The sequence below is a fragment of the Carcharhinus amblyrhynchos genome, unplaced genomic scaffold (assembly GCF_965287045.1).
Source record: "Carcharhinus amblyrhynchos unplaced genomic scaffold, sCarAmb.v2.hapA chromosome_283, whole genome shotgun sequence".
In the NCBI taxonomy this organism is placed as follows: domain Eukaryota; kingdom Metazoa; phylum Chordata; class Chondrichthyes; order Carcharhiniformes; family Carcharhinidae; genus Carcharhinus; species Carcharhinus amblyrhynchos.
In genome coordinates, this window is record NW_027650023.1 from 1 (window position 1) to 52,500 (window position 52,500).

Sequence of the window (52,500 nt, forward strand, 5' to 3'; positions counted from 1 at the left end):
TCACCGAGTCTAAGACCCCCCACTCCCACTCCACCCAGCTTCGCCTGCGAGCGAGATTGGGCTGGACTCGAGATGTCCCAAGTACTTGACCATGTTTGGGTGGTGTGGCCTGTGAACTCTGACTCCCGCCCCCCCACCCCATCCTCCCCGCAGAGCGCGGGGACCAGCGATAAGAGTGTCGCCGCTGATGCCCGCCTTGCGCAGGGTCTCCCATCGTCACGGCGAGCTGGACAGCACTCTGAATGTATTTGGGAGTTGTGAACTCCACCTGGAAATGAGAGTGTGGATGGTGTTAGACTGTGTGGTGTAGGGTCCTTCCTGTGTACACAGAAGGGAAACACAGCTTTGCGCAATGCGGGAAACAGGACATGGTGTTGTAATGGCAGGAACTGGCTTTTATTACAATTCGCAATCTCGAGGCCAGCGTTACATGCCCACTTTCGGAGCGCTGGTCCCAACTTTCCCTCTCTCCGTCTCTCGAAAGGTCTCCCCGCTGTGGGATAGACTGGAATTCGGGATGTGGAGGGGGAGAGTGGGGACAGTTTAACAATAAGTGTTTCGGAAACAGAGATGTAGAGAATTAATCTCTCTCAGAGAGGCTTGGAGTGGCACAGGGGGTTAGCACTGCTGTCTCACAGCGCCCAGGGGCCCGGGTTCACACAGTGGGTTAGCACTGCTGTCTCACAGCGCCCAGGGACCCGGGTTCACACAGTGGGTTAGCACTGCTGTCTCACAGTGCCCAAGGACCCAGGTTCACACAGTGGGTTAGCACTGCTGTCTCACAGCGCCCAGGGACCCGGGTTCACACAGTGGTTAGCACTGCTGTCTCACAGCGCCCAGGGACCCGGGTTCACACAGAGGGTTAGCGCTGCTGTCTCACAGCGCCCAGGGACCCGGGTTCACACAGTGGGTTAGCACTGCTGTCTCACAGCGCCCAGGGACCCGGGTTCACACAGTGGTTAGCACTGCTGTCTCAGCGCCCAGGGACCCGGGTTCACACAGTGGGTTAGCACTGCTGTCTCACAGCGCCCAGGGACCCGGGTTCACACAGTGGGTTAGCACTGCTGTCTCACAGCGCCCAGGGACCCGGGTTCACACAGTGGGTTAGCGCTGCTGCCTCACAGCGCCCAGGGACCCAGGTTCACACAGTGGGTTAGCACTGCTGTCTCACAGCGCCCAGGGACCCGGGTTCACACAGTGGGTTAGCGCTGCTCCCTCACAGCGCCCAGGGACCCGGGTTCACACAGTGGGTTAGCACTGCTCCCTCACAGTGCCAGGGATCTGGGTTCAATTCCTGGCTTGGGTTACTGTCTGTGTGGAGTTTGCACGTTCTCCCCGTGTCTGTGTGGGTTTCCTCCGGGTGCTCCGGTTTCCTCCCACAGTCTGAAGACGTGCTGGTTAGGTGCTAAATTCTCTCTGAGTGTAACCCGGACAGGTACTGGAGTGTGGGCGACTCAGGGATTTTCACAGTAACTTCATTGTGGTGTTAATGTTACCCTTATTTGTGATAAACTTGAAACAGGTGCAGTTTTTGGGGAGATTTTTGAGGAGTTTGTGGATATTGTGTCCCTGGTGTTGAGGTGGATGGTGCAGTGTGGGAGAGGGTCAGTGTACAGCTTTCAGACTGAGCTGTTTGGTTTGTATTATTTACTCTCTGGACAGAGGGATTTGGGGAGAGGGATTGTGAGCTCCGGATCCTGTGAGTACATCCCCCGCCTGGGTTCCTGCAGCTCCTTATGTTTGCACAGCTTCCCCGGGGAGTGGTGGGGGGGGGTCATGACACTGAGCCGGGGTCACAGACTGTGGGACACACAATCAAATCAGCATCAGTTTTAAACAAAATCTTCACAATGCAGAGAGAGCGAGGTGGAGAGTTCGCCCCATCATCATTCATTCTCTCTCTCTCTCTCTTCTGTCCCTCTCTCTCTCTCTCTGTCCCTCTCTCTCTCTCTCCCTCTCTCTCTGTCCCTCTCTCTCTCTCTCTGTCCCTCTCTCTCTCTCTCCTGTCCCTCCTCTCTGTCTCTCTGTCCCTCCCTCTCTGTCTCTCTGTCCCTCCCTCTCTGTCCCTCTGTCTCTCTCTCTGTCCCCCCTCCTCTCTCTCTGTCCCCCTCTCTCTCTCTGTCCCCCCCCTCTCTCTCTGTCCCCCCCTCTCTCTCTGTCCCCCCTCTCTCTCTGTCCCCCTCTCTCTCTCTGTCCCTCTCTCTCTCTGTCCCCCTCTCTCTCTCTGTCCCCCTCTCTCTCTGTCCCTCTCTCTGTCTCTCTCTCTCTCTCTGTCCCTCTCTCTCTCTGTCCCTCTCTCTCTCTGTCTCTGTCCCCCCTCTCTCTCTCTCTCTCTGTGTCCCTCTCACTCTCTCTGTCCCCCCCTCTCTGTCCCCCCCGTCCCCCCCCCTCTGTCCCCCCCCCCTCTGTCCCCCACCTCTCTGTCCCCCCCTTCTCTGTCCCCCCCTCTTTGTCCCCCCCGTCCCCCCCTCTCTGTCCCCCCTCTGTCCCCCCCCTCTCTATTCCCCCCCCTCTGTTCCCCCCCGTCCCCCCTCTCTGTCCCCCCTCTGTCCCCTCCCTCTCTATTCCCCCCCCGTTCCCCCCTCTGTTCCCCCCCCTCTGTTCCCCCCCCTCTGTTCCCCCCCTCTGTTCCCCCCCCTCTGTTCCCCCCCCTCTGTTCCCCCCCCTCTGTTCCCCCCCCTCTGTTTCCCCCCCTCTGTTCCCCCCCTCTCTGTCCCACTCTCTCTGCCCCTCTCTCTCTGTCCCTCTTCTCTCTCTCTCTGACCTCTCTTTGTCACCACCCTCTCTTGCTCTGAACTTTCTCTCCATCCTCTCTCTCCTCTCTGTCCTCTTTTTCTCTCTCTCTCTCTCTCTCCTCCCTCTCTATCTTCTTTCTCTCCACCCTCTGTCCTCTCTCCCATGCCCCCTCTATTCTCTCTCTCTATCCTCTCTCTCTCTCTCTCTTTCTCCATCCCTGATCTCTATTGCATGTTGATTTTTAAATTTGAGTTGATTTATTATCGTCACGTGTATTGGGATCCAGTGAAAAGTATTGTTTCCTGTGCGCTATACAGACAAAGGATACCATTCATGGAGAAGGAAAGGAGAGAGTGCAGAATGTAGTGTTACAGTCACAGCGAGGGTGTAGAGAAAGATCAACTTAATGCGAGATTAGATTTATATCCCTGTCTTAAATCCCAGATCCTCTGGGATTTTAGGACCTTTCTCTCTATCCTGGGAGAGGGGGGGGGGACCTTCACCAGAATGTACAAATCATGTTACTCTTTGCCAATCCCTCCGCGGCCCCCCCCCCGGACAACCTTGCAGCCTCCCTCCTGCCCGTTCGTCTGTTCCGCTCTGCACCAGTGCTGGGGCTGACCACACAGGATAACCCAAGTGTGAAATGGTCAGCGTGCGGCCCTCGGTGCCGGGGGCAGTGGCCCTCGGTGCCGGGGGCAGTGGCCCTCGGTGCCGGGGGCAGTGGCCCTCGGTGCTGGGGCACGCCAGTGGAGAGTAATGATGCCGTCTGTGCCTCGGAGCAGCCGTGGGCAGGGGAGCCAGTTCCCCAGGAAGCTGTGTCCGACTGACGTAGGTTAGACCACAGCAGCAGCGCTGTGTGTGTGTGTGTGTGTGTGTGTGTGTGAGAGAGAGAGAGGTTCTGGTTAGTGTGTTGGAGGAAGGATGTGAAGGCACTGGGGGAAGGTTCACAAGGTCGCCAGCCAAAATAACTCAACAGGAAAGAGCAAAACAGGCTGGCCTGCATTTCTCCAAAACACGTAAAGCCCGGGGTGGGGTGGGGGCCAATCCAGACCCCCACGTTTCACAACGGTGTGGGGGGGACAGGGGGGGTAGCAGTATTCAGGACCAGGACGAGGGGGTCATCGATATCCAACAGATCCACTTGGGAATTCAGATCCCCACGGGGGGAGTGGGGGAGAATGTGGGACTCGCTCCCACGGGGGGGAGTGGGGGAGAATGTGGGACTCGCTCCCACGGGGGGAGTGGGGGAGAATGTGGGACTCGCTCCCACGGGGGAGTGGGGGAGAATGTGGGACTCGCTCCCACGGGGGGAGTGGGGGAGAATGTGGGACTCGCTCCCACGGGGGGAGTGGGGGGAGAATGTGGGACTCGCTCCCACGGGGGGAGTGGGGGAGAATGTGGGACTCGCTCCCACGGGGGGAGTGGGGGAGAATGTGGGACTCGCTCCCACGGGGGGAGTGGGGGAGAATGTGGGACTCGCTCCCACGGGGGGAGTGGGGGAGAATGTGGGACTCGCTCCCACGGGGGGAGTGGGGAGAATGTGGGACTCGCTCCCACGGGGTGTATTAGATTTGGTTGGCAGTGGGGAGATTTGGGTGTAGGGTGTAGTCAGCACTCTGAGGTAGTTCCCCCTATTCGGTGGGCAGAGATCCGGGACTCCAACTGATGTTATTTGAAGGGGTGTAACTTGAGAGAGGCGGATAGTTAGTGAGACTGTGGAGTTCTCGTGCCTCAGTCACTGAGATTATTCATTCCTGTGACACAGGCATCGCTGACTGGTCAGCGTTCATTGTCCATCCCTACTTAACCTTCAGAGCGAGAGGATTTGAGTATCGGGATAGGGATGTTTTGCTGCAATTGTACAGGGTGTTGGTGAGACCACACCTGGAGTATTGTGGACAGTTTTGATCTCCTTATCTGAGGAAGGATGTCCTTGCTATAGAGAGAGCACAGCGAGGGTTTACCAGGCTGATTCCTGGGATGGCAGGTCTGTCATACGAGGAGAGACTGAGTGGGTTAGGATTATATTCACTGGAGTTTAGAAGAGTGAGAGGGGATCTGATAGAAACTTATAAAATTCTAACAGGGTTAGACAGGGTAGATTCAGAAAGAATGTTCCCCATGGTGGGGGGAGTCCAGAACTAGAGGGTCAGAGTTTGAGGATTCGGGGTAAACCTTTTAGAACTGAGGTGAGGGGAAATTTCTTCACCCAGAGAGAGGTGAAATTCACTCCCACAGAAAGTAGTTGAGGCCAAAATGATTTCAGGAAGGAATTAGATATCACTCTTGGGGCGAAAGGGATCCAGGGATATTGGGGGGGGAAGGGGGGTGGGGATCAGGATATTGAATTGGATGATCAGCCATGATCAGAATGAATGGGAGAGCAGGATTGAAGGGCCGAATGGCCCCCTCCTGTTTCCAGTTTCTGTGTGACACTGCCCCTGGCCCGGTTCACACCCAGATGGAGGTTCCACGCTGTTCTTCAGAAGGTATCGCTAAGGCAACTCAACAAATTAGTCTTAAGAAGCAATAAAATTGGGATGTGGGAAATATCCCGAGGATTCTTTATTTGGTGGGAATCTGGCTAAAACCCCGCCCCTTTAGAAGGCGGAGTCAATGACATTCCGTTTCCACTACCCGCCACCCCCCCCCCCCCCCCACCCCGCCACCCTCCAACCCCTCCCAGGGCAGTATCTCACCGAGGTATCTTCCCTTCGATATTTGATTTATTATTGTCACATGTACTGGGATACAGTGAAAAGTATTGTTTCTTGCGCACTGTTCAGACAAAGCATACCATTCATAGAGAAGGAAAGGAGAGAGTGCAGAATGTAGTGTTACAGTCACAGCGAGGGTGTAGAGAAAGATCAACTTAATGCGAGGTAGGTCCATTCAAAAGTCTGACAGCAGCAGGGAAGAAGCTGTTCTTGAGTCGGTCGGTACGTGGCCTCAGACTTTTGTATCTTTTTCCCGATGGAAGAAGGTGGAAGAGAGAATGTCCGGGGTGCGTGGGGTCCTTAATTATCCCGGCTGCTTTTCCCGAGGCAGCGGGAAGTGTAGACAGAGTCAATGGATGGGAGGCTGGTTTGTGTGATGGATTGGGCTACATTCATGACGTTTTATAGTTCCTTGTGGTCTTGGGCAGAGCAGGAGCCCAGACCAAGCTGTGATACAACCAGAAAATGCTTTCTATGGGGCATCTGTAAAAGTTCGTGAGAGTCGTAGCGGACATGCCAAATTTCCTTAGTCTTCTGAGAAAGTAGAGGTGTTGGTGGGGCTTTCTTAACTATAGTGTCGGCGTGGGGGGGACCAGGACAGGTTGTTGGTGATCTGGACACCCTAAAAACTTGAAGCTCGCGACCCTTTCTACTTCATCCCCGTTGATGTAGACAGGGGCATGTTCTCCTTTACACTTCCTGAGATCGATGACAATCTCCTTCGTGTCGTTGACATTGAGGGAGAGATTACTATCATTGCGCCAGATCCTCTATCTGATTCCTGTACTCTGTCTCATCGTTGTTTGTGGTTGGAAGCTGCTTGTAACTACCTCCCTTTAACAGGACGTGGGGTAGCAGAGTCACCCTCCCCTTTAACCAGTGGGACTTTGGACACTTTGGCAGAGTTGCCCTCCCCTTGAACAGGCACTTGTCCGTGGCTGGTGTGTGTGCGGGGGTTGTGGGGGGGCGGGGGGTGCAGAAACAGTGGTTTGGGACCCTCCTCCAGGGGTGGGAGAGGCTGACAAAAAGGGTGACACTTCCCGCTAACTCTCCGCCATTGTGATCCGCTGCGTTCCGTAACAACGAGACTAATGTTGTCCCATTGTTTAAGAAGGGGAACAGAGACTTTGCCGGGAATTATAGACCGGTGAGTCTTACTTCTGTTGTGGGCAAGGTTTTAGAAAAAATTATTAGGGATAGGATTTATAGTTATTTGGAGTGTAATGAATTGATTAGAAATAGTCAGCATGGTTTTGTAGCGGGTAGGTCGTGCCTTACTAACCTTATTGAGTTTTTTGAGAAGGTGACCAAAGAGGTGGATGGGGGCAAGGCAGTTGACGTGGTATACATGGATTTTAGTAAGGCGTTCGATAAGGTTCACCATGGTAGGCTTCTGCAGAAAATGCAGATGTATGGGATTGTGGGTAATCTAGGAAGTTGGATCAGGAATTGGCTATCAGATAGGAGACAGAGGGTGGTGGTGGATGGTAAATATTCATCATGGAGTACAGTTACGAGTGGTGTGCCTCAGGGATCTGTTTTGGGGCCACTGTTGTTTGTAATTTTTATTAATGATCTGGATGAGGGTATAGTTGGGTGGATTAGTAAATTTGCTGATGACACCAAAGTTGGAGGTGTGGTAGATTGTGAGGAAGGGTGTCATAGTCTGCAGGGAGACTTAGATAGGTTGCAGAGCTGGGCCGAGAGGTGGCGGATGGAATTTAATGCGGAGAAGTGTGAGGTAATTCACTTTGGTAGGAGCAACAGATGTGTCGAGTATAGGGCTAACGGGAGGACTTTGAATAGTGTGGATGAACAGAGGGATCTAGGTGTGTGTGTACATAGATCCCTGAAAGTTAGGAATCAAGTAGATAAGGTTGTTAAGAAGGCGTACGGTGTCTTGGCGTTTATTGGTAGGGGGATTGAATTTAGGAGTCGCAGTGTAATGTTGCAACTGTACACTACTCTAGTGCGGCCGCACTTGGAGTACTGTGTGCAGTTCTGGTCCCCGCATTACAAGAAGGATGTGGAGGCGTTGGAGAGGGTGCAGAGGAGGTTTACTAGGATGTTGCCTGGTATGGTGGGGAGGTCCTATGAGGAGAGACTGAGGGATTTAGGGTTGTTTTCGTTGGAAAGAAGGCGGCTAAGAGGGGATCTTATTGAAACATATAAGATGATTAGAGGTTTAGATAGGGTGGATAGTGATAGCCTTTTTCCTCGGATGGAGAAAGCTAGCACGAGGGGGCATGGCTTTAAATTAAGGGGGGGTAGCTACAGGACGGATGTCAGGGGTAGGTTCTTTACCCAGCGGGTGGTGAGGGATTGGAATGCCCTGCCTGCTGCAGTTGTAAATGCGTCTAGTTTGGGGGCGTTTAAGAGATCTCTGGATAGGTTTATGGACGAAAAGGGATTGGTATAGGCTAGTGGGCCATTGTTTCTGTAACTGGTCGGCGCAACATCGTGGGCCGAAGGGCCTGTTCTGCGCTGTAATGTTCTATGTTCTATGTTCTATGTAATCGCCGTGCAAATGACTCTGTGCTTTGCTTATTGAATGTCGCTCTGCTAGCCCGCCTGTCGAGCTGGGGGAGGGGTGGGGGGGGGTGTTTGAGCATGTGACACGCGTGTGTAATAACATTGGCAGTGGTTGGCTGGCTCCCGAGTCTTGTCGGTCCCGAAATACGCATCTCCGTAACTTCCTGGCCAAACCTACCAAATAAACTGAGACTGTTGGACCCACCGGTGAGAACCTCCTGCTTTCTGTGTTGTCTTGACTGTTCTCTTAATGCGGCCCCCCCTCCACCTTCCCACCTTCCTTAAGATTTCACATTCTTCTCCTGGTGAGACCCCTACCCCGCCAATCCCTCCGTGTCTAAGAGAGAAAGCTTGGTGTGTGAACCCAGCACATCTCACCAACATGAACAGCAGATACAGAATACTCTGGTTAGATGTCAGCGTATCCACTTTGGTAGCAATAATGGGAAGGCAGGTTATTACAGGAATGGGTGTCAATTGGGAGAGGCGGATACTCAGCGAGACCTTGGTCTCCTCGTGTATCAGTTGCTGAGAGTAAGCGCGCAGGTACAGCACGAGGGTAAAGGTAGGTTGGCCTTTATAGTGAGAGGATCTGAGTCTTCACTTGTGAGACATGGCCATTCCTGATGTGGAGATTCCAGTGTTGGACTGGGGTAAACACAGGAAGAAGTCTTAAGGTTAAAGTCCAACAGGTTTATTTGGCAGCACGAGCTTTCGGAGACTCGCTCCTTCCTCAGGTGAGTGGGAGTTGTGTTCACAAACAGGGTATATAAAGACACAAACTCAATTTACAGAATAATGGTTGGAATGTGAGTCTTTACAGGTAATCAAGTCTTAAAGGTGCAGACAGTGTGAGTGGAGAGAGAGTTAAGCACAGGTTAAAGAGATGTGTATTGTCTCCAGACAGGACAGTGAGATTTTACAAACCCAGGCAAGTCATGGGGGGTTACAGATAGTGCGACATGAACCCAAGGTCCCGGTTGAGGCCGTCCTCGTGCGTACGGAACTTGGCTATCAGTCTCTGCTCAGCGACTCTGCGCTGTTGTGAAGGCCGCCTTGGAGAATGCTTACCAGTCAAGACTGTTCCCTTCCTGCTGGTGAACACTTCAGCGCTCACGGGCATTGGACATCTGATCCTCAGCTAAGCGTTCTCCAAAGATGTGCAGGTTAGGGTGGATTGGCCATGATAAATTGTCCATTAGTGTCCAAAGATGTGTAGGTTAGGGTGGATTGGCCATGATAAATTGTCCCTAATGTTGGGGGGATTAGCAGGGTAAATATGTGGGATTATGGGGATAGGGCCTGGGTGGGACTGTGGTCAGTGCAGACTCGATGGGCCGAATGGCCTTCTGCACTGTAGGGATTCTGTGATATTTAGAATGGGGATGGCTACACCACTGGATACTGAATCAATCGAGAGAGGGTGCAGGAAGAGGGAGATGTGACCTGAATGATGGGGAGGGGAGGGTAAAGGCTGGAAGGGTCCTGAGGCCTACTCCTGGTCAAGCCTGGGCCCTCTGGCCTCGCGGGCAGGGAGCCCTGAGCTGGTCAGCCTGCTGTGTGGCATCGCCTTATCTTTATCCACCCGTTGTGTTTGTGAATAGATTGTGACCACCGGCTGTGAGACGGAGGAACTGGTCCTCCTGCGGAACAACGTGCAGCACCTGGGTTTCCAGGCCAATGGCGAAGGGATCATCACCCAGGTGGACAGGAACAGCTACGCCGAGAAACAGGGCCTGAAGCTGTGCAGCCGGCTGATCCGTATCTGCGGCACGCCCGTGGTCCTACTGTCGTACGAGGAGAGGAACAGGCGGCTGAGGAAGGCAGCACAAGTCAAGATCACCGTGATTCCTCCCGACAGCAAGGGCAAGCCCAGAATGTAGGCACCGTGTGTGTGTGAGGGGGTGGGGGAGTGTGTGTGTGAGGGTGGGGGAGTGTGTGTGTGAGGGTGGGGGAGTGTGTGTGTGAGTGCGTGAGTGCGTGTGTGAGGGTGGGTGGGTGTGTGTGTGGGTGGGAGTGTGTGTGTGTGTGGGGGTGGGAGTGTGGGTGGGTGTGTGTGTGGGTGGGTGTGTGTGTGGGTGGGTGTGTGTGTGGGTGGGTGTGTGTGTGGGGGTGGGAGTGTGTGTGTGTGTGTGTGTGTGGGTGGGTGTGTGTGTGGGGGTGGGAGTGTGTGTGTGTGTGTGTGTCAGCTCCAAATTCTAATACATGAGGTTTGAGTCCTGGATAATTGATCCGAATCCAGTCGGAGATTCCCTCAGTGGAGGGAATGTTGGACTGACCCTCGGATGGGAGTTACACCACCACCCCTCACCCCGCTATCCGCAGGGGGTGTGCGAGAGTCCTCCCCACTGCCCTGGGCTCTGATACTCATTCCCGGACCGGTCGCTGTAACCAGGATGGATCTGGGTCACTGCTGTTTGTGGGATCCTGCTGTGCGCACGCGTTATACCGCCACCCGAGCTGGGGGGATAATCGATTCCTGTCCCTTCTCTCCCCCGCAGGAGTTTCTCCGAGTTATACCGGAAGTCGATCAAGGATACCGAGCGCAAGGGTGACCGAGCGACGGAGGTGGGCCCGGGGTCTCCCTGCCTGTCCCTGCTGAGGATGTCCTCCCTCCAGGAGAATCGGAGCGGCGGCGTTCCGTACGGAGACCAGTGCCTGACCGTGCAGAGCAACTCCCTGGAAAAACCAGCAGCCCAAAACCACAGGTATTCAAATGAACAAGGGAAGCTTAACTGACTGAGGGTTCACACAGTGGGTTAGCACTGCTGTCTCACAGCGCCCAGGGACCCGGGTTCACACAGTGGGTTAGCGCTGCTGTCTCACAGCGCCCAGGGACCCGGGTTCACACAGTGGGTTAGCACTGCTGTCTCACAGCGCCCAGGGACCCGGGTTCACACAGTGGGTTAGCACTGCTGTCTCACAGCGCCCAGGGACCCGGGTTCACACAGTGGGTTAGCACTGCTGTCTCACAGCGCCCAGGGACCCGGGTTCACACAGTGGGTTAGCACTGCTGTCTCACAGCGCCCAGGGACCCAGGTTCACACAGTGGGTTAGCACTGCTGCCTCACAGCGCCCAGGGACCCGGGTTCACACAGTGTGTTAGCACTGCTGCCTCACAGTGCCCAGGGACCCGGGTTCACACAGTGGGTTAGCGCTGCTGTCTCACAGTGCCCAGGGACCCGGGTTCACACAGTGGGTTAGCGCTGCTGCCTCACAGCGCCCAGGGACCCGGGTTCACACAGTGGGTTAGCACTGCTGTCTCACAGCGCCCAGGGACCCGGGTTCACACAGTGGGTTAGCACTGCTGTCTCACAGCGCCCAGGGACCCGGGTTCACACAGTGGTTAGCACTGCTGTCTCACAGTGCCCAGGGACCCGGGTTCACACAGTGGGTTAGCACTGCTGTCTCACAGTGCCAGGGACCCGGGTTCACACAGTGGGTTAGCACTGCTGTCTCACAGTGCCCAGGGACCCGGGTTCACACAGTGGGTTAGCACTGCTGTCTCACAGTGCCAGGGACCCGGGTTCACACAGTGGGTTAGCACTGCTGCCTCACAGTGCCCAGGGACCCGGGTTCACACAGTGGGTTAGCACTGCTCCCGCACAGCGCCCAGGGACCCGGGTTCACACAGTGGGTTAGCGCTGCTGTCTCACAGCGCCAGGGACCCGGGTTCACACAGTGGGTTAGCACTGCTGCCTCACAGTGCCCAGGGACCCGGGTTCACACAGTGGGTTAGCACTGCTGTCTCACAGCGCCCAGGGACCCGGGTTCACACAGTGGGTTAGCACTGCTCCCTCACAGTGCCCAGGGACCCGGGTTCACACAGTGGGTTAGCGCTGCTGTCTCACAGTGCCCAGGGACCCGGGTTCACACAGTGGGTTAGCGCTGCTGCCTCACAGCGCCCAGGGACCCGGGTTCACACAGTGGGTTAGCACTGCTGTCTCACAGCACCCAGGGACCCGGGTTCACACAGTGGGTTAGCGCTGCTGTCTCACAGTGCCAGGGACCCGGGTTCACACAGTGGGTTAGCACTGCTGTCTCACAGCGCCCAGGGACCCGGGTTCACACAGTGGGTTAGCACTGCTGTCTCACAGTGCCCAGGGACCCGGGTTCACACAGTGGGTTAGCACTGCTGTCTCACAGCGCCCAGGGACCTGGGTTCACACAGTGGGTTAGCACTGCTGTCTCACAGCGCCCAGGGACCCAGGTTCACACAGTGGGTTAGCACTGCTGTCTCACAGCGCCCAGGGACCCGGGTTCACACAGTGGGTTAGCGCTGCTCCCTCACAGCGCCCAGGGACCCAGGTTCACACAGTGGGTTAGCACTGCTGTCTCACAGCGCCCAGGGACCCGGGTTCACGCAGTGGGTTAGCGCTGCTGTCTCACAGTGCCCAGGGACCCGGTCACACAGTGGGTTAGCGCTGCTGCCTCACAGCGCCCAGGGACCCGGGTTCACACAGTGGGTTAGCGCTGCTGTCTCACAGTGCCCAGGGACCCGGGTTCACACAGTGGGTTAGCACTGCTGTCTCACAGTGCCAGGGACCCGGGTTCACACAGTGGGTTAGCACTGCTGCCTCACAGTGCCCAGGGACCCGGGTTCACACAGTGGGTTAGCACTGCTCCCGCACAGCGCCCAGGGACCCGGGTTCACACAGTGGGTTAGCGCTGCTGTCTCACAGCGCCAGGGACCCGGGTTCACACAGTGGGTTAGCACTGCTGCCTCACAGTGCCCAGGGACCCGGGTTCACACAGTGGGTTAGCACTGCTGTCTCACAGCGCCCAGGGACCCGGGTTCACACAGTGGGTTAGCACTGCTCCCTCACAGTGCCCAGGGACCCGGGTTCACACAGTGGGTTAGCGCTGCTGTCTCACAGTGCCCAGGGACCCGGGTTCACACAGTGGGTTAGCACTGCTGTCTCACAGCGCCCAGGGACCCGGGTTCACACAGTGGGTTAGCACTGCTGTCTCACAGCACCCAGGGACCCGGGTTCACACAGTGGGTTAGCGCTGCTGTCTCACAGTGCCAGGGACCCGGGTTCACACAGTGGGTTAGCACTGCTGTCTCACAGCGCCCAGGGACCCGGGTTCACACAGTGGGTTAGCACTGCTGTCTCACAGTGCCCAGGGACCCGGGTTCACACAGTGGGTTAGCACTGCTGTCTCACAGCGCCCAGGGACCTGGGTTCACACAGTGGGTTAGCACTGCTGTCTCACAGTGCCCAGGGACCCAGGTTCACACAGTGGGTTAGCACTGCTGTCTCACAGCGCCCAGGGACCCGGGTTCACACAGTGGGTTAGCGCTGCTCCCTCACAGCGCCCAGGGACCCGGGTTCACACAGTGGGTTAGCACTGCTGTCTCACAGCGCCCAGGGACCCGGGTTCACGCAGTGGGTTAGCGCTGCTGTCTCACAGTGCCCAGGGACCCGGTCACACAGTGGGTTAGCGCTGCTGCCTCACAGCGCCCAGGGACCCGGGTTCACACAGTGGGTTAGCACTGCTGTCTCACAGTGCCCAGGGACCCGGGTTCACACAGTGGGTTAGCACTGCTGTCTCACAGCGCCCAGGGACCCGGGTTCACACAGTGGGTTAGCGCTGCTGTCTCACAGCGCCCAGGGACCCGGGTTCACACAGTGGGTTAGCACTGCTGTCTCACAGCGCCCAGGGACCTGGGTTCACACAGTGGGTTAGCACTGCTGTCTCACAGTGCCCAGGGACCCGGGTTCACACAGTGGGTTAGCACTGCTGTCTCACAGCGCCCAGGGACCTGGGTTCACACAGTGGGTTAGCACTGCTGTCTCACAGCGCCCAGGGACCCGGGTTCACACAGTGGGTTAGCACTGCTGTCTCACAGCGCCCAGGGACCCGGGTTCACACAGTGGGTTAGCACTGCTGTCTCACAGCGCCCAGGGACCCGGGTTCACGCAGTGGGTTAGCGCTGCTGTCTCACAGTGCCCAGGGACCCGGTCACACAGTGGGTTAGCGCTGCTGCCTCACAGCGCCCAGGGACCCGGGTTCACACAGTGGGTTAGCACTGCTGTCTCACAGTGCCCAGGGACCCGGGTTCACACAGTGGGTTAGCACTGCTGTCTCACAGCGCCCAGGGACCCGGGTTCACACAGTGGGTTAGCACTGCTGTCTCACAGCGCCCAGGGACCCGGGTTCACACAGTGGGTTAGCACTGCTGCCTCACAGCGCCCAGGGATCCGGGTTCAATTCCCAGCTTGGGTCACTGTCTGTGCAGAGTCTGCACGTTCTCCCCGTGTCTGCATGGGTTTCCTCCGGCTGCTCCGGTTTCCTCCCACAGTCCTGGTTAGGTGCTAAATTCTCCCTCAGTGTAACCCGAAACTCTGTGAGCTGGGGCGGGGCTCAGATCAAACTGTAATGACTGGAATTGGGCCAGTCGGTGGGGCCTGTTTGAATGTGAGCCCCTGGATTAGGGACCAATCTTGGAGAATCCTTGCTTTGTATGTCTCTAGGCGTGTCAGTTCCTCTGGCGCTCCGAGGGTCGGCCCCTGACTGAAAGCTCTCAGTGTGCTGCTGTCCGATTGGTAGATGGAGAGATTTTGGTGATTTTGGTTTTCTGCCTCCGAGGACTTGTTCCAACAAACTGAGGATGTTAGTCGTGATGGACCTTCCTGTTGCCCTCCCCACTGACCGCTCGACCTTCTGTTTCCATCCAGGAGCAAGGAGGACCCCGGCCTGGACAGCCTGAGGTCCGCCCCCCCCGACGTCATCTTGGCGGCCAACCCCCAACACCTGCTGCCCTCTGGGAAGGCGGAGGCGGGAGCGGGCGACGCCCAGGTCAGTAAGAACTCCACCACCCTGACGGCCAAGTTGTTGCCCTGTGACCTTCACGGGGACTTCCCGGCTCTGCTCTCCGACGCCGTGCAGAGTAGCTAAAGTTGAGCGTGGACGTTTGGCGTGTGCCCTCTTCTGAAACCACCAACCCCCCCAAGCCCCCCCACGTCCCGTTCCCCGCCACGTCCTTCTCCCACCGCACAGCAGGAGCCAAGCTAACTGAACGACTGGCCCTTCCGAAGGGATGTTGAAGGGGCTAACTCACAACTCTTTCCATTGGGGCCAAGTTAAGATCCTGACGGTTGACGGGTAACCCCCCCCCCCAACCCCAACCCCAACCCCCGTTCTGAATCCCCCCCCCACCCCGGAGACAAACCAAGTGTCCCCCCCGTGCGAAATAGTCAAATGTAATAACCTGTCCGACTGCTGAGCTGCCAATGGGATTGTGTGGAGCGGAGATGGTGCGGTAGCCACCGAGACCTTGGTGCTGAGGGTCACACGCGGCGAGGCGCTGCCCACCTCCTCGGGCCGGTGTTCGACGGGAAGGACGGAGCGCGGTGTGCTGGCCTCGACGCGGATCGCTCTCGCTTTCGGTACTAACTCGGGGATTCGCGCTGTGCCGGCGCCACCGGAGATTTGCCACGGACGACGTTTTGAACGCCAACGCAAAACTCTTCCGTCCAAAACAAAACCTCCCGTCGTTGTGTTAGGAATCCGTTCTAACGAGGATAACACCTCCCCCCCCACCGCCCCCCGCCCGCCCCCGATCCCCTTTACGGATTGATTCCAGTTTTTAAATTGGTATTGTACTCAGTTTCTTGCTGTGTTCCACTACTTCTGTATATTACTCAGTCTGTAAATAAACCTGAATATTAGTTTTAGCCTGTAACCATCGCTTGGATATTGTGGTTTTTGTTCGAGCGTTGGGAGGAGGCAGGGATTCAGTGTGGGTATCCCGGATTATTTAGTGATGGGGAAGTGTTGATGCTGTCCGTGACATATTTAATATGATGGCTATTAGGCAGTGAGCTAACAGGGGGATCTCAGAATTAGCTCAGTACTTCAGAAAACAGCCTAATCAAGCCTCAGCTTAATCTTAACTCATCCTTCTCCCCGAATCCCTTCATGGCCTTGTCTTTCAGCCGTCAGAAATCCCCGCTCTTCCCTCGGGATCTTCCCCTGGGATCCCCCTCCCCCTGGGCGGTGTTCCAGAACATTAGTCTCTGTCTGAAGGAACGAGGTTGCCCGCTCAGAGTAACGCCATCCCTTTCACAACAGGAAACCTTCCTTTCCTCGTCCTTGGGGTGACACAGTGGGTTAGTGCTGTTGTCTCACAGCTCCAGGGTCCCGGGTTCGATTCCCGGCCTCGGGTGACTGTCTGTGTGGAGTCTGCACATTCTCCCCGTGTCTGCGTGGGTTTCCTCTGGGTGCTCCGGTTTCCTCCCACAGTCCCAAAGATGTGCAGATCAGGGTGCATTGGCTGTGCTAAATTGCCCCTTAGTGTCCAGGGATGTGTAGGTTAGAGGGATTAGTGGGTATAGTATGTAGGGATATGGGGGTAGGGCCTGGGTGGGATTGTGTTCGGTGCAGACTCGATGGGCCGAAGGGCCTCTTTCTGAACTGTAGGGTTCTATGATTCAACAAACGGAGCCCCCACACTGGCCTTTTGCTAGTTATGCCCCAGTACCGCTGGCGAGCGTTCCCTCAGCTGCCAAGGCAATCCTAGCCGGGGAGTGCGGAACGGAGGAATGAGTGAGTTCCCTTCAACCCTGGCACTGCCTCTGAGGATTGATGGGGAGATGTCCCCTGGGGAACTCGGAGGGTATAGATGTGAAATAGTTTCACAAAAGGAGTAGGAGTGACATGAGGAAAACTACACATTAGATAAAAACACTCCCCACAGGGGGGACTGGGGGAGAATGTGGGACTCGCTCCCACGGGGGGGGAGTGGGGGGAGAATGGGGGACTCGCTCCCACGGGGGGGGAGTGGGGGGAGAATGTGGGACTCGCTCCCACGGGGGGGGAGTGGGGGAGAATGTGGGACTCGCTCCCACGGGGGGGGAGTGGGGGAGAATGTGGGACTCGCTCCCACGGGGGGAGTGGGGGAGAATGTGGGACTCGCTCCCGCGGGGGGAGTGGGGGAGAATGTGGGACTCGCTCCCACGGGGGGGAGTGGGGGAGAATGTGGGACTCACTCCCACGGGGGGAGTGGGGGAGAATGTGGGACTCGCTCCCACGGGGGGAGTGGGGGAGAATGTGGGACTCGCTCCCACGGGGGGAGTGGGGGAGAATGTGGGACTCGCTCCCGCGGGGGGGGAGTGGGGGAGAATGTGGGACTCGCTCCCACGGGGGGGAGTGGGGGGAGAATGTGGGACTCGCTCCCACGGGGGGGGAGTGGGGGAGAATGTGGGACTCGCTCCCATGGGGGGGGAGTGGGGGCGGTGAATAGTTTTAACACAGTTAAGTGGGGGAGGGGGGTAGGGAGTTGAATATAAAGACAGGGAAGAGAGGAAGTGGGGGACCTGGTGATGGGATGAAGGGTGTGGAGTTCTGGCTAGCACAGGGCAGAGGGCTGAATGGCCTGTCTGTGTGCTGGAGGTTGTGTATTACTGTATATTTGTGTGTATGAATTTAACACTGTGCTACTATCTGTCTCTGAATCACACAGGGTAGGATGATCTCGGGTTTGTGAGTTTATGTAAAATTTCCTTCCCCAATTTTGCCTCCCTCTGCCCCCATTCCCTTCCGGAAACGCACTCGATCATTTTTATAACACCCCCCTCGCTTCCCCACCACCCCCCCCCCAGTAATGTTCTATCCTCCCCCAAACATCATCATGCCGATTTGATTTGTCCTTTGTCACGCCAAGGAACCCCCCCCCCCCAACCTTTCATTTCACCCCTAACTCACTCTGACCCTCACGATGTCCACTTGGGTCTCATTCCACCCCCCACCCCCCACCCCCACCCCACCCGTCCCCCTCCTCCCCCAGCCCTGGGGGTGTCTGAAGGGGGCGCGATGGGGCTTGTCATCCAGAGCCGTCGTTCCGCAGTGCCATCACTGCTGGAGGTGGCACGTTGACTGTCGGAGATGCGCCAAGGGGATGAATGGTGACTAGTGGGGTGCCCCAGGGGTCGGTGCTGGGGCCTCAGCTATTTACCATTTATATAGATGATCTGGAGGAGGGAACCGAGTGCAGGGTGTCGAAATTTGCTGATGACACCAAGATTGGAGGAAAGGCAAATTGTGCGGAGGGTGTGGAGAGTCTGCAGAAGGATCTAGATAGGCTGGGCGAATGGGCCAGGAAATGGCAAATGGAATTTAATGTTGGCAAGTGTGAGGTGGTCCACTTTGGTAGGAATAATGGTAGGAAGGACTATTACTTACGTGGCGAAAAACTGCAGCAGGCGACGGTGCAGAGGGACCTCGGGGTCCTTGTGCATGAGTCGCAAAAACCCAGCTTGCAGGTGCAGCAGGTGGTCAGGAAGGCGAATGGGATGCTGGCCTTCATAGCGAGGGGGATTGAATATAAAAGTAGGGAGGTTTTGCTGCAGCTGTATAGGGCATTGGTGAGGCCGCAGCTGGAGTACTGTGTGCAGTTTTGGTCGCCGCACTTACGCAAGGATATTTTGGCCTTGGAGGGAGTGCAGAGGAGGTTTACTAGGCTGATACCGGAGTTGAGGGGGTTGAGCTATGAGGAGAGGCTGAATAAACTAGGCTTGTACTCGTTAGAGTTTAGAAGAATGAGGGGGGATCTCATTGAGACGTATAAGATGATGAATGGGATGGATAGGATAGAGGTGGAGAGACTCTTCCCGCTCAGAAAGGACAGTAGGACTAGGGGGCACAGCCTCAAGATAAAGGGGGAGCGGTTTAGAACGGAGTTGAGGAGGAACTTCTTCACTCAAAGGGTGGTGAATCTCTGGAATTCTCTGCCCGTTGAAGTGGTGGAGGCTGCCTCGCTAAATATTTTTAAGAAGCGGGTTGATGGGTTTTTGATAAGAGAGGGGATTAAGGGTTATGGGGAGAGGGCGGGAAAGTGGAACTGAGCCACGACAGATCAGCCATGATCTTATTGAATGGCGGGGCAGGCTCGAAGGGCTAGATGGCCTACTCCTGCTCCTATTTCTTATGTTCTTATGAATGCCAAGCCCCGCCCCCCCCACCCCCTTCCTCCCCTCCCCCCCCCCAACACCCCTCTCCCTCCCTCCCCCCCCACCTCGTACCCCACCCCACCCCCGACAGTTCCTGGTGGACGTTGGAGAGAGAGGTTGGCAGAAGACAATCCTGGAGGCTAAATTCTTCCCCCCCACAGCAAAATGGCCAACGCATTTCCCACATGGTGATGGCGGGTGTGTTGGCGTCACTGGAGAGGTAATCGTGTTGTTGTGTGGTGTTACTTGTGTCGGGGTGGGTGGGGGGAGGTGGGTGGGTGGGTTGGGGGGGGGGGGTTAGTGTACGGTTGTCAGCATGTTGCCTGCCAAGAGACCAGACCGGTTTTGAGTGGGGTGTCCGGAGGGCGCTGCCCACGCCCCCCCCCCCCCACACTGCCGCGCCCACTCCCCCCCCCCCCCCCCCCACTCTCTCAGCTTTCTTTCTGATTCCCTTCCAGGCGGCCGCTTCCCAGATCTGCTCCTCCGCTCAGACCAGCTCCGCCGAGGTTCACTCCAGCTGCCCCGCCGCCTCCGATCCCGCGTTCCCCAGCACCACCGCGTCCAGCTGCCCGCAGGCCGGCGCCAACCCACCGCCACCCTCCGTCCAGCCCAACGGTAAGGTAACCAAACGCCGCGTCGTGGGGGTGGGGGGAAGGGAGGTAGGGGGGGCAGATAAAGGCTGGGGGGAGAGAGAGAGAGGCGATTGGGTGGCACAGTGTGGTTAGCACGGCTGCCTCACAGCGTCAGGGACCCGGGTTCGATTCCAGCCTTGGGTCAATGTCTGTGTGGAGTCTGCACATTCTCCCCATGTCTGCGTGGGTTTCCTCCGGGTGCTCCGGTTTCCTCCCACAGTCCGAAGATGTGTAGGTTAGGGTGGATTGGCCGTGTTAAATTGTCCCTTAGTGTCCAAAGATGTACAGGTTAGGTGGATTGGCCATGCTAAATTGTCCCTTAGTGTCCAAAGATGTACAGGTTAGGTGGATTGGCCATGCTAAATTGTCCCTTAGTGTCCAAAGATGTACAGGTTAGGTGGATTGGCCATGCTAAATTGTCCCTTAGTGTCCAAAGATGTACAGGTTAGGGTGGATTGGCCATGCTAAATTGCCCCTTAGTGTCCAAAGATGTACAGGTTAGGGTGGATTGGCCATGCTAAATTGTCCCTTAGTGTCCAAAGATGTGCAGGTTAGGGTGGATTGGCCATGCTAAATTGCCCCTTAGTGTCCAAAGATGTGCGGGTCCGGTGGATTGGCCATGCTAAATTGTCCCTTAGTGTCCAGAGATGTGCAGGTTAGGTGGATTGGCCATGCTAAATTGCCCCTTAGTGTCCAGAGATGTGCAGGTTAGGGGGATTGGCCATGCTAAATTGCCCCTTAGTGTCCAGAGATGTGCAGGTTAGGTGGATTGGCCATGCTAAATTGCCCCTTAGTGTCCAAAGATGTACAGGTTAGGTGGATTGGCCATGCTAAATTGTCCCTTAGTGTCCAAAGATGTGCAGGTTAGGGTGGATTGGCCATGCTAAATTGCCCCTTAGTGTCCAAAGATGTGCAGGTTAGGGTGGATTGGCCATGCTAAATTGCCCCTTAGTGTCCAAAGATGTGCAGGTTAGGTGGATTGGCCATGCTAAATTGTCCCTTAGTGTCCAAAGATGTGCAGGTTAGGTGGATTGGCCATGCTAAATTGCCCCTTAGTGTCCAAAGATGTACAGGTTAGGTGGATTGGCCATGCTAAATTGTCCCTTAGTGTCCAAAGATGTACAGGTTAGGGTGGATTGGCCATGCTAAATTGCCCCTTAGTGTCCAAAGATGTACAGGTTAGGGTGGATTGGCCATGCTAAATTGTCCCTTAGTGTCCAAAGATGTGCAGGTTAGGGTGGATTGGCCATGCTAAATTGCCCCTTAGTGTCCAAAGATGTGCGGGTCCGGTGGATTGGCCATGCTAAATTGTCCCTTAGTGTCCAGAGATGTGCAGGTTAGGGGGATTGGCCATGCTAAATTGCCCCTTAGTGTCCAGAGATGTGCAGGTTAGGTGGATTGGCCATGCTAAATTGCCCCTTAGTGTCCAAAGATGTACAGGTTAGGTGGATTGGCCATGCTAAATTGTCCCTCAGTGTCCAGAGATGTGTAGGTTAGGGTGGATTGGCCATGCTAAATTGTCCCTTAGTGTCCAAAGATGTGCGGGTTAGGGTGGATTGGCCATGATAAATTGTCCCTTAGTGTCCAGAGATGTGTAGGTTAGGGTGGATTGGCCATGCTAAATTGTCCCTTAGTGTCCAAAGATGTGCGGGTTAGGGTGGATTGGCCATGATAAATTGTCCCTTAGTGTCCAGAGATGTGTAGGTTAGGGTGGATTGGCCATGATAAATTGTCCCTTAGTGTCCAGAGATGTGCGGGTTAGGGTGGATTGGCCATGCTAAATTGCCCCTTAGTGTCCAAAGATGTACAGGTTAGGTGGATTGGCCATGCTAAATTGTCCCTCAGTGTCCAGAGATGTGTAGGTTAGGGTGGATTGGCCATGCTAAATTGTCCCTTAGTGTCCAAAGATGTGCGGGTTAGGGTGGATTGGCCATGATAAATTGTCCCTTAGTGTCCAGAGATGTGTAGGTTAGGGTGGATTGGCCATGATAAATTGTCCCTTAGTGTCCAGAGATGTGCGGGTTAGGGTGGATTGGCCATGCTAAATTGTCCCTTAGTGTCCAAAGATGTGTAGGTTAGGGTGGATTGGCCATGCTAAATTGCCCCTTAGTGTCCAAAGATGTGTAGGTTAGGTGGATTGGCCATACTAAATTGTCCCTTAGTGTCCAAAGATGTGCGGGTTAGGGTGGATTGGCCATGATAAATTGTCCCTTAGTGTCCAGAGATGTGTAGGTTAGGGTGGATTGGCCATGATAAATTGTCCCTTAGTGTCCAGAGATGTGCGGGTTAGGGTGGATTGGCCATGCTAAATTGTCCCTTAGTGTCCAAAGATGTGTAGGTTAGGGTGGATTGGCCATGCTAAATTGTCCCTTAGTGTCCAAAGATGTGTAGGTTAGGTGGATTGGCCATACTAAATTGTCCCTTAGTGTCCAAAGATGTGTAGGTTAGGTGGATTGGCCATGCTAAATTGCCCCTTAGTGTCCAAAGATGTGTAGGTTAGGTGGATTGGCCATACTAAATTGTCCCTTAGTGTCCAGAGATGTGTAGGTTAGGGTGGATTGGCCGTGGTAAGTTGCAGACTCGATGGGCCAAATGGCCGCCTCCTGCACTGTAGGATTCTATGACTGGGGAAGAACGCTGGAATTCCACAAGGTGTAAGTTTAATTTCCTACCCTCCACCCCCCCTTCTCCCCTGAGGGGGTGGAGGGAGCGGTGACGACAGTGGGAGGTATTCCCTCTCTCACTTGCCGCTGTGGGGACTGGGTGTACTGAGGGTCTGGATTCAGACGGTGGGTGTACGGTCGGAGACAGTGCGGGCTGTGCTTCGGGTTCCAGTGGGACGGGTATCTGGAGGGGAGGGGGGTAGGGAACCCTCCAGGGGAAAAGCACTTCCAGCAAAGGCAGACATAGCATTTACAGAGTTTGTGTTTCTCCACTCCAGGAATTCTCATCCCCGCGGATTCTCACACTGAGTGGCAGTCCTTGGCGGATATAGCTTCATACTGCGATAACCTCGTACAATCGCTATCCACAGAGGGTCCGTGTGAGTCTAAATAACTCGGTTTTATATCGGAGTGGGTGGCACTGCAGAGGGCCAGATTCTACCATTTGGAGTTTATTTATAGTTTATTTTATTAGTCTCACAAGTAGGCTGACATTAACACTGCAATATTAATGTAACAAGGGTGATCAGAATTACACTATGTAGTTCTATGAAGAGAGATTGAATAGACTGGGTCTGTACTCGTTGGAGTTTAGAAGGATGAGGGGTGGATCTTATAGAGACGTATAAGATAATGAAGGGGATGGATAGGGTAGAGGTGGAGAGATTCTTCCCGCTTAGAAAGGACAGCAGAATTAGGGGGCACAGCCTCAAGATAAAGCGGGGGGGGCAGTTTAGATCAGAGTTGAGGAGGAACTTCTTCACTCAAAGGGTGGTGAATCTCTGGAATTCTCTGCCCGTTGAAGTGGTGGAGGCTGCCTCACTGAATATATTTAAGTCACGGGTAGATAGGTTTCTGATAGACAAGGGAATTAAGGGTTATGGGGAGAGAGCAGGAAAGTGGAACTGAGCCACTTCAGATCAGCCATGATCTTATTGAATGGCGGGGCAGGCTCGAAGGGCTAGATGGCCTACTCCTGCTCCTAATTCTTATGTTCTTATGTACACTGTGTACAGTTCTGGTCACCCTATTATAGAAAGGATATTATTAAACTAGAAAGAGTGCAGAAAAGATTTACTAGGATGCGACCAGGACTTGATGGATTGAGTTATAAGGAGAGGCTGGATAGACTGGGACTTTTTTCTCTGGAGTGTAGGAGGCTGAGGGGTGATCTTATAGAGGTCTATAAAATAATGAGGGGCACAGATCAGCTAGATAGTCGATATCTTTTCCCAAAGGTGGGGGGGGTCTAAAACTAGAGGGCATAGGTTTAAGGTGAGAGGGGAGAGATACAAAAGGGTCCAGAGGGGCAATTTTTTCACACAGAGGGTGGTGAGTGTCTGGAACGAGCTGCCAGAGGGAGTAGTAGAGGTGGGTACAATTTTATCTTTTAAAAAGCATTTAGACAGTGACATGGGTAAGGTGGGTATAGAGGGATATGGGCCAAACGCGGGCAATTAGGATTAGCTTAGGGGTTTTAAAAAAAGGGGCAGCATGGACTAGTTGGGCTGAAGGGCCTGTTTCCCTGCTGTAAACCTTTGTGACTCTATGAAGTTACTGTGAAAATCCCCTAGTCGCCCACACTTTTGTCCGGGTTACACTGAGGGAGAATTTAGCACCCTAACCAGCACATCTTTCAGACTGTGGGAGGAAACCGGAGCACCCGGAGGAAACCCACACAGACACAGGGAGAATGTGCAGACTCCGCACACAGTGACCCAAGCCAGGAATCGAACCCGGGTCCCTGGCGCTGTGAGGCAGCAGTGCTAACCCACTGTGCCACCATGCTGCACTAAACATGCAGTTTACCACAAGGCTACAACGTGCACACAAACATATACACACCTGTACACATCGAGGTGACACAGTGGGTTAGCACTGCTGTCCCACAGTGCCAGGGACCCGGGTTCGATTCCCGGCTTGGGTCACTGTGTGCGGAGTCTGCACATTCTCCCCGTGTCTGTGTGGGTTTCCTCCGGGTGCTCCGGTTTCCTCCCACAGTCTGAAAGACATGCTGGTTAGGGTGCTAAATTCTCCCTCAGTGTAACCCGAACAAAAGTGTGGGCAACTAGGGGATTTTCACAGTAACTTCATTGCAGCGTTAATGTCAGCCTTACTTGTGACACTAATAAATAAACTTTAAAACCGACTCAAGAACAGCTTCTTCCCTGCTGCTGTCAGACTTTTGAATGGACCTACCTCACATTAAACTGATCTTTCTCTACACCCTCGCTGTGACTGTAACACTTCATTCTGCACCCTCTCCTTTCCTTCTCTATGAACGGTATGCTCTGTCTGTATAGCGCAAGAAACAATACTTTTCACTGTATCCCAGTACATGTGACAATAATAAATCCAATCAAATCACTGACCTTTGACTGTTGACCCCTCCTCTGTGACCCACTGACTCTCTCCCCGGTGACCCTGAGTTGCTGACCCCTTCCCGGTGACCCTGGTCTGTTGACCCCTCTCCTGTTGCCCTGGGTTTATTGACCTGTGACCCTGGTTTGTTAACCCCCCCCCCTCCCCTCTGACCCTGGGTCAGTGGCCCACATTAAAAATGACGGCGAAAGTACCAAGAGGCCACACCGTTTACACAATCACTGCCCCTTTGCCTGGCTAGTGGAGAGGGGCGTCAGTCCCCGAGTGCCCAGCGCCTGCCCTTTGCCCGGAGGGACCTGAGTCCAGCGATGCGTTCCCTGCTCCGATGAACCCTTGCTGTTTGTTTTCCCAGTTGAGGGGACGGTGAAGGAAGCCGATTCTGAGGAGAATGATGACGTGACAGCGGTGAACAGACTGAGGTAGGTCCATGTGGGTACTGGAGCGTTCTACCAGGGACACAGGGGCATCCTGCTGGTCAGAGAGTGACTCTGGTAGTGCGGTGACCAGAATTGTACACAATACTCCAAGCGCGACCTCACCAAAGTCTTATACAGCTGGAACATGACTTTCCAATTCCTACACTCAATGTCCTGACCGATAGCACACCGTACGCATTGGTGATCACCCTGCCCACCTGAGTTGCCACCTTCAGGGAACCTTGCACACCAACCTCCCTCTCTGTGCTAATATTTCCAAGGGTTCTCCCATTTACTGTATAATATTCCTTTGGCAATAAACCTTCCAAATTGCATCACCTCACCTTAGCCCGGGTTAAATTCCATTCACCATCTGTTGGCCCAGGTCTCTGACAATCCTCCTCACTATCTGCCACTCCCCCAAATCATTTCCCTGCATCACAAACAGCAGAGGTCCCAGCACCGATCCCTGAACCACTCGTCACAGACCTCCAGTTAGAAAACTACCCTTCAGCTCGCCGCTCCTCTCTGCTTTCTAAGCCCAGTGAGAAGTCTCTCGACACCAGCTTAAAGTCCAACAGGTTTATTTGACAGTAAACACCACGAGCTTTCAGAGCGCTGCCCCTTCGTCAGGTGAGTGGGAGTTCAGTTCACAAACAGGGTATATAAAGATACAAACTCAATTTACAGAATAATGGTTGGAATGCGAGTCTTTACAGGTAATCAAGTCTTAAAGGTGCAGACAGTGTGAGTGGAGAGAGAGTTAAGCACAGGTTAAAGAGATGTGTATTGTCTCCAGACAGGACAGTGAGATTTTACAAACCCAGGCAAATCATGGGGGGTTACAGATAGTGTGACATGAACCCAAGATCCCAGTTGAGGCCGTCCTCGTGTGTGCGGAACTTGGCTATCAGTCTCTGCTCAGCGACTCTTCACGACACACGACAGCGTTGAGTCGCTGAGCAGAGACTGATAGCCAAGTTCTGCACACACGAGGACGGCCTCAACCGGGATCTTGGGTTCATGTCACACTATCTGTAACCCCCATGACTTGCCTGGGTTTGTAAAATCTCACTGTCCTGTCTGGAGACAATACACATCTCTTTAACCTGTGCTTAACCCTCTCTCCACTCACACTGTCTGCACCTTTAAGACTTGATTACCTGTAAAGACTCGCATTCCAACCATTATTCTGTAAATTGAGTTTGTGTCTTTATATACCCTGTTTCTGAACACAACTCCCACTTACCTGATGAAGGGGCAGCGCTCTGAAAGCTGGTGGTGTTTGTTACCAAATAAACCTGTTGGACTTTAACCCGGTGTTGTGAGACTTCTTACTGTGTTTACCCCAGTCCAACACCAGCATCTCCACATCATGTCTTCTAAGCCCAAGCAAGTTTTGTATCCATCTTACCAGCTCACCTCCAATCCCCCGTGTCTTTACCTCCTGTATCAGCCTGTCACAGGGAACTTTATCGAAGTCCATGTCTACAACATCTACTGCCCTGCCCTGCTCAACCCTTTCTCAAAGAACTCAATCGCAATTGTGAGACGTGATCTCCCCTTCGCAAAACCATATCACTAATAAACCTATCCTCTTCCAGATATGAGTAGATCCCATCCCTGAGAATCTTCTCTGATAGTTTCCCCATCACCGCTGTAAGGCTCTCAGGCCTATCATTTCCCAGGCTGTCTCTTCTGCCTTTCTTAAACAGAGGAACAGTGTTAGTTACTCTCCAATCCTCACCCCTGTCGAAAGAGGATACAAAGATTGGGGTGTTACAGTGGGTTAGCACTGCTGTCTCTCAGCGTCAGGGATCCGGGTTCGATTCCCAGCTTGGGTCGCTGTCTGTGTGGAGTCTGCACGTTCTCCCAGTGTCTGCGTGGGTTTCCTCCGGTTTACCCCCACAGTCTGAAAGACGTGCTGGTTAGGGTGCATTGACCCTGCTCCTATTTCTTATGTTCTTATGACCCAAACAGGCGCCAGAGTGTGGGCGACAATGATAATTTCACAGTAATTTCATTGCAGTGTTAGTGTCAGCCTTACTTGTGACTAATGAATAAACGTGAAGATTTTGGCCAAAGCCTCAGCCCCTCTCGGTGTTCTGGGATACATCCTGTCTGGCCCTGGGGATTTGTCCACCTTAACATTTCTCAAAACTTCCACTACCTCCTCCCTTTTTATCCCAACATGTCCCAGACTGTCAGCATCCTTGAGAAAGGATATACTGGCACTGGAGGGGGTGCAGAGGAGATTCACTAGGTTGATTCCGGAGTTGAGAGGGTTGGATTATGAGGACAGACTGAGTAGACTGGGGCTATACTCATTGGAATTCAGAAGAATGAGGGGGGATCTTATAGAAACATATAAGATTATGAAGGGAATCGATAAGATAGAAGCCTAACACTAAGAGGTAATTTAGCATGGCCAATCCACCTAACCTACACATCTTTGGACACTAAGGGACAATTTAGCATGGCCAATCCACCTAACCTACACATCTTTGGACACTAAGGGGCAATTTAGCATGGCCAATCCACCCTAACCTGCACATCTTTGGACACTAAGGGGCAATTTAGCATGGCCAATCCACCCTAACCTGCACAAGTATCTTAAAACTTACAGGGTAGAAAAGTCCAGTACTAGGGGACACAGCTTTAAGGTGCGTGGTGGGGGAGAAAGTTTAGAGGAGATGTGCGAGGTAAATCTTTTACACAGAGGACTTGCTGACCTGGGAGGTGGTGGGAGCGGATATGTTAGCGTCATTTAAGGGGCAGCTGGACAAATACATGGACAGGATTGGAAGGATATGGGCTCTGTAAGTGCATACGGTTTTAGTTCAAGCAGACATTGTGGTCACCCAGGCTTGGCGGGGCTGAACGGCCTGTTCCTGTGCTGTACTTTTCTTTGTTCCTTATTCTTGTAGGGTTGTGATCGCTCTTTCCAAAATGGCTGCCACACTGAGAGGTCAATCACCTGTTTGGGGTCCTTTCCCAGAACCGGGTCTAAGGTCGTCCCTTCCCCATCTATGAGATTGCCTCAAGAAGCGCCCTTGGACAAACTCTGCTCCGTCCAGGCTCCCTGGCGCTAAAGGAATGCCAGTCTATGTTGGGGGAAGTTCAAGTCGCCCATCACGGCAGCCCCGTGAACCGGGGGGGGATGTGTGTGGGGTCAGAGACAGAGGCTGGTGAAGGGGAGGCTGCAGTGTCCCTGGCCGCCTGCTGGTGGCGGCGCTGAGAGCAGTGCTGTGGAGCAGCGCAATGCTGCCACCTGGAGGCCCCTGCCAGTTACTGTGCGAGGGGGGGTAAAATCTGACCATGTTACAGAACCATAGGAAATCAGAGAAACCCTACAGTACAGAGAGAGGCCATTCAACCCATCGAGTCTGCGCTGACCACACTCCCACTCAGGCCCTACCCCCCCGTATCCCTACACATTTACCTATTCATCCTTCTAACCTGCACATGTTTGGACGCTAAGGTACAATTTAGCATGGCCAATCCACCTAACCTGCACATCTTTGGACACTAAGGGGCAATTTAGCATGGCCAATCCACCCTAACCTGCACATCTTTGGACACTAAGGGACAATTTAGCATGGCCAATCCACCTAACCCGCACATCTTTGTACTGTGGGAGGAAACCGGAGCACCCGGAGGAAACCCACACAGACATGGGGAGAATGTGCAGCCTCCACACAGACAGTGAGCCGAGCCGGGAATCGAACCTGGGTCACTCGCGCTGTGAGGCAGCAGAGCGAACCATCGTGCCGCTGTGTGAAAGCTACAGAGTGGGATTCAGAGGTGAAACGGGGAAGGGGGGATGACTGAGGATGGAGCGGACAGATGGAGTACTGAGCCGCCATGTGATCTGCGGTTTAACTGGACAGTTTATTTAACAGTTTCCCCTTCCACCCAGTAAATCCCCGACAGCTCTGAAAGAGAAGGTGGTCCACCTGGAAACGATTGTCAAACAACTGCACGAGAAGCTGTTGAAGGTAAGGAGACACAAATCGAACACAGGTTCCATCGAGATGGCCCACCGCGGGGGGGGGGAGGTGACAGGCTCACCAGCAGCTGCGAGGGGGAGAGATTCCCAATCACTATCACCCCATCACACACAGCACAGGAGGGCCCTGTCCCCCCAAAACCACAACACAGGGAGCTTTACTCTGTATCTAACCCCATGCTGTACCTGTCCTGGGAGTGTTTGACGGGAAAAGTGTAGAGGGAGCTTTACTCTGTATCTAACCCCGTGCTGTACCTGTCCTGGGAGTGTTTGATGGGGGGGACAGTGTAGAGGGAGCTTTACTCTGTATCTAACCCCATGCTGTACCTGTCCTGGGAGTGTTTGATGGGGGGGACAGTGTAGAGGGAGCTTTACTCTGTATCTAACCCCACGCTGTCCCTGTCCTGGGAGTGTTTGACGGGAAAAGTGTAGAGGGAGCTTTACTCTGTATCTAACCCCGTGCTGTACCTGTCCTGGGAGTGTTTGATGGGGACAGTGTAGAGGGAGCTTTACTCTGTATCTAACCCCGTGCTGTACCTGTCCTGGGAGTGTTTGATGGGGGGACAGTGTAGAGGGAGCTTTACTCTGTATCTAACCCCGTGCTGTACCTGTCCTGGGAGTGTTTGATGGGGGGGACAGTGTAGAGGGAGCTTTACTCTGTATCTAACCCCACGCTGTCCCTGTCCTGGGAGTGTTTGACGGGAAAAGTGTAGAGGGAGCTTTACTCTGTATCTAACCCCGTGCTGTACCTGTCCTGGGAGTGTTTGATGGGGGACAGTGTAGAGGGAGCTTTACTCTGTATCTAACCCCGTGCTGTACCTGTCCTGGGAGTGTTTGATGGGGACAGTGTAGAGGGAGCTTTACTCTGTATCTAACCCCGTGCTGTACCTGTCCTGGGAGTGTTTGATGGGGACAGTGTAGAGGGAGCTTTACTCTGTATCTAACCCCGTGCTGTACCTGTCCTGGGAGTGTTTGATGGGGGGGACAGTGTAGAGGGAGCTTTACTCTGTATCTAACCCCGTGCTGTACCTGTCCTGGGAGTGTTTGATGGGGGGGACAGTGTAGAGGGAGCTTTACTCTGTATCTAACCCCACGCTGTCCCTGTCCTGGGAGTGTTTGACGGGAAAAGTGTAGAGGGAGCTTTACTCTGTATCTAACCCCGTGCTGTACCTGTCCTGGGAGTGTTTGATGGGGACAGTGTAGAGGGAGCTTTACTCTGTATCTAACCCCGTGCTGTACCTGTCCTGGGAGTGTTTGATGGGGGGACAGTGTAGAGGGAGCTTTACTCTGTATCTAACCCCGTGCTGTACCTGTCCTGGGAGTGTTTGATGGGGGGGACAGTGTAGAGGGAGCTTTACTCTGTATCTAACCCCACGCTGTCCCTGTCCTGGGAGTGTTTGACGGGAAAAGTGTAGAGGGAGCTTTACTCTGTATCTAACCCCGTGCTGTACCTGTCCTGGGAGTGTTTGATGGGGGACAGTGTAGAGGGAGCTTTACTCTGTATCTAACCCCGTGCTGTCCCTGTCCTGGGAGTGTTTGATGGGGGACAGTGTAGAGTGAGCTTTACTCTGTATCTAACCCCGTGCTGTACCTGTCCTGGGAGTGTTTGATGGGGGGACAGTGTAGAGGGAGCTTTACTCTGTGGTGATATGGAAATGTGATGATGGCTGTGTTTGTGTTCTGGGTTGTCAGGAGAAGGAGGACAAGGCGCAGCTGGAGACGGAGGTGCAGCAACTCCGAGAGAACAACCAGCGCCTCCACCAGGAATCCCAGACCACGGTCTGCCACCTCCTGAAAGTAACAGAACTGCTGTGTCGCACTGCGCCCAAGCCTACCTAAACCGCGGGGACAGAGACAGAGAGCATTTGCTGGCTCAATGCGCTTGGGTTGGGAATCGTTTCTGCGGGATGAGGGAAGGCGGGCCATTCTCCCGGGCTGCGTCACGTGGATAAACGAGCAAACGGAATCTGAGAGCAGGAAAATCTCAGCGGGTCTGGAAGAGCTGTGCGGGTTCGGTTAATTGGCCGTGCTAAAGATGCCTCTTAGTGTCCCGGGACGTGTAGGTCAGAGGGATTAGTGGGTACAGTATGTAGGGACTTGGTTGGGGGGGGGGGGGTGCCTGGGTGGGATTGTGTTCGGCGCAGACTCGATGGGCTGAATGGCCTCTCCCTGCACCTTCGGGTTTCTATGAACTTGTCAAAGTTAGACAGGGCACGGAGCAGTTTGGGAGGGAGAATTCTCCAGCTTCTCCTAATTCCTACCCTCCCATCAGATTCGAGAGATCAGCCCTCTCCCAGCTGCTGTCAGACCCGCTGAGATTTTCCTGCATTTTCCTCTTTTACTTCCAGGCTGTGTCTTTGTTTCCGGAGTCTTCCGGCACCGGAAGTGGGGGGGGGGAGGGGGAGGAGAGTGGGGGGGGGGGGAGGAGAGTGGGGGGGGGGAGGAGAGTGGGGGGGGGAGGAGAGTGGGGGACGCTGCTCTGTCCTGGAGGGGATTTTATTTTACCCGGTTGTTGCTGTCTGTTTTTTTTTCTCGCTGCGGTTTAGGAGCTCCCCCCTGCCCCCCACCCTCCCACCGGCCCCCCCCCCGTCCCCCCCCTCCCCCGGTCACCATCACGGTCACGGGTGTGTTTTTGGGGTGGGGGAGTTTCAGCAATGACCCGTCTCCTCGCTCTGCTCACACAGCCTCCCCGCAGCAGCCTCAGAGGAACACCAGGTGGCCATTCAGCCCGTCCACTCCTGCTTGACACCAGCCCACCCTCCTCGTCATCTCTCCCCGTTCCCCCACCCCCCCCACAAAACCTTTTATCCTGCTTTTTCTCTCTCCCTCGCCTTGATTTGATTTATTATTGTCACATGTATTGGGATACAGTGAAAAGTATTGTTTCTTGCGCACTGGACAGACAAAACATACCATTCATAGAGAAGGAAAGGAGAGGGTGCAGAATGTAGTGTTACAGTCACAGCTAGGGTGTAGAGAAAGATCAACTTAATGCGAGGTAGGTCCATTCAAAAGTCTGACAGCAGCAGGGAAGAAGCTGTTCTTGAGTCGGTCGGTACGTGACCTCAGACTTTTGTATCTTTTTCCTGACGGAAGAAGGTGGAAGAGAGAATGTCCGGGGTGTGTGGGGTCCTTGATTATACCGGCTGCTTTTCCCGAGGCAGTGGGAAGTGTATTCAACTTCCCAGCCCAAAAACTGTTACCGTGACATTTCCCCCGTGGGAGCGAGTCCCACATTCTCCCCCACTCCCCCCGTGGGAGCGAGTCCCACATTCTCCCCCCACTCCCCCCGTGGGAGCGAGTCCCACATTCTCCCCCACTCCCCCCGTGGGAGCGAGTCCCACATTCTCCCCCACTCTCCCCCCGTGGGAGCGAGTCCCACATTCTCCCCCACTCCCCCCGTGGGAGCGAGTCCCACATTCTCCCCCACTCCCCCCGTGGGAGCGAGTCCCACATTCTCCCTGCTCTCTGAGTAAAGAAGGTTTTCCTGATTAAGTTTATCCAGAAGAAGAGATTACGGGGATAGGTTGAGAGGCGGTAGATTTAAAACTAAGATGAGAAGGAACGACTTCTCACGGGGGGGGGGGTGAATTTGTGGAACTTGCTGTCCCGTAACACAGTGGAGTCTAAACCACTGACTGGGTTTGAGAAGGAGATAGATATATTTCTGATTAAAAAATGGGTTAAAGGGAGATGGGGGAGAGGTGGGGAGGTGGGGAGATGGATTTGAGACCAGGGAGAGATTAGCGAGGAGCTGAATTTGCCGAGTTCTCGGTTGCTGTTTGTGACTGTCTGATATTGATGGTCTCCTAGTTTCAGATTCCAGAACATTGTCGCTCTCTGTCTACAGGACTTGGTAATGTTGAATAACTCTGTGTGCCTCTCAGGAGATGATGATTGAGTGAGGGGGGGGGTGGGGGCGTGTTGAGGGGTATTGCATTAACACTGGTAGAGTGAGTTGAGTAAGAAGTCTCACAACACCGGGTTAAAGTCCAACAGGTTTATTTGGTAGCACGAGCTTTCGGAGACTCGCTCCTTCATCAGGTGAGTGGGAGTTGTGTTCACAGACAGGGTATATAAAGACACAAACTCAATTTACAGAATAATGGTTGGAATGCGAGTCTTTACAGGTAATCAAGTCTTAAAGGTGCAGACAGTGTGAGTGGAGAGAGGGTTAAGCACAGGTTAAAGAGATGTGTATTGTCTCCAGACAGGACAGTGAGATTTTACAAACCCAGGCAAGTCATGGGGGGTTACAGATAGTGTGACATGAACCCAAGGTCCCAGTTGAGACCGTCCTCATGTGTGCGGAACTTGGCTATCAGTCTCTGCTCAGCGACTCTGCGCTGTCGTGTGTCATGAAGGCCGCCTTGGAGAATGCTTACCCGAAGCTCAGAGGCCGAACGCTGAACCTGTGCTTAACCCTCTCTCCACTCACACTGTCTGCACCTTTAAGACTTGATTACCTGTAAAGACTCACATTCCAACCATTATTCTGTAAATTGAGTTTGTGTCTTTATATACCCGGTTTCTGAACACAACTCCCACTCAGCAAATGTGAGGTTATCCACTTTGGCAGGAATAATAGTAGGAGGGATTACTATTTAAAGGGTGAAAAACTGCAGCAGGTGACGGTGCAGAGGGACCTCGGGGTCCTTGTGCATGAGTCGCAAAAACCCAGCTTGCAGGTGCAGCAGGTGGTCAGGAAGGCGAATGGGATGCTGGCCTTCATAGCGAGGGGGATTGAATATAAAAGTAGGGAGGTCTTGCTGCAGCTGTATAGGGCATTGGTGAGGCCGCAGCTGGAGTACTGTGTGCAGTTTTGGGCGCCGCACCTGCGCAAGGATATTTTGGCCTTGGAGGGAGTGCAGAGGAGGTTTACTAGGCTGATACCGGAGTTGAGGGGGTTGGACTATGAAGAGAGACTAAATAGACTGGGTCTGTACTCGTTGGAGTTTAGAAGGATGAGGGGGGATCTTATTGAGACGTATAAGATAATGAAGGGGATGGATAGGGTAGAGGTAGACAGATTCTTCCCGCTTAGAAAGGACAGTAGGACTAGAGGGCACAGCCTCAAGATAAGGGGGGGGGGGGCAGTTTAGAACGGAGTTGAGGAGGAACTTCTTCACTCAAAGGGTGGTGAATCTCTGGAATTCTCTGCCCGTTGAAGTGGTGGAGGCTGCCTCGCTAAATATATTTAAGTCACGGGTAGATAGGTTTTTGGTAGGCAAGGGGATTAAGGGTTATGGGGAGAGGGCGGGAAAGTGGAACTGAGCAGCGACAGATCAGCCATGATCTTATTGAATGGCGGGGCAGGCTCGAAGGGCTAGATGGCCTACTCCTGCTCCTATTTCTTATGACGAAGAGGCAGTGATCCGAAAGCTCGGATAAACCTGTTGGACTTTAGCCTGGTGTTGTGAGACTCCTTACTGTGTTTACCCCAGTCCCACGCCAGCGTCTCCACATCACAGATCGGGTTGAGGCAGAGGTCAGGCGTGACCGGAGAGAATGACCCCACTTGGCCCCAGGGACTGGGGGGGGTCACTTCCTGTTTACACTCCCCCACCCCCCCTCCGAGGCAGAAACGTTTGTGATTCCCGGCAGCCCGTTTTATCCTCGATCTTAACTGACATTTTCCTTCTGTAATCGCCAATAGAAGATATATTTTTTTAAGCTACTGGTAACAGGTCAACCAGAGACAATGGGGCTTGGAGGGGTCAACGGTGACGGGGTGGGGGGGGGGATCAGCCGTTGAGATTTGGCCCCAGTCTTCGCTGCATGCTCAGTGGGTGGGTGGGTGGGGCGATCGTGGGGGACGGGATGCGGGATGGGGAGGGAGGGAGGGAGGGAGCATGTGGCCATCCTGGGCGTCGCGTGTTGTCCATGGGAAGTATGAAGGGCCGGAAGTGTACAGCGGGCGCCCGCTTATCCCTTCGGCTGGGAATCCGTGCTCTCCAGCCTTGTGTCCAGGGTGTGGAAGGCGGCGAGCGTTGGGTGGGGAAGGGAGGGAGGCTCTCGCCCCCCCACCCCCACCCACCCCTCTGTCCATTCTGCGTCCTTTCAAATCAAATAGAAACTGCCCAGGATTTCCCCTAACTGTTTCTTTTTGTAAAACTTCCAAAGCCATCCAGGAAATCTTCAAATAAAAGCAAGGTGTTGACATCTTTTCCTTTTTTAACGTCTTATTATTATTATTTTGATGTGTCAGAGACGGGGGACTGAGGTACGCTGGCCCTGACAAATCAGGATGAGCTACAGCCCATCTGGTGATAGTCCGCACTGACTGTCATTTGGTTCGGGCCTCATTAACGTCGGTTATAATTGTCAGGAAAATCCCAGGCCTCTCCAGCGATCAGGAAAATCCCAGGACTCTCCAGCTCTCAGGAAAATCCCAGGCCTCTCCAGCAATCAGGAAAATCCCAGGACTCTCCAGATGTCGGGAAAATCCCAGGCCTCTCCAGCGATCAGGAAAATCCCAGGCCTCTCCAGCGATCAGGAAAATCCCAGGACTCTCCAGCGATCAGGAAAATCCCAGGACTCTCCAGATGTCGGGAAAATCCCAGGCCCCTCCAGCGATCAGGAAAATCCCAGGCCCCTCCAGCGATCAGGAAAATCCCAGGCCCCTCCAGCGATCAGGAAAATCCCAGGCCTCTCCAGCGATCAGGAAAATCCCAGGCCTCTCCAGATGTCAGGAAAATCCCAGGCCTCTCCAGATGTCAGGAAAATCCCAGGCCTCTCCAACTCTCAGGAAAATCCCAGGCCTCTCCAGATGTCAGGAAAATCCCAGGCCTCTCCAGATGTCAGGAAAATCCCAGGCCTCTCCAACTCTCAAGAAAATCCCAGGCCTCTCCAGATGTCAGGAAAATCCCAGGCCTCTCCAGATGTCAGGAAAATCCCAGGCCTCTCCAACTCTCAGGAAAATCCCAGGCCTCTCCAGATGTCAGGAAAATCCCAGGCCTCTCCAGATGTCAGGAAAATCCAAGGCCTCTCCAGCTCTCGGGAAAATCCCAGGCCTCTCCAACTCTCAGGAACATCCCAGGCCTCTTCAGATGTCGGGAAAATCCCAGGCCTCTCCAACTCTCAAGAAAATCCCAGGCCTCTCCAGCGATCAGGAAAATCCCAGGCCTCTCCAGATGTGGGGAAAATCCCAGGCCTCTCCAGATGTGGGGAAAATCCCAGGACTCTCCAGATGCTGGGAAAATCCCAGGCACTCCCAGTCATTAGTGAAATCCCAGGCCTCAGTAGAAATTGGGAGAATCCCAGGAAGATCTCCACTGTTAATGATTCACTCCCTGTTGTCTCTCCATGGCCCGTGGAACCTACCATCCATTTAAACTCCCACACTCAAATGCACTGTACCCTATCATCGACTCCCCCCCCACCCCCAACCCGTTTAATCTTCTCCCACTGCCCATCTACATGGATTCCGTCCTCCATATCCTGCCTTTGTGGTCCTCCATGCATTTCCGTGTCCACAATTCCCACAGCCCCGTGTCCATCTCGATCTGGCCACCTGCCTCCAGCCCCAATGAGAGGGTGAGGCTGGGATTCGATTCCAGGAAGGGGGCAGCCCCCAAACTCAACACCATGTCCCTCTCCGACCTGTCTGGATGTGCTGTGGTCATCACACTCCCACCTCAATCCTTATTAAAACCACTGCGCCACACAAATATTGGGGGGTTAGTCCCCAGGACGTGGGCTTCCCTGACTAGGCCAGCATTTATTGCCCATCCCTAACTGCCTCCTTGAGAAGGGGGTGGGGGAGCTGCCATCTTGAACCCACTGCCTTCCCGTGTGGGGTAGGTACACCCACAGTGCTGTTAGGGAGGGAGTTCCAGGATTGTGATTGGACATCAGTCAGTCCCCGTGTGTGGGGTAGGTACACCCACAGTGCTGTTAGGGAGAGAGTTCCAGGATTGTGATTGGACATCAGTCAGTCCCCTGTGTGTGGTGTAGGTACACCCACAGTGCTGTTAGGGAGGGAGTTCCAGGATTGTGATTGGACATCAGTCAGTCCCCTGTGTGTGGTGTAGGTACACCCACAGTGCTGTTAGGGAGGGAGTTCCAGGATTGTGATTGGACATCAGTCAGTCCCTGTGTGGTGTAGGTACACCCACAGTGCTGTTAGGGAGGGAGTTCCAGGATTGTGATTGGACATCAGTCAGTCCCCCGTGTGTGGGGTAGGTACACCCACAGTGCTGTTAGGGAGGGAGTTCCAGGATTGTGATTGGACATCAGTCAGTCCCCGTGTGTGGTGTAGGTACACCCACAGTGCTGTTAGGGAGGGAGTTCCAGGATTGTGATTGGACATCAGTCAGTCCCCGTGTGTGGTGTAGGTACACCCACAGTGCTGTTAGGGAGGGAGTTCCAGGATTTTGACCCCAGTCACAGTGAAGGAACGGCCGATATATTTCCGAGTCGGGATAGTGAGTGGCTCGGAGGGGGGAACTTGCACGGGGTGGTGTTCGCCATGTTGAAATGATTTGGAGGAAAATGTAACTGGTTTGATAGTGGGTTTGCGGACGACACAAAGGTTGGTGGATTTGCGGATAGCGATGAGGACCATCAGAGGATACAGCAGGATATAGATCAGTTGGAGACTTGAGCGGAGAGATGGCAGATGGAGTTTAATCCGGACAAATGTGAGGTAATGAATTTTGGAAAGATCTAATACAGATTGGAAATATACAGTAAATGGCAGAACCCTTCGGAGCATTGATAGGCAGAGGGATCTGGGTGTACAGGTACACAGGTCACTGAAAGTGGCAATGCAGGTGGAGAAGGTAGTCAAGAAGGCATACGGCATGCTTGCCTTCAGCGGCTGGGGTATTGGGTTTAAAGATTGGCAACTCATGTTGCAGCTTTATAGAACCTTGGTTAGGCCACACTTGGAATATGGCGTTCAATTCTGGTCACCACACTACCAGAAGAATGTGGAGGCTTTGGAGAGGGTACAGAAAAGATTTACCACGATGTTACCCTGGTATGGAAGGCATTAGCTATGAGGAGAGGTTGAGAAACTTGGTTTGTTCTCTCTGGAACGACGGAGGTTGAGGGGAGGCCTGATAGAAGTCTACAAGATTATGAGAGGCATGGACAGAGTGGATAGTCAGAAGCTTTTTCCCCAGGGTGGAAGAGTTAATTACTAGGGGCTCAGGTTTAAGGTGCGAGGGGTAAGGTTTAAAGGAGATGTACGAGGCAGATTTTTTACACAGAGGGTGGTGGGTGCCTGGAACTCGCTGCCGGGGGGAGGGAGTGGAAGCAGATACGACAGTGAGTTTTAAGGGGCGTCTGGACAAATCCATGAATAGGATGGGAATAGAGGGATATGGTTCCCAGAAGGGTCGGGGGTTTAGTTCAGTCGGGGCAGCATGGTCGGTGCAGGCTTGGAGGGGCCGAAGGGCCTGTTCCTGTGCTGGAATTTTCTTTGTTCAATGTGTCTGCTGCCACCACCCCCCCCCCCAAACCCCCCAACCCTCCCAACTCCACCTTCTAGGAGGTAGAGGTGGTGGGTTTGGAAGGTGCTGTGGAAGGAGTCTTGGTGAGTCGCTGCAGTGCATCTTGTAGATGGTACACACTGCTGGCACTGTGTCGGTGATGGAGGGAGTGAATGTTTGTGGTTAGCGTGTCGATCGAGTGGGGCTGCTTTGTCCTGGATGGTGTCGAGCTTCTCGAGTGTTGTTGGGAGCCGCACCCATCCAGGCAGGTGGGGAGTATTCCATCACACTCCTGACCTGTGTCCTTGTAGATGGTGGACAGGCTTTGGGGGGAGTCAGGAGGTGAGTTACTCTCTGCAGGATTCCCAGTGGACAGGATTTGGGGGGGGGGGTCAGGAGGTGAGTTACTCTCCGCAGGATTCCCAGTGGACAGGCTTTGGGGGGAGTCAGGAGGTGAGTTACTCTCCGCAGGATTCCCAGTGGACAGGCTTTGAGGGGAGTCAGGAGGTGAGTTACTCTCTGCAGGATTCCTACTCTCTGACCTGCTCTTGTAGCCACTGTGTTAATGTGGTGGGTCCAGTTGAGTTTCTGGTCAATGGTAACCCCAAGGATGTTGACAGTGGGGGATTCAGTTCCACCATTGAATGTTAAGGGGCAGTGGTTAGATTGTCTCTTATTGGTGACGGTCAGTGTCTGGCAGTTGTTATTTGCCACTTGTCAGCCCAAGCCTGGATATTGTCCAGATCTTGCTGCATTGGGACATGGACTGTTCCCGTGTCTGAGGAGTCATGAATGGAACTGAACATTGTGCAATCATTAGCGAACATCCCCACTTCTAACCTTATGACAGAGAGTAGGTCATTGATGAAGCAGCTGAAGATTGTTGGGCCTAAGACACTACCCTGAGGGACTCCTGCAGAGATGTCCTGGGACTGCGATGACTGACCCTCTGACCACCGTGACCATCCTCCTGTGTACTGGGTATCACTCCAGCCGGCGGATACCCACTGACTCCAGTTTCGCTCAGGCTCCTTGGTCCCACTCTCGGTGTTGAGGGCTGTCACCCTCACCTCACCCCTGGAGTTCAGCTCTTTTGTCCGTGTTTGAACCAAGGCTGGAATGAGGTCAGGAGCTGAGTGACCCCCGGCAGAACTAAAACTGCCCGTTGCTGAGCTGAGGAGGAACTGTTTGTAGATAATCCCTTCCATCACTTCACTGATGTTCAGGAACAGTCTGGTGGAGCGGTAATCGGCTGGGTTGGATATATCCGGTTTGTTTGTGGATACCAAGGAGAACTGGTTAGGTTAGGGCTGTAAACGGCTCTGTTTCAATCCCTGCCACAGTAACTGAGTTGAGTTCAGAGAACTTCCTGAGAAGTGGCCGCATCTCAGGGTGAAACTGCCCCAATGATGTGAGATTATGAGGACAGTGGTGCTGTTTCCTCCCGTGAAGACTGAAGTGTCTCAAAGGATTTCGGCTGGTGCAGCAGAGAAGGAGGCCATTCGCTCCATCGAGGGTGTGCTGGCTCTTTGGAAGTGCAGACCCCGTTTGTTCATCCCCAGGCTCCTGCGATGATTTCCCTCCGGTATTGTTCCAGATGCTCCAGGCAGTGCGTTCTGACCACTCCACGTGTGAAAATGTTGGCTTTGAGCCTGTCTCCCCCCTCTCGTTACTGACCTTTCACACTGGGGGAATCTATGTAACAGGGGCTGGCCATTCGGCCCCTCGCTGCCTGCCCCGCCATTTGATAAGATATGTTTTTTATTTGAGTTCCGCCTTCCCATCTACCCCCCCCAATAACCTTTCAACCCCCCACCCAGCAAGAATCTATCCATCTCCACCTGAAAGATATTCAGTGACCACCACCCCACCTCCCCCCCCCTCCCCACCACCCCACCTCCTTCTGAGGCAGAATGTTCCAGAATGGCACAATTCTGCCCTCATCCCCATCCTGAAAGGACAACCCCCCTCCCCCCAACACTGCACCCCTTCCCCGAGTTCCCCCAGAAGAGGAAAATGTACTTTCCACACCCCACCTTGCCGAGAGCGTTCAGGATCTTAGATACTGCAATCCCAGTCACCACCCCCACCCCCACCCCCACCCCCTCTCTTCTAAACTCCAATGGAAACAAACCCAGCCTCTCCTTACAGGAATCCCGACGATGCGTCGAGTCTGCCCCGACTCTCTGACAGAGCGCCTCATCCAGACCCAAAACCCTGCTCTGTTCCTGTAACCCCACACATTTAGCATGGCCAATCCACCCTAACCTGCACATCTTTGGATACTAAGGGACAATTTAGCATGGCCAATCCACCTAACCTGCACATCTTTGGACACTAAGGGACAATTTAGCATGGCCAATCCACCTAACCCGCACATCTTTGGACACTAAGGGACAATTTGGCATGGTCAATCCACCTAACCTGCACATCTTTGGATACTAAGGGACAATTTAGCATGGCCAATCCACCCTAACCTACACATCTTTGGAGTGTGGGAGGAAACCCATGCAGACATGGGGAGAACATGCAGACTCCACACAGACTGTGACCTAAGCCAGGAATCAAACCTGGGTTCCTGGCGCCATGAGGCAGCAGTGCTAACCCACTGTGCCACCCTGCCCCACATAGGGTGGGAAACTGCGTGGGTTTCCTCTGGGTACTCCAGTTACCTCCCACACTCCAAAGATGTTCAGGTTAGCTGGATTGGCCATGGTAAATTGCCCCTTGGTGTCCAAGATGTGCGGGCAGGGGAGTTAGCGAGGTAAATATGCGGGGATTTAGGGATAGGGGCTGTGTGGGATTGTGGTCGGCACAGCCTCGATGGGCTGAGTGGCCTCTTTCTGCACTGTAGTATTCTATGATTATCAAAGGGGAATGCACTGCCTGGGGAGGGAGTGGAAACCTTACAACCTTTTAAAAAATATTGGGATGAGCGCCTGAAATATTCACGGACACGGGATAAGTGCAGGAAAGTGGGATCGGCCTGACATTAGTGCTGGATATGGTCGGTGTAGATTCGATGGGCTGAAGGGCCTTTCCTGTGCTGTAGGATTCGATGGAATCAGCAGTCACACGGCTCCCTTTCAACAGAAAAAAACATTTTAAATTGGAGTGGGTGAAGATAGTGAATGTGGGTGGCATCGCACAGGGGTTCCAGGAGGGTCGGATGGTGGGGATGGTATCCTGGGGTGAGGGACGTGGGATGGGATGATGGGAGAGGGGAGGGGAGATGGTCTTTGTGCCATTGTCTTCCTGTTTGATTGTGGTTTTTTTCTTCTCTTCGTAGAGGAAAGCCAGGCGGCAGATTAACCAGTGGTCTCACTGACTGTCACAGTTATTCCTGGTCTCTCTCGCTGCGGAGATTAACTCATCAACTGATTCGATCTTCTCCATACCAAATATCTGTACAATAAACACACAATTCCCCTCCTGATGTTTGAGCCCAGAAACCAGGTTGATACTCCCAGTGCTCAGGGAGCACCGCGCTGTGGGAGGGTCAGTGCCACGCTGTGGGTAGCTCAGTGCCGAGGGAGCGCCACACTGTGGAGGGTGAGCGCCGGACTGCGGGTGGCTCAGTGCCAAGGGAGCGCCGCACTGAGAGGGTCAACGCTGAGGGAGTGTCGCATTGTGGGAGGGTCAGCGCCAAGGGAGTGCCGCACTGTGGGAGTGCCGCACTGTGGGACGGTTGGTGTCGAGGGAGCGCCGCGCTGTGGGGAGGGTCAGTGCTGAGGGAGCGCCGCGCTGTGGGAGGGTCAGTGCCGAGGGAGCGCCGCACTGTGGGAGGGTCAGTGCCGAGGGAGCGCCGCACTGTGGGAGGGTCAGTGCCGAGGGAGCGCCGCACTGTGGGAGGGTCAGTGCCGAGGGAGCGCCGCACTGTGGGAGGGTCAGTGCTGAGGGAGCACCACGCTGTGGGAGGGTCGGTGCCGAGGGAGCGCCGCGCTGTGGGAGGGTCGGTGCCGAGGGAGCGCCGCACTGTGGGAGGGTCGGTGCCGAGGGAGCGCCGCACTGTGGGAGGGTCGGTGCCGAGGGAGCGCCGCACTGTGGGAGGGTCGGTGCCGAGGGAGCGCCGCACTGTGGGAGGGTCGGTGCCGAGGGAGCGCCGCGCTGTGGGAGGGTCAGTGCTGAGGGAATGCCGGACTGTGGGGGGCTGCACTGTGCCCTTTAAAGTGTGGCATCATTTGGAAGAGGAGAAAGGGATCATTCTCTGCTGTCCTGGGCTCACATTCATCTGTCAACAAACTCAAAACTCACTGTGTTTACATTTCCTGGGATCTTGCTGTGTACCAATGTTTTGACATGAAGTGTATTGTTGGATTATGTTGCGGAGAAGTCGCAGTTCCTCCTGTGTCCCAGAAGGTGGCACTTGCTGCCAGTCCCAGGAAGAATCCAATGGCAGTCCTTGCTTCCTGGTCCAATGACAGGAAGGTTAAAGTCAGATAGAGTTGTGTTTCTGTAACACCATTTACAACCTCAACTTGTTCCTGACCACCTATTAGGCAACAAAATCCTTTGGAAGTGAAGCCACTGTCAAAAATACCTGTTAGCCCACAGCAAGCTCCCACCGATAGAACTGTGATTCAGAGCAGATCGATTATCTTTTATCGTAATGTGGATTGAAGGTTAAATATTGACGCAGCCATCAGCTCTTTAAATCAGTGGACTGACTCATTTAATATTCCAATCCCAGGGAAAACACCTCTGGAAATACAACACTGCCTCAGCCCTGCATCACACTATTGGTTTGGATCACCCTGAACCTCTCGATTAGATTCCAGTCTGTAACTTGCTCCTGGGTATCTGTTATTCTATATGTAAACCACCCCGAACCCCTCGATTAGATTCCAGTCTGTAACTCACTCCCGGGTATCTGTTATTCTATATGTAAACCACCCCGAACCCCTCGATTAGATTCCAGTCTGTAACTCACTCCCGGGTATCTGTTATTCTGTATATAAACCACCCTGAACCCCTTAGAATCATGGTACTTACAACTGAAAGGCAGTGAGGCAACAGAGAAAAAGCAAGAATGATAGAGGTTTACAGCATGGATGGGTATTCCACTATACCCATCTTACCCATGTAACTGTTTAAATGCTTCTTAAAAGACAAAATTTTATTCGCCTCTCCTACTACCTCTGGCAGCTTGTTCCAGGCACTCACCACCCTCTGTGTGAAAAAAATTGCCCCTCTGGACACTTTTGTATCTCTCCCCTCTCACCTTAAAGAGTATTGTATCTCTCACCTTAAAGAGGATGGCTGGTATTTCCTTTCAGGCTTGAGGCGCTGGTGGTGCCTCTGCAAGCTGACAGGCTGTTAAACGGCAGCGGTTTGAGGCGTGAATTGCCTCAGGCGGTGGGAGGCAATATGGCGGTGGGCTTTCCCACAATGCCCCGCGGCTGGGAAAGGCCCCTATTAGCGACTGGGCCGGCGCTGTATGCGCGGTGGAGGGGGGCGTTAGCGCGCCCTCTAGCGGCCTGGAGGGGAAACAGCAGCAGGTACCTGGGAAAGGGGTCCTCAAATATCAAGTTAAGCTTCTAAATTCACCCACAAGAGAAGTTTCACTCTCATTTCTCCTCTGTATTCCACCTTTTATTTCCACATCAAGTGGTGTGAGACAGTTTTCACCTTTATATGTTAAAATGAAATATAATATGTCCCATCCAGTTCAATAATGTCCCCTTTTGGGAAGGAAATCTGCCAGCCTTACCCAGTCTGGCCTACACCTGACCCCAGAGCCACAGTGATCCACATCAATTCTACATCCAGTGGGTTAGCACTGCCACCTCACAGCGCCAGGGACCCCGGGTTCCATACCTGGCCTCGGGTCACTGACTGCGCGTTCTCCCCGTGTCTGCATGGGTTTCACAGAATCCCGACACAACAGGAGGAGACCATTCGGCCCATCAGGTCTGCACCAACACAATCCCACCCAGCCCCTATCCCTGTAGTCCCACATATTTACCCTAGCTCGTCCCCCTGATGCTAAGGGGCAATTTAGCATGGCCAATTCACCCAACCCACACATCTTTGGACTGTGGGAGGAAACTGGAGCACCCGGAGGAAACCCACGCAGACGTGAACAGGCACCAGAGTGTTGTGACTAGGGGATTTTCATAGTAACTTCATTGCAGTGTTAATGTGAGCCTACTTGTGACACTGGTAAATAAACCAGTAAATAAACCTCCATCTGGTGCTGCTTTATTTGCCTGGTCCCTAATTTCTAATTGGGGTGGCACGGTGGCACAGTGGGTTAGCACTGCTGTCTCACAGCGCCCAGGGACCCGGGTTCACACAGTGGGTTAGCGCTGCTGTCTCACAGCGCCCAGGGACCCGGGTTCACACAGTGGGTTAGCGCTGCTGTCTCACAGCGCCCAGGGACCCGGGTTCACACAGTGGGTTAGCGCTGCTGTCTCACAGCGCCCAGGGACCCGGGTTCACACAGTGGGTTAGCGCTGCTGTCTCACAGCGCCCAGGGACCCGGGTTCACACAGTGGGTTAGCGCTGCTGTCTCACAGCGCCCAGGGACCCGGGTTCACACAGTGGGTTAGCGCTGCTGTCTCACAGCGCCCAGGGACCCGGGTTCACACAGTGGGTTAGCGCTGCTGCCTCACAGCGCCCAGGGACCCGGGTTCACACAGTGGGTTAGCGCTGCTGCCTCACAGCGCCCAGGGACCCGGGTTCACACAGTGGGTTAGCGCTGCTGCCTCACAGCGCCCAGGGACCCGGGTTCACACAGTGGGTTAGCGCTGCTGCCTCACAGCGCCCAGGGACCCGGGTTCACACAGTGGGTTAGCGCTGCTGCCTCACAGCGCCCAGGGACCCGGGTTCACACAGTGGGTTAGCGCTGCTGTCTCACAGCGCCCAGGGACCCGGGTTCACACAGTGGGTTAGCGCTGCTGCCTCACAGCGCCCAGGGACCCGGGTTCACACAGTGGGTTAGCGCTGCTGCCTCACAGCGCCCAGGGACCCGGGTTCACACAGTGGGTTAGCACTGCTGTCTCACAGCGCCCAGGGACCCGGGTTCGCACAGTGGGTTAGCACTGCTGTCTCACAGCGCCCAGGGACCCGGGTTCTATTCCCAGCTCAGGTCACTGTCTGCACATTCTCCCCGTGTCTGCATGGGTTTCCTTCGGGTGCTCCGCTTTCCTCCTACAGTCCGAAAGATGTGTGGGTTAGTTGGATTGGCCATGCTAAATTGCTCCTTAGTGCCGGGGGACTGGCTAGTGTAAGATGGGGGTTACGGGGATAGGGCCTGGGTGGGATTGTTGTTGGTGCAGGCTCATGGCCGAATGGCCTGCTCCCCTATCAGTCAGAGCCTATCTCCCCCTGCCTTCGAGACACTCACCCATTGCCTCCACCGATCTCTCGGGGAACAGAATTCCAAAGCCTTCTGAGAGAAGAAATTCCTCCTGATCCTCATCTTAAATGGAAGACCCTCTTTTTAAACTGTGTTCCCTGTTTACTTCTCCCACTGTAGATCTGAAATCTACAGGGTTCATCCCCTATTCCCCAATTGCCATGATCCAGTGAGACTGGCACCTTGTAACAATGCTCAAATTACCTAAATTAATTAATTTTGATATTTACAATATCCTCACAGTGTCCACCCTCTCAGTTCCCCTCAGAATTTTACAGGTTTCAATAAGTTTGCCTCTCGTTCTTCTAAACTCCCCGGGGTACAGTCTAAACCTGTCTGAGCTTGCCTCACAGGTCAGGAGTGTGATGGAATACTCCCCACCTGCCTGGATGGGTGCGGCTCCCAACAACACTCGAGAAGCTCAACACCATCCAGGACAAAGCAGCCCCGCTCGATCGACACGCTAACCACAAACACTCACTCCCTCCATCACCGACACAGTGCCAGCAGTGTGTACCATCGACAAGATGCACTGCAGCAATTCACCAAAGATCCTTAGACAGCACCTTCCAAACCCATGACCACTTCCTTCTGGAAGGACAAGGGACAGCAGACACATGGGGAACACCACCACCTGCAAGTTCCCCCTCCGAGCCGCTCACCATCCTGACTGGGAAATATATCAGCCGTTCCTTCACAGTCGCTGGGTCAAAATCCTGGAATTCCCTCCCTAACGGCATTGTGGGTCAACCCACAGCACGTGGACTGCAGCGATTCAAGGAGGCAGCTCACCACCACCTTCTCAAGGGGCAACTAGGAATGGGTAATAAATGCTGGGCCCAGCCAGTGACACCCATGTCCCAGGGATGAATGGAAAGAAGATAACACTTCATCCCTGGAGGGAGTCGAATGAACCTTCTCGGAACTGCTTTGAACACATTTATATACTTTCTTAAATGGGGGAGATCAAAGCTGTACACAGAATCCTTTCAGTCACCTGTATCTCTCACTCTACCCGGATAGGTGCGGTTCCAACAACACTCAAGGAACTCAACACCATCCAGAACAACGCAGCCCCACTTGATTGGTACCACACTGTAATGTATTTGGAGGCAATTTGTTATGTCTGCAACAAGGGCACAGTGGGTTAGCACTGCTGTCTCACAACGCCAGGGACCCGGGTTCGATTCCCTGTACAGTGGGTTAGCACTGCTGTCTCACAACGCCAGGGACCTGGGTTCGATTCCCTGTACAGTGGGTTAGCACTGCTGTCTCACAGCACCAGGGACCCGGGTTCGATTCCCTGTACAGTGGGTTAGCACTGCTGTCTCACGACGCCAGGGACCCGGGTTCGATTCCCTGTACAGTGGGTTAGCACTGCTGTCTCACAGCACCAGGGACCTCGGTTCGATTCCTTGTACAGTGGGTTAGCACTGCTGTCTCACAGCGCCAGGGACCCGGGTTTGATTCCCTGTACAGTGGGTTAGCACTGCTGTCTCACAGCACCAGGGACCTCGGTTCGATTCCTTGTACAGTGGGTTAGCACTGCTGTCTCACGGCACCAGGGACCCGGGTTTGATTCCCTGTACAGTGGGTTAGCACTGCTGTCTCACAGTGCCAGGGACCCGGGTTCAATTCCCTGTACAGTGGGTTAGCACTGCTGTCTCACAGTGCCAGGGACCCGGGTTTGATTCCCTGTACAGTGGGTTAGCACTGCTGTCTCACAGTGCCAGGGACCCGGGTTCAATTCCCTGTACAGTGGGTTAGCACTGCTGTCTCACAGCACCAGGGACCCGGGTTCGATTCCCTGTACAGTGGGTTAGCACTGCTGTCTCACAGCACCAGGGACCCGGGTTCGATTCCCTGTACAGTGGGTTAGCACTGCTGTCTCACAGCACCAGGGACCCGGGTTCAATTCCCTGTATAGTGGGTTAGCACTGCTGTCTCACAGTGCCAGGGACCCGGGTTCGATTCCCTGTACAGTGGGTTAGCACTGCTGTCTCACAGTGCCAGGGACCCGGGTTCGATTCCCTGTACAGTGAGTTAGCACTGCTGTCTCACAGCACCAGGGACCCGGGTTCAATTCCCTGTACAGTGGGTTAGCACTGCTGTCTCACAGCACCAGGGACCTCGGTTCGATTCCTTGTACAGTGGGTTAGCACTGCTGTCTCACAGTGCCAGGGACCCGGGTTCGATTCCCTGTACAGTGGGTTAGCACTGCTGTCTCACAGCACCAGGGACCCGGGTTCGATTCCCTGTACAGTGGGTTAGCACTGCTGTCTCACAGCACCAGGGACCCGGGTTCGATTCCCTGTACAGTGGGTTAGCACTGCTGTCTCACAGCACCAGGGACCTCGGTTCGATTCCTTGTACAGTGGGTTAGCACTGCTGTCTCACAGTGCCAGGGACCCGGGTTCGATTCCCTGTACAGTGGGTTAGCACTGCTGTCTCACAGCACCAGGGACCCGGGTTCGATTCCCTGTACAGTGGGTTAGCACTGCTGTCTCACAGCACCAGGGACCCGGGTTCGATTCCCTGTACAGTGGGTTAGCACTGCTGTCTCACGGCACCAGGGACCCAGGTTTGATTCCCTGTACAGTGGGTTAGCACTGCTGTCTCACAGCACCAGGGACCTGGGTTTGATTCCCTGTACAGTGGGTTAGCACTGCTGTCTCACAGCACCAGGGACCCGGGTTCGATTCCCTGTACAGTGGGTTAGCACTGCTGTCTCACAGCACCAGGGACCCGGGTTCGATTCCCTGTACAGTGGGTTAGCACTGCTGTCTCACGGCACCAGGGACCCAGGTTTGATTCCCTGTACAGTGGGTTAGCACTGCTGTCTCACAGCACCAGGGACCTGGGTTTGATTCCCTGTACAGTGGGTTAGCACTGCTGTCTCACAGCACCAGGGACCCGGGTTCGATTCCCTGTACAGTGGGTTAGCACTGCTGTCTCACAGCACCAGGGACCCGGGTTCGATTCCCTGTACAGTGGGTTAGCACTGCTGTCTCACGGCACCAGGGACCCAGGTTTGATTCCCTGTACAGTGGGTTAGCACTGCTGTCTCACAGCACCAGGGACCCGGGTTTGATTCCCTGTACAGTGGGTTAGCACTGCTGTCTCACAGTGCCAGGGACCCGGGTTTGATTCCCTGTACAGTGGGTTAGCACTGCTGTCTCACAGCACCAGGGACCCGGGTTCGATTCCCTGTACAGTGGGTTAGCACTGCTGTCTCACAGCACCAGGGACCCGGGTTCGATTCCCTGTACAGTGGGTTAGCACTGCTGTCTCACAGCACCAGGGACCCGGGTTCGATTCCCTGTACAGTGGGTTAGCACTGCTGTCTCACAGCACCAGGGACCCGGGTTCGATTCCCTGTACAGTGGGTTAGCACTGCTGTCTCACAGCACCAGGGACCTCGGTTCGATTCCTTGTACAGTGGGTTAGCACTGCTGTCTCACAGCACCAGGGACCCGGGTTCGATTCCCTGTACAGTGGGTTAGCACTGCTGTCTCACAGCGCCAGGGACCCGGGTTCGATTCCCTGTACAGTGGGTTAGCACTGCTGTCTCACAGCACCAGGGACCCGGGTTCGATTCCCTGTACAGTGGGTTAGCACTGCTGTCTCACAGCGCCAGGGACCCGGGTTCGATTCCCTGTACAGTGGGTTAGCACTGCTGTCTCACAGCGCCAGGGACCCGGGTTCGATTCCCTGTACAGTGGGTTAGCACTGCTGTCTCACAGCACCAGGGACCCGGGTTCGATTCCCTGTACAGTGGGTTAGCACTGCTGTCTCACAGCACCAGGGACCTGGATTTGGAAAATTTGGATTTTGACTTAACACAAAATTAAATTGTTGTCAATGTGTTTAAAAAAGTCAAATGTACAATGATAAACATCTTGTAATGCCACTCAAAAATAGACCAACTGCTTAAACTTTTGACTTACACGTGTCCTACTGCCTAAATCTGAAACAAGACAAGTACAAGATATCATTCAGCCTCTGTGGAGTGTGATGGGTGTGATGAGATCCATGAATTCTATATCTCTGTGCGCTCTGTAAGCTTGACTTCGAGACTGTAACATTTAGAGAGGAACTTTCCCATCACGTACCAAACGACTCAAGAACAGCTTCCTCCCTGCTGCCGTCACACTTTTGAATGGACCTACCTCACACTAAGTTAATCTTTCTCTACACCCTAGCTATGACTGTAACACTACATTCTGCGCTCTCTCCTTTCCTTCTCCCTTATGTACTCTATGAACGGTATGCTTTGTCTGTTAAGCCCACAAGAAACAGTACTTTTCTCTGTATCCCAGTACATGTGACAATAATAAATCAAATATTAAGCTGATCTTTCTCCACACCCTCGCTGTGACTGTAACACTACATTCTGCACCCTCTCCTTTCCTTCTCTATGAACAGTATGCTTTGTCTGTATAATACTTTTCTCTGTATCCCAATACACGTGACAATAATAAATCAAATCAAATCAAATGTATTTTTCAGCTGATAATGTAAACTTGAAATTTAGCCCTTTTTCATCAATTCATTTTCTGATCTGCCTCATGAGATGTGGCTGTCAGCTGGAGTTTACTGAGCTGTATAGATCAGGCAGTGCCCCTGACGTAACTTCAGTGTATGTCCTTCCTTTCTCCCTCACTGTGTGGTCTGTGGTTGTTTGTTCCTCTTCCTGCCTCTGTCACCAAACTTCCGCGCAGATAGATACGGGTAACTGACGTCAGTTGCAGGTTGTAAGCCTATGTGTGCACCCCAGCCAGTCCCCCTACACGAAGGGGCAATTTAGCACGGCCAATCCACCTAACCCCACACATCTTTTGGAATGTGGGAGGAAACCGGAGATCCCAGAGGAAACCCACGCAGACACGGGGAGAACATGCAGACTCCACACAGACAGGAATCGAACCCAGGTCCCTGGTGTTGTAAGGTAGCAATGCTAACCACTGTTACCAGCCTCCCATCCATTGACTCTGTCTACACTTCCCGCTGTCTCGGGAAAAGCAGCCAGTATAATTAAGGACCCCCACGCACCCCGGACATTCTCTCTTCCACCTTCTTCCATTGGGAAAAAGATACAAAAGTCTGAGGTCCCGTACTGACCGACTCAAGAACAGCTTCTTCCCTGCTGCTGTCAGACTTTTGAACGGACCTACCTCACATTAAGTTGATCTTTCTCTACACCCTCGCTGTAACTGTAACACTACATTCTCCACGCTCTCCTGTCCTTCTCTATGAACGGTATGCTTCGTCTGTATAACGCGCAAGAAACAATACGTTTCACTGTATCCCAATACATGTGACAATAATCAATCAAATCGAATCAAAGTTCATGTTCAGTAGCTGGACAGAGGTCAGTGTTGGAAACATTTTGACCCCCCCCTCTCTCTGCGGTCTGTTCCCCCCTGACCCCTCGCTCCTTCTCCTCCTCCCAGTTGGATCAGAGTACTCAGCAGGCCATTCCCCAGTCTTGCCCTGAGCTATGCAGCAAGCTGACAGCTGTATGTTAATCTGTACCCTACACACAAACGGGCACGAACTCACAGACCATCTCCACCACACACACAGCAACACCCTCTCTCCATCACTCTCTCCTCTCTTTCATCCTCCCTCCTTCTTTCACCCACTCCTTCTTCACTCTTTCACTCCCTCTGACATTATTTTACACTCTTCTCTCTCCGCCCCACCCCGTCTCTCTCTCTCTCTCTCTGCACCTCTTTCTCCACGCTTGGTCTCTCTATCTCTCTTTCCCTGCTGTCTCTCTCACTCCTTCTCTCTAACCTGCACGGTGGCACAGTGGGTTAGCACTGCTGCCTCACAGCGCCAGGGACCCGGGTTCGATTCCCGGGGGCACGGTGACACAGTGGGTTAGCACTGCTGCCTCACAGCGCCAGGGACCCGGGTTCGATTCCCGGGCACACGGTGACACAGTGGGTTAACACTGCTGCCTCACAGCGCCAGGGACCCGGGTTCGATTCCCGGGGGCACGGTGACACAGTGGGTTAACACTGCTGCCTCACAGCGCCAGGGACCCGGGTTCGATTCCCGGGGACACGGTGACACAGTGGGTTAGCACTGCTGCCTCACAGCGCCAGGGACCCGGGTTCAATTCCCGGGGACACGGTGGCACAGTGGGTTAGCACTGCTGCCTCGCAGCGCCAGGGACCCGGGTTCGATTCCCGGGGGCACGGTGACACAGTGGGTTAATACTGCTGTCTCACAGAGCCAGGGACCCGGGTTCGATTCCCAGCTCGGGTCACTGTCTGTGTGGAGTCTGCACGTTCTCCCCATGTCTGCGTGGGTTTCCTCCGGGTGCTCTGGTTTCCTCCCACAGTCCAAAGATGTGCAGGTTAGGGTGGATTGGCCATGCTAAATTGCCCCTTGGTGTCCAAAGATGTGTGGGTTAGGTGGATTGGCCATGCTAAATTGTCCCTTAGTATCCAAAGATGTGCAGGTTTGGTGCTAAATTCTCCCTCAGCGCAACCCAAGCAGGTACTGGAGTGTGACGACTTGGGGATTTTCACAGTAACTTCATTGCAGTGTTAATGTAAGCCTTACTTCTGACACAAATAAATTAAAGTAAAACCCTCTCACCTCTGTTCTTCTTTCCCACTCTCTGTCTCTCTCGTCTGTCTGACTC

General features: G+C 54.0%; 2 protein-coding genes across 2 annotated transcripts; both read left to right on the forward strand.

The window, feature by feature from the left end:
* The first annotated feature begins 5,140 nt into the window (after positions 1-5,140).
* LOC145339000 (signal-induced proliferation-associated protein 1-like) lies at positions 5,141-15,102 on the forward strand. Its single transcript, XM_080183423.1, has 5 exons — positions 5,141-5,228; positions 8,098-8,195; positions 9,593-9,867; positions 10,490-10,696; positions 14,672-15,102. Exons 1-5 carry the CDS (start codon positions 5,141-5,143, stop codon positions 14,889-14,891), a joined length of 888 nt encoding a protein of 295 aa, XP_080039549.1. The 3' UTR covers positions 14,892-15,102.
* A 2,705-nt stretch (positions 15,103-17,807) lies between these two features.
* LOC145339001 (signal-induced proliferation-associated protein 1-like) lies at positions 17,808-41,946 on the forward strand. The gene is made up of 7 exons (XM_080183424.1): positions 17,808-17,861; positions 19,402-19,558; positions 22,517-22,618; positions 24,973-25,039; positions 28,956-29,034; positions 30,738-30,842; positions 41,772-41,946. The coding sequence occupies exons 1-7, from the start codon at positions 17,808-17,810 to the stop codon at positions 41,808-41,810; spliced, it is 603 nt and encodes a 200-aa protein (XP_080039550.1). The 3' UTR covers positions 41,811-41,946.
* Positions 41,947-52,500: the final 10,554 nt, after the last annotated feature.

Bases quoted from the DNA above. Each gene is read 5' to 3' on its own strand.
- LOC145339000 (XM_080183423.1), top strand. From the start codon at position 5,141: ATGGCCCCCTCCTGTTTCCAGTTTCTGTGTGACACTGCCCCTGGCCCG. The intron at 9,868-10,489 runs GTAGGCACCGTG...TCTCCCCCGCAG, and splicing joins AGCAAGGGCAAGCCCAGAAT to GAGTTTCTCCGAGTTATACC. The intron at 10,697-14,671 runs GTATTCAAATGA...GTTTCCATCCAG, and splicing joins CCAGCAGCCCAAAACCACAG to GAGCAAGGAGGACCCCGGCC.
- LOC145339001 (XM_080183424.1), top strand. From the start codon at position 17,808: ATGGGGCTTGTCATCCAGAGCCGTCGTTCCGCAGTGCCATCACTGCTG. The intron at 19,559-22,516 runs GTAAGGTAACCA...TCTCCACTCCAG, and splicing joins ACCCTCCGTCCAGCCCAACG to GAATTCTCATCCCCGCGGAT. The intron at 30,843-41,771 runs GTAACAGAACTG...TTCTCTTCGTAG, and splicing joins CGGTCTGCCACCTCCTGAAA to AGGAAAGCCAGGCGGCAGAT.